This window comes from Phodopus roborovskii, unplaced genomic scaffold (assembly GCF_943737965.1).
Source record: "Phodopus roborovskii unplaced genomic scaffold, PHOROB, whole genome shotgun sequence".
In the NCBI taxonomy this organism is placed as follows: Eukaryota; Metazoa; Chordata; class Mammalia; order Rodentia; family Cricetidae; genus Phodopus; species Phodopus roborovskii.
Window position 1 is genome coordinate 33,335,281 of NW_026126567.1, and position 72,089 is coordinate 33,407,369.

The 72,089-nt window shown below is 46.6% G+C and overlaps 1 protein-coding gene across 1 annotated transcript; it reads left to right on the plus strand.

Annotated features, from left to right (window-relative positions):
- The first annotated feature begins 290 nt into the window (after positions 1 to 290).
- Positions 291 to 50,811, plus strand: LOC127235349 (rho GTPase-activating protein 22-like). Its single transcript, XM_051202597.1, has 4 exons — positions 291 to 610; positions 13,647 to 13,843; positions 23,187 to 23,386; positions 50,677 to 50,811. Exons 2-4 carry the CDS (start codon positions 13,732 to 13,734, stop codon positions 50,809 to 50,811), a joined length of 447 nt encoding a protein of 148 aa, XP_051058554.1. The 5' UTR covers positions 291 to 610; positions 13,647 to 13,731.
- Positions 50,812 to 72,089: the final 21,278 nt, after the last annotated feature.

Here is a 72,089-nt window from a genome sequence, read left to right on the forward strand (position 1 = left end):
CCAAGAAAGCAGTGAGCTGAGACGCCTGTCCCTTCCAGCTGGGTTTGGAGGGTTCTCGCCACTCCCTCGCGTGAAGATCTCTACTTAGCAGTACGTGCTAGCCCGGCCAACAATGGTGTTATGTGTGTCCTCTACTTTCTTGGTGGCTGGCTGGCTGGCGCACCAGCTCTCCAGGACCTGGGGACTTCCAGCCAGCTGCAATCTCCACTGGGATTCAGATGGCCCCACCCACCTGCCCGCCCTGAAGCCCAAGACCCCGCCTCCTCCTACAGGAATGGGTAGCCCCAGCGAACACGATAGCCAGGCGGGCCCCGCCCTGGCCAGTGATTGATCAGTAAACATCGCTGTGGCTTTAATGGTCCACTTGGATGGAAATTAATTCTGGAATGGATAAATAATGCATCAGGATTTATGTAGTCCAAGGCAAGCTGGAGCCAGGAGAGGGAGCCGAGGGGGTGACGCCAGTGGCCTCGGGGGCTCCAAAGAGCTAGGCATGAAGGGCCACTTGCCAAGAAGAGAAAAGCAAAGCGGATGGCAGCATGATCGGCCCAGCAATTGTGGCCAGGCGGCTGCAGCATGCTGAGCCCAAAGATCAGACAGGCCAGGAGGGGTAAGTACAAATTCCTGCGGATTTCTAGGCACACAGCGTGTATTCCCTGGCAAATGCTGGGACACTGAAGGAGCTGTCCTGCCAGGTTACAGGTGGGGAAGGTGTCCGGGCTGTGACACCTGTACAGTGAGTGGCTGCTGTGAGCCTATGTGCCTGCAGTTCTGGTGAGATTGGGGTTGGGGTGGGGACTATGGGGGGATCAGACCTGAGACAGCACAGGGCAGTAGCTATTTTAAGTGTGTAGGTGGTGAGCACCTCCAGCCTAAGGTTTTATGTTTTACAACCCCTCTGCCGTTATAGGTAAACAGGTGACAACTGGGGGAAAACTTGGCTTTTCACTCACAGTAAAAGTTGAAATGACCCTAGCAGGGTTAGCAACACCCAGGCTTCTGCAGAGTTCTGTTCAAGTCTGAGGCCAGCCCGCTGAGAGCAGCCCCCATCCCTACCCCCAGCCAGCAGGGGGGGCAGAAGTGGAGTGTGTCTCATGCCTACCTTTATGCCAGACCGGTGGAGCTGTGAAATGCACTGCTGGAAAGGCGGTGGGGTGTGGTGGGGCGGGGTTAGAGCAGACACTAAAAATCCAATAAAACAAGAGATAGTAATCTCTAGTTCAGGACTCAGCCATCAGCATGGGTCCCAGCAGAATAGCCTCAAGACCCAACCACTAGACAGGAAAAGAGACAAGCATTTCCCCCAGACAGCAACTTCTTGGCCAGGAGTGAGGTTGCATCTGATGAAAACAGCTGTCTTTGAAGAAATGAAGCCACTTTTTCAGATGGCCAGTGCTTGGCGACAGTCTGCCTTCTAAGCACAGGGGATCAAGATGGGTCTTTGGAGATGGGTGGGGCATGGGAGTGCTCCTAGGAGGCAGCTGTGTGCGAGGGTGGAGGGACTGGGGAACCCTGTACCTCCTCAGGGATGCCTCATTTCATTAGCACATTGAAGGCACTTGGGTGACTTTCCAGTGTGTTCAGTGGCATCCAGACTTCTCTGTGGGTTGTTGGAAAGGAGTATAATGTGGTAGCCACTAGTAAGCAAAGGATAGACTTGCCTGGCTCTACTGAGAGGTGGAGGCATAATCTAAAGATGGCCAGGGGTGAGCCAGGCCAGATCCCTCTAAGCAAGCCATTTCTCTCCCTGTTCTTCTGTCTGAAGACACAGCCACTAGTCACACGAAGCTAATGAGTACTTGGCATATACTGGTCCAAAGAAGAAGGTACACACAGGCTTAAAATGACTCTGTTAACAATTATTGGATAACATATTGCAGTGACAATACTTTTGGTGGGTTAAAAAAGCACATTATTAAAGTTAATCTCACCCCACCCATTTTTCCCATTTTCATGCTCTGAGTACAACTACTGGGTTATTTCCATGGTCTACATGCTCATGTTCAACCTTTTCTAGAATCTTGTTGGTCTGGAATGAGACCAGTGCTTCATTCGGCAAAGGGTCCTGTGTGTGAAATCCCAAACTTCATTACTGTGTGTGTGTACGCATATGCATACATGCGTGTCTGTGTGTGTGTGCATGTGTACGTGCACAGACCTATGGAGGTCAGAGGTCAGCTTCAGGTGCCTTCTATTGTCCTTCATTTTATTCTTTGAGACAGGGTCTCTCGCTGAACCCAGAGCTCACTGATTTGGCTAGACTGGCTGATCAGGGACCTGTCTCTTTGCCTCACCCTCGGCCCACAGACACACACCACTGTGGCCAGCTTTGTGTGTGGTGTTAGGGATGACCAGCACTTTACCCACTGAGCCATCTCCCATTAACAGCAGCCCTTTCTCCCTTCAGGAATATTAGGAAATGTTGATCATTCTAACCAAAGGTGTTACTGACATCCTGTAGGTAGTGCCCAAGGATGCTCCTAAACACCCACAGTGCCTAGCACTCGGAATTATCTGATCTCAAACGCCAGAAGTGCCAAGATTGAGGAGTCCTCTCTACTGGGCATGTGATGATTTAAGCTTCTAGTGCAGTTTTTCAGGCACTAATATGGGAATTGGTTGCCTACAGATCTGTCTGACCATAAATCCTGAGAAAGACTTTCTGAGAGCATGGGTTACACTGGGGTTTCTGTGCACAGGGAGCCAGGAGGTGGCCAGAGTGGGCTATGATTCTTGATCTGTAAACTGAGGAATGACAGGGAACTGAGCAGGGGCAGGATGGCAGAGGGAGGCTGAGCGTACTGCTGGAGTGGGGAGCAGTACATGTATTTCCCCAGTGTCACATGTGTGGTGTGTATGTATATGTGTGCATGTGCGAGTGTGTGTGTGTGTGTGTGTGTGTGTGTGTGTGTGTGTGAACCAAGTTAGACATGTAGCCTGTTAGGAAATACACATCCATGTGCCTCAGAGAAATTGGGCTCTGGCAGATGGAAGAATTTTGGTCATCAAAATTCACCCCTATTTGAAACGTTCAGCACTAGGATGGGATCTGTGTGACCACCTAAGAGCCTTCACAACACAAACACCTAGCCCTGCTGTCCAGCCGCTGTCTAGATAGACTCTTTCAGGCCACACCTATGTGGAAATACGCCCAAGTGTTGTTTCACGTGGAAAAGATCAGGGTTCCTCTATAGGAAAGTTAAGAAGCTCATACCTGGACAACAGGCTCAGAGGGCTTTGGGGGTCTGGCTGGAAAGCAGCTCCTCTGGGCTGTTTGTTGATACCTGGGCTTCTAGGGTTGCTTCTCAGAAGCCACTTTAGCTGCTAATGTTTTGACAAGTTTCAACCCCGAAGGCGCAGATAAAGGTGACCATGATCATGAAGGGTGTCTTTATCATCTCTTTGTAGGGATAGGGGTAGAAGGTATCAGGATTAAGAATTTCCCAAAAGCCTCTCTGTCAGTTACCTAACTGTAGAACTGTCTTAGTCTATTGCTATAACAGAATACCTAAGACTGTGTAGTTCGTAATGAAGAGAAGCAGGTATGACAAGGTAGCTCAGCAGGTGAAGACACTTGCTGCCAAGACTGACGATCCGAGTTCAATTCCCCAAATGCACACGGGCAGAAAGGAAGAAGCAATAAAAGTCATACTCAAACCTCTACACACACTAAGAAAAATAAAAAAATAAAGATAAGTACATTTTAAAGGAAACAGTTTTAAAAAGACTTTTTGGCTTACAGTTTGGAAGTCTAAGAACATGGTCCTAACATATTCTAGGCTCCCAGTGAGGCATCATGGCTAACAGCAGAAGACTGGAGTGATCATGTGTAGAAAGAATCGGGATATGTGAAGGAGCCTGCTGGGACGTGCTAGGCGCATCATAACCCGTTCTCGCCATAACTAACCCCCTCTCTGGGAAGTACTTTGATCTCTTCATTATGACATAGCCTCAGTGACCATTATCTCCTAAACCATCACCTCTTAGAATTGTCGCATTGAGAAACTGGGCTTCGCCACTTGCTTTGATAGAAAGCATAGCCAAACCACAGCATGAAGCAGGTCAACTGACCTTACCTGGGTGGGTTCATCTTCCAAAACCTTACAGGCAGATGAGGCAGGTGGACAGGCAGAGTAGGTAGGCAGGCAGGCAGGCAGGCAGGCGGACGGGCAGGCAGACCCACGCACACAGGCACGTACGAACGCACCACGCACACGCACACCGGTGAAAGCAGGTGGTGCTGTCCTTGCTCACTTAGTTCCCACCTGTATCTAAGCTCCCAGGGCGGCGGGGGGTGGGGGAGTGGGGTGGGAATCAGTGTATTTCCTGATACCCTGTGCCCAGTGGGCATGTTTCCCACTGACCCATGTTCCCAGTACTGCTCTGCTCCCAGGGAAAGGGAGACACAGCTTGCCCTGGCCCTGCCAGCTTTCACAGAAAAAAAACAGGTTGCATTTTCTAACCCTCCACCGAGGGGCACAACTCTGTGTACTGTTTGACACAGATAGAATGCAATTTAGAGGAGGGAGCTGGGGGGGGGGCTCAAAATAGGGTTTCTTTGTGTAACAGTCCTAGCTGTCCTGGAACTCACTCTGTAGACCAGGCTGGCCTTGAACTCATAGAGATCCACCTGCCTCTACCTCCCGAGCGCTGGGATTACAGGCGTGCATCCCCACTGCCCTGCTTCCATTGCTTTTCAAGACTGAAAAATAAAACACAAGGGAGGGCCCCTCCCCCTCGGAGTTACAGGGGTGGCTCTGGACACTCAGGAGGAACCTCGGGGACCAGGCTGTACCCTCGCACCCATCATTAATTACGCTCTCCACCCCTGTGTCCTCCATGTCCGTTCTTTAGCTTGCACCATGATGAGTACTAGTTAACCTGCAGTGCTGGGCCCTTCTACGAGGATTACTGTGTCTCTACAATTCCGCTGTCATGGGGCTTGTCTTGATGGCTTTTGCCCGTCTTGATGTGGCTTCCTTGGGGCCCATGAACACCATTCCACATTAGTAGCTACTGCTATGGCCTGCCCCACTGCTCAGGTCTGCAGTGTGCCTCCCAGAGCACTCTGTTCTCTGCATAGTCCGCTCGTCTCAGGCCAAGTCTTCTGGAGTCATCAGAGCCTCTAACCTGGCCAAAGCCATCATCCAAAACATAAATTATACCCAGTTGTCTCCCCCTCCCTCCAACTAAGAATCATTCAGCACACTTCTTACAATGGCTCTGAGTGTCCCTCATGGCCAGCCACCTCTCACACACTAGTCCCAGAGTCGCTGACCTTCTCCCCATTTCTGTGTTCCATGAGTTCCCTCTGGACTTCCTCTAACAGCACATTCACACATAAGCACACTCCTCTGAGAGCTGTTCACCCCCCCCCAGCCTTCAGCCCCTCCCACGGGGCAATCCTGCCCCACCCTACTCCAGTCTGGGTCCCTGCCCCAAGCCCAGGTCACCTTTGCTCTTCGGCCTTTCCTTCCGGTTGGGAGTTACATATTTCTGAGAGTGACTTTTAAACATGTCGCCTGCACTGGGCTATAAGCTTCATGGGGGTGGAGACCAGTTTTCTTTTCGAACAACATTATGCCCTCAGTGCCTGGTAAGCGCTCCGAATATATTTTTAAATGAATCAGTCTGTCAGTCATGAGGAGACATTGGCTTAGGGGGCTTCAAACTTGTCTCTGCTTTAACTCATTGAGGTTCTAAGGAAAATCCGTCTTTACCCTTGACTGTGTGCGCTACAAATATTTACCAGTCTACAGCTGCCCTTTAGTTGTATATTAAAGGTTGTTTTTTAATTTGACACTTCAAGTTTTATATGGCATCACCAATCCTTCAAGTACTTTCCCTTTGGAACTTCTGCCTTTGTTTGGAAGTGTTCAGAGTAAACTTGCAGCTCCTTTCTTCAGAAGAAACAGGTGAGTGAGGCTGCATTAGCTGTGGCTAACTTCCCAGGAGCCTCATGAGTAGACAGCCAGGCTACTGCGGGGTGGTAAGAGGGAGCTGGTGGGTGGGAGAAAAGTCTTTTCTGTGGATTTGTCCTTAGGACTTTTCCCCACAAGACAGTACACTTATATTTGTTAAATTCTGCAAAGATGCAGGCATTTTTGTTGTAATTCTTTAATTCTTATGGCTACAAGTAAAATGAAGTGCCCTTTGCTGTCGTTTTGAAAGGTAGAGGAAAATGGTGTGTCCTGAGCAAACATGGTGGGGCTGGCATTCATGTTTGTCTAGTGTTAAATCCTTTTGCTTGTCCTTAACCCAAACTGTTTATAGACCTCTGTAAATCGCCCTGCAGGCCTCAGGCTATAGTTATAAAAAAAAAAAAAAAAAAAAAAAAAAAAAAGGTAATGAAGTTGAAGAAAGAGCCTGCAGTCTTTAAACAAACATTGAATGTAGGCAACTGATACAGTGTTTAAGACTGGGAAAACAAGACCTAAAGGAGAACTAAACAACGGTAAAAACAAGATCAACTCCAGGAAAACAAAGAGTGATATCCAAAAAAGGAGAAAAGCAGTGATGGTGTAATACAGAGCTGGGAGGAGACTGCCAATCACAGGGCAGCGATGCTAGAAGTTGTATATATTGATCTAGTGCAACTTGCAACATGACTGTATGGGCGCAATGAGGAGGGTGTGTGTGTGGGGTGGGGGTCAGGGAAGTTCCTCTTCCACAGTTAAAAAGTCAATAGATAGCACTTAGAAAAGAAAAAGCAAGACATGTCAATAAATCAACACTATCTAAAAATGTGCTAACCACTAGGGGGAAAAAACTATAGTCATGTGTCCCCTGTGACAGGGAAACATTCTAAGAAATGCACTGTTAGGTGATGCCAACATCACATACCTAAGCGGCATGGCTCAGCCTACTTCTCCTGGGCTACAACGTTATGTAACATTTTACATATGATTGAAGGCAATTGCAATACAGTACTCATATACACCACAATAAAATATAGTGTGAAAAACAAATGTCTACAGCTGTTCAGAGCACTTACTGTACATGGAGACAGTTATGACTAGAAGTTGCCCTGGGTGAGTCAGTGAGTGATTGCAGAGTGAGTGTAGAAGCCCAGGATGACACTGAACACTAGATTTAAATGAAAAAACGTTTTTCCTTCTTTAATGTAAATTAACTTTGGCTTGTCATGATATTTTTACTTTGTAAATTTTTTTAATTTAACTTTTTGCCATTTTTTTTGACAGCTTTAAACACAAATACATTCTAAAAGTGTACCAAAACATTCTTTGTACCCTTTTATATTAGCTTTTTTTCTGGTTTTAGTATACTCTAGACTTTATCTTAAAAACTAATGGACAGGGCTAGAGAGATGAGTTGGCCATTAAAGGCTAGGTCACACCCAAAAACTAACACAGTCACACACATCAGCCTATACTGGATGGGCTCATTAATGTCACTGACTTCTACCTGATTTACAAAATATTGTGTACAATGCAGGTGTGCAGTGCCCTCAGAGGCCAGAAAAGGGTGCTGGGTCTCTTGGAATTGTAATGACAAGCGTTTGTGAGCTGCCATGTTTATGCTGGGAACGGAACCCAGGTCTTCTGCAAGAGTAGCAAATGTTCTCTAGTCCCCAGTCAACTGTTTAGAAAAAATAAGTTTAGAAAAATATAGGTACTAAGTATACAAGTAACACACAAAATTGGTTTGTTAATATTAGCATCACCAAAAACTCATGAGCAATATGTTTTACATAACCTTTACTATGTCACTAGCTTTGAAAAATGTTTCATCTTTCTAACAATATGGTACCACAAGTACATGTGACCAAGCTATTGTTGTACATCACAGGACTATACAAAGATAAAAAGTAGCTTCCTCTAGGGGTAAGGATATAGATGAGGAATGCAGGCTCTGGAGTCATGCCCAAGGCTTGTGGGATTACTTGAGATGTTGCCTAGGAACCATCACCTAGAAGCCAGCTGACTCATCCCAGCTGACTAGGGAACTGTTCAGAATCCTGGAGGTTTCTGTTCTGAGGACATCATGGGGATTCACAGCCCCCTCTGGTTGCTTAGTTCAGAGTGGAGTGCCTTCGCAGAATATGCCTATGATGACCCGCTGTTGCCTATGCCCAATACACTTCGGGTTTCTAGGAGAGATCACATTTATGGCCTGAGAGTAGAGCCACAAAGAAATTATATCACATAGGTGATGTGGCATCTGGCTTTGGCTGTATCTCAGAGAGGGGCTAGAAAACAGCAGAGAGTTTCCTAAGCTGTACCAAGGAAGGGGTATGTGAGAGCTGTGGAGGAGCTCAAGGCAGGAACCTAAGGGCACAGATGCTTGCTATTCCATGTGGGTTACCTCTAAATGGGAAGCTCACTCACAGTCAAGGGGTGCAGAGGAAACCATGAAGGAATACTGTTTGGTAGCTCACTCTGACTTGTTCATGCTCAGATATATGCCTTCTTCTATAACCCAGGGCCTACCTAGGGTTGGGACAACCCACGGTGAGCTAGGACCTCCTCAACAGTTAGTAAGGACCTAACTATCCTCACAGATTTGCCCACAGGCCAATCTGATCAAGGCAAATTCTTCAGTAAAGGCTTTCCTCTCAGGTGACTCTATGCTGAGTCAAGTTGACACAGCTAAGTAGGACACAGGATACAGGCCAGAGTTCAGTCAAGTGTAGAGACCTCACAGTCAGGATCCTAAAGGAAAGAAGGAAGCCCACAGGTCTCCTCCTTGACACTACTGCTGATGGCTAATTCTGCCCTGTGACAGATGTGCCCAAGCTTATGTCTTCTGCTGCTGCCCAGATGTCTACCTCACATAGAGGAAACACTGTTTCCTAAATGTGCCTTCCAGAACTAATATGAAGTTACAGAAGTGTTCATATCAGGACAAGCCCAGGGAGTCCAATTAGAGAAGATAAAAGCTCCCAATTCGAGGGATTTGAATGATAGCAACCATAAAGAACATTGTAAATAGATGTGTATGTAAACTGTTGTTTAGAGGTTTTGTCTATTTCTACTTTTTTTCTTCTGAGATATAACTTCCATACATGGCTCTCTTTTCTCTGTGTTTTCAGTTATCTGTGATCAACCATGTTCCAAACTAAATTTTAAAAAGAAGTAAGCTGGGCATTTGTGGTTCATGCCTTTAATCCTAGAGCTTGGGAAGCAGAAGCAGAGGAATCTCTGTGAGTTCAAAACTAGCCTGGCTGGTCTACAGAGCAAGTCCCAGAACAGGCTCAAAACAATACAGAGAAACCCTGTCTCAAAAAAAAAAAAAAAAAAAAAAAAAGTTTGGAAGTTGTTAGTTAGGCATGGTAGTGCACACCTTTAGTCCCAGCACTTGGTGTGCAAAAGTATATGGATCTCTGTGAATTCAAGGCCAACCTGGACAGCCAGGGCTACACACAGAAACTTTGTCTTAAAGGACAAAACAAAACAAAAAACAGAAGTAAGAATTGACACATTCTAACATTTTAACTTGTGTATTGTTTTTCTGATTTCAACTGTAACTTCTGTCATCTACTGTGGCATGAAACAATCTCACATCTTCTCATTGGGTCCCATGTGGGACATGAATCATCCCTCTGTCTGGGGTGTCCAACTGTATGTACTCTGTCTCCATTAGTCACTCAGAAGACACCTTGGATGCTAGATTTGTAACCATGGTGATGCAATGCTTGTATTTATGCAATCCTTATTTTGTTTAATAATGACTCCAAGACGTGGGAGTGGTGATGTTAAACACATTAGTGTGTCAGAGGAAAGCCATGTGAGAAGGTAGATGTTACTAACTTTATCGTAAATATCTGTACACATAGGAGAAAACAGGGCCTCTATAGAATTCAGTAGTATTGGTGTTCTGATGCATCCTCTGGGGGGATCTTAGACCCATTCCCTGAGGATGAAGAGACACTGATACACAGTAAAATGTCTGTCTTGAATGTCTCTCCTGTGTCTACCATCCAGATCAACACACAGCACATTTTCCTCAACTCCAGGAAGTCCCCTCCTGTATCCTCCCAGGGTGACTTTTCTTTTAGATTTTTATCACCATGGAATGATCTTCTTTAGCAACTTTAAATTTTGCATGAACAGAATCAACACATGCCTCACTACACCTACATCATCTTTCTTTTCTCTTTATGGAAAGTGAGAAAAACGTGGAGGTTTGTTATGTGCTGGGGGTACATGAGCTTTCCATTCACACGCACATCTCTGATTTCACTCCTGTCGCCAGCAGTAATATAAGGAGAAAGCAATTGGAGCTAAACACTCAGGGTCAGAGAACTCAGAACATCTTGAGCTTAAATCCAGGACTTTGAAGGCCAAGCAGGTTCCTCCCAAATTCAGCTGTGTCTGTGAGTGGTAGGGGGAACAGTCAGCTGTGTCTGTGACTGGTGGGGGGAGCAGTCTCTCAGTAGCTGTCAATTGAAACCAACCAAGGGCCTGCTCCCTCCCACAGGGGCTCAGGATACCATCACCAGTGCAGGAACCAAAAGGCTAGGTGAGGTCTCACACTCCACTCCGACCTGGCCCTCTCAGATGGGCTCATGCCCACAGAGCCACGGGTTAGTAAGAATCAGTGTTAAGATTGGCCACTGCTTCCCCAGGTGGTGATGAGGGGCAGATTCTAGCAGTGTTGGCCATGGCTACAATGTATGCCCTGTGCAGGCAGGCCTGGTGATATGGAAGAATCCTGAATTTAACCTTAGATGTTACAGAGTTAGGGGCCTTCACCTCCTACCTGCATTTGGGGTTGGATATATATCTGAAAGTTCCAGCACTTTCTATGCGTACAATGATAGTAATACCCACTGTTGACGCTCGAAGAACTTACATGACTGGGGAGCTGGCATATTTCAGGAAGTGACTTCACTCATGCCCTCTATGTCCTGGGAATAGGCGTTCCCTGTCCATGCCTGCTAGGCCCCACATCAACTCTGTGCACTCCTGGATAACAAGATTCCAAAGGCCAGGCCACCTCTCCCACCATTACTTTAGAGGGACTGTGGTGCTTCCCATGCACTGGGCACAAACAATGAAGGAGTCGAAGGAGGCCACTCTCAGTGCACAGTTACCTAGAGCCCTCAGCCTTGGCCTCATCCAACCAGGTTCCTCTACATCTGGACACTGTCCTGGGTGCCACCTGCAGGGCTGGTAGCAACTAACCAACTGGCCATAACACATGCACAGTCTCTAAGAACCAGAGTATTTGGAGCATAGGCTAAGGATATCTACTCCAATCTGTTCCCTTGCTCATGGCCTTTGGACTGCTGCTGTCCAAGGCCCATGTACCAAGAGGGAAGGAAGGCTGTTGTGTCCAGGAGACAGGCACTTGAGACTCAAGCCCCTCCCTCCTCTTGCTCTCTTTCCAAGATAAATCAGACAATCTGACAAACAGGTTTCTCTCCTGCACAAAAGATACCAATGTCTGTAATGTTATTAGACACTCAGGGCATAAGTACTGTCAGACGAGGACCAGAAGAATACCGGGTCGGCCCCAAACAACCTGAGCATTGGCCATGACTTTGTTTGAAAAGGACAGTAGTGATTTACAAGATAGACCTGAATTGGCTCAGGCCTGGTCCAGGATGCTGCTGCCTTGACTCCCTGACCCAGGCAGCTTGGGACATGCTCTACGTCTGCTGAAATCATCAGCAACCTCGGTGATTGCTTAGCCAAGGGTAGAGTCTGTATTGATCTAAGCTAATGGCTTGTAGGCAGGCAGAAAATGAAATTTATAATTGATATTGAATCACATTGACGCAGCAACTGTTGGCATTCGGTGAATGGGTAGATTGGGGATGAAGCAATCAGCACTGATGGCCCCTGGGTTGGCAGTTCCCAGACAAGGTTCAGAAGGGTTCAGAAGAGGGGAAAGAAGCTTCAAGAGGCTCGGCCTGCAGAGCAGAGCATCAGTGCTAAGTATACCACTGCTCTCTGAGTGCATGTGGGCAGTTTTCCCTCCATGCTTGCCAGTCTAGGAAGTGACTAGGATTAGCAATTTGCTTCTTTCTCTGAATGGAAGCTCAGGGCTCCTCCATTGAACTACCAAGCTAGAAAATACTAGAAGACTGTAGTTCCATGTTTCTAGGCTCCTGTTTGTTCTGTCTCCAATTACACATGCATCATCACCAACCTCACTGGCCCCTGACTTCTGCAATGTGGATAGAGGTTGTGGTTACAAGTCCAGCTGAGGATCCTGATGGGCGCTCAGGAATGGTTTCCCCAAGATCAAGGTTAAGATCCTAGGAGCCAACCAGATGTACTGGGTTATAGACCCTCTTCTTACCTCTTCCCCTCCCCCACCCGTGTCTATTCATTCTCCCTCTGGACCATTCTCTTCACTCCCTGGCCCTCCCTGTGCACAGCTTCCTTGCTTCATCTGCTCATTCTGTCTCAGCCTCAGCTACAGCCTTCCTGCTCCCTCGGGCTGCCTTGTCCCCCCTGTGTGTGCCAAGATAACAGCAGGTATTTACCCCCTGCCTAGCCCTTCCCCCAGAGTCTCCCAGTGCTGAACTCTAGAAAACCTCTAAATTCAAGTACTGAATAAATGGAAATGACAACTGTATGAAGTTGAACCTTGGGGTGCACATACACGGAAGTAAGACGAAGAAGTCTAAGGATCCCCTGGCCTCGGAACCTAGCAAAAAAAAAAAAAAAAAAAAAAAAAAACAGGCCAGCTGAGCCAATGAGGCTAGCTTTTAAGAATGTAATCTTTTATATTGACTCTTTAAATCTTTAAAACAATCTTTATGAAAAGTTGCCAGAATTCCCCAAGCTATCTCATTACTATTTTAAAAGTTTAAGATTTCCATTGATGGGGTTAGAAAATGTGTTTACACATTGTTACCTTGAAGTATGAGGGCCAGGCTAGGTCTCTAGACCTTGGGAAGATGAAGGACCCAGAGAAGAACAGAACAGATGTCCAAACAGAGCCCAGACAGAACACTAACAGATTTAAAAAAAAAAAAAAAAAAGTAGAGGCACTCAGAGCCACTGTGCAATAAATTATCTACTGCAGCCCACTCCTGGGACAGCACAGGACCCCAGCACAGCCCCTCAACCTTGGCTACAAATCGCATTAAGTTTATAAAACATCCCATTGGCCCCCTCCCCCCAGTGCCCTTCCATTACCTCATCCCTCTCCCCCAATCAATCTTTCGACCTCAATACTTACCCTTTAAATCAATTCAGCTCTGAGATTTGTCTTGCTGTTTCCCCAGCCTGCTTTAAAATCTCATCGACTTCCATAAATCACTTGTGTTTCTGCTCTCCTCCTGCTGCACTTACACAGCTGCAGTCAGACCCGCAGGCTTGCTGGAGGGCACCCAGCCCCGCACATGTGGTCCAGAGGGCTGATGGGTCAGTGGCTGCTGCGGCTGGGCTACCTCGAGCCTTTCCGAAGCTCCTGAAAGTTACTGAGTGTTTCCAGTGAGGTTCTCTAAAGTAGACCCGAATAAATGACTCACAGGCAGTTTTCATTAAAGAGGTTCCCTGGCTGGTGGAGAAGTGAAGGGGGTCGGGGAATAGGACAGATTCAAGAGGAGGAATGGGACCCAAGCCATAAAAGGAGGTCTTTGCATAAGCCCCAGGGAACTCAGCTTGACCAGGGTTACCTGCTGAGGATGACATAAATTCCCAGGCACTCCTAACCCTCCCATTCAGGGTAAAACAGGCTCTAGCAGCTGCCCTGAGAATCCCCCTGGGAATGAACTGTGTCTAATTTGAAGCCCACTGGGAGGGAGGGAGCATGAAGATCCGAAAAGGGATCCAAGAGAATTTGGGCAGAGCTTCTGCGAAACACAATTTGAAAGGTATCTTGGAGCATTCTCAGAAGAATTCCTTAGCATCAGACACCACAGGTAAGTGATTGTTGGCCCACACTGAGCCCTTCTACAGGCTGAAGGAAACCCAGGCACATCCAGGACTCACCTATGGGGAGATTTGTACAACTGGCAACCCCTAACTGTGGTCCTTGGAAGGTCGATAGGTAGGCCAGCCCCAGGCTTCCTCCAGCCCAAGTCTGCTGGCTATGTCCTGTCCTGACATATGTGATCTTAGCCTGTCACCTGCCTAGTGCCTCCCACAGATGGAGACTGGTCTCTTTTTAGTTGTGAATGCAGCCATGTATGGTGCTTATCACAGGAAAAATTCAAACATCTACCCAATGAGTGATCTGTTCATGGTTGTTTTAGACATCCCGAGGGATCCAGCTGCCTTCCAAGCAGCTTTCACTTAAAATGCTTTGGTATAATTTACATAAATACTTTGAATCCATACAGTATCACAGTTCCATTCCACCCTTCACACACATGGCCTGTGGGTGGGTGGGTGGGATATATCCCTCACAGACCTTGTTCTGTAGGAAATCTAAGACACCAAAGCCACACTGTGAAATCTTCTGTTTGGGCCTGGTGATTTTTTCCCCCTTTTGTAGAGTTTATGTTTCCTGTAATGTTCCAAGTCTTGCTTTCCTTGCGTCCCATAATAGCATTTAAACATATGTGTCCCTCCATATTTACGGGTGCTGTATCCTCAGATACAGCTGACTGCAAATTGAGAGAAATAACTGCATTGAATAGGTACAAACTTTATCTTAGCATTGTCTCCTAAATGAAGTGGTATAATGACTACTGACATAGCATCTGCATTGTATCAGGTTCTATGAGTTATCTAGGAAAGCGTGAGAGTGTCTAGGAGAATCGTGTAAGTTATACGCAAATGCTGTCATTTTATATGAGGGGGTTGAGCCTCTGAGAGATTTGAAATACGCCGGGGGGAGGAGGTCATCCCAGAATCAGTCCCAAGTGTGACAATTAATGTTTCAGTGACACTAAAAGGGGGAGATGAGAGAGGTAAGGAGTTTGCATGTTATATTGTTGACCTCAGAAGAAAGGCAGTTATGGGAGACATGAAAAATGAGGGAGCTGAGACACTGAGGAAAGCCTAATGGTATCAGGGGAGGGCACAGGACCCTGCATGGCAGTACCTACAGAGGACATCATGGCGGGGGCTGGGATCTGAGAAGGGCTATAAAGTCGTGAGGCTGAGTCCCTAGGACCCTCATGAGCCAGTGATGGTGGCTTCCTGCAGGGTTTCCATTGAGCACCTTGTTCTAACTCCTCTCTTTGAAAACTCCCTGGCTGCAAGGGATGATTGCAGAGTGTTGGGAGGCAGGAGAGGATGGTCAGCAGTGACTGAGGGGGGATGGTGGCCCCAAGAATGGGGTTCCTATTGACTGATATGGGGAGGCCATGAGAGTAACAGGTGCCAGGACAGGAAAAGACAATTTAACGCCCAGCTTGTGCTACTGGAACTGTCGGGACAGTATGACACTTGATCTCAAGTTCAGCGTTGAACTGCACATGGATGACATTTAAATCCATGAGACAGTGTAGACAGAAGAGAGTGGATCTAAGGAGTAGCCCTAGGAACTCAAGCTAAGCCATCTGAACAATCTGGAGACAGCATGTGACACCCAGTGAAGGTGCTGTTGGGACCCGAGTGTAGAAAGTGCAGTCTGAGAGGACAGGGCCAACATGACAGTTGTCACCACCTGGCTTCCGCCCTGGCAGTCACAGGCACCTATGCTCACCAACCTTCAGCCACCCCGCCCCAGCCCTGGCCACACATTGTCACGGTTCCTTCTCCCATCTCAGACAGACAGGAAGCCATGCCTCCCCTGTCTCCCTCTCGGGAAAGCTGGGCCGGAGCTAGTGTGACTAGGACACCTCATGCTCCCTCGCCAGACCAAGTGGCAGCATGTGGAGTGCCCAGCACAGTCTGTGCCAGGCTACCCCGGCTCGGGGCATGCAACAGCCCCGAGAAGGGGGCCAGCGAGGCCTGCGTGCAGAGGACTGTGGGGACACGTGTGCTTCTGGAACCTCCAAGTGAGGGCCTTGTCACTGCTGTGAGACCCCTGCCCCCACCCGTTGACACCTCTTTGCCTTTTGTCACAATCCAGGATGGCTTCCCACTAGTCCAAGCAACCCACCCGCAAGCTCAGCCTGAGCTCAGACTCCCTTGCTGGCACCTGTGGAACCTCCCACTCTGATTCCTTCTTCCACCCGACCTGAGCCATGCCCTTAGCCGTGGGCATGGCTAACCCTTCTTCCTATCCTTACAAGGAGTATTTCAGAAAGATGTCACCATGTTCTTTTAAAACACACGTGTGTGTGTGTGTATACATACATGTGTATGTGTATATATGCATGTCTGCATATAGTGTTGCCCCGTATAGGTCCTAAACCCCTTAACCCCCCCCATCTTCTTCCTGCTCACCTCACCCAAGGAGGTGCGTATTTCTATATGGCCATTCTTGCTATATCATCCAACAAGAAGCCAGAGGCTTTTGATGGGCCTGTCCATCCCGCATGCTTCAGCCTTCCCTCACGGCCTCTAGAGTGTGTGCCATCTCTCCTGAACACGCGCCACCCCTTCCATCCACACTAAGAGTTATCACAATTCCCCTCACAGTCCCTTCTTTGTCCTTGCACAGGCTTCCTGAAAGGCGTCATAGAGGCCCACAGCAGTGTCCTGAGAAGTTAGTAAACTGGCCCCGAAGGCAGCAATTATGGGTTCCAGAGCAGAATGCATTACCTGCCTATACTGTGACTTCAGGCAACTGTCTCAGCCTCTGCAGACCTCAGTTTACACATATGTAAAGTGGAAGTAGTGAAGAGACGTGTAAAAAATAAATAATTCGTGTAGAAAATCAAGACCTGTGCATAGCATGTAATGGCTAAGCCCATGTGAACTGCAACTGTTGCAACTATTATAGCAATTATTATTGAGCACCTCCTGTATAATCTATAATCTAGTATGTCGAAGTTTCTCCAATCCCTCTCTCTCTCTCTCTCTCTCTCTCTCTCTCTCTCTCACACACACACACACACACACACACACACACACACAATACACATAAAGCTCCTCAGGAGCATGCTGGATCACTCCTCAATGTTTCTGGTCCCCCCCCCCCCAGCCTACCTCCCTCTTCTCCAGGCAAGTGCTACTCAGGCCCCATCATTGCTTGGACTGAAAAGCAACCTCCTGCCAGTTCCAGGTGTAGAGGTGAACACAACATTCCTGTGCCCCCAGGGAGCAGCAGCTAGCTGACCAGACAGCAGTATCACATGTATGTTAAAGGTGAAGTGACAACGGTGACTTTTGTGGAGGGATCTGAAGGACCACATGGAGGAGCCATACCTGGAATGGAGGGTCAGCAGCCCAGGGCAGTAACCATATTGCAGTCATCTCAGCAGCCTGGAAATGTGGATTCTAAACCATTTGCCTAGAAGTTTAGTTTGAGCAGATGTGGGGATGGGTGGCCTCAGCATTCCGGGTGCATGTGTCATGAGACAGCTCAGCAGTTGTTAGCTGAGCAGCTGGTTGTGTTGGTAGATATGTGATCGTGTTGGATATATTATGACTCATGCTCTAGGGCAGGAATGGGGTTTATTCTGTGAGCCACCAGATCAAAACTGCATTTGGAGAGAGGACAAGACTGTTAGGCCTGAGTCTAGGGACCTCAATACTGTCATGATGGGGTTGGTGCTTAGGTATGAGGCCAGGCAAACTAAGAAACTTAGGCTGTGGTGCTTGCCAGCCTCCAACCACTGCTGCAGCCTCTGAAGACCTCAGTTTGCACATCTGCAGACAGTAAAATGTCAGTTGTTAGTGGGAGAATTCATGATCCAAGCAGAGCATTTCCTTGGCCAATGGGTAGGCCTGTAGGTTGTTGCCCAGGCCAAGATGATTATATCTGAGTTGATTCAGTAAAGGGGGCTGCAAGGGAAGGGGAGAGCTCAGGAGGAAACTGAGTTTAGAAAGTAGCTACTCATCGAGGTGGGGAGGGGCAGCACTTCAGTGTGTGACCTTGGCTAGCTGTGGAGTCCTGGAAGAGGGACAAGGCTCGGCAGGCTTGGGAGCGTTTCACACTGAGTTTCTCATTCAGGCCAGAAAGACCCACGACCTGTGGAGCATTGGTAGATGGCTTGACACACAAGCCACCCACTTGAACGTAAAGGAGAGGGGAAAACTGAGACAGCCTAGAAACAGTGAGAAGACATTGTGAGAGCTTCTGGGGAGGACAGAGGAAGGCTTGAGTACAGAAGTTAACAGGAAGGCACTTCAGAGTGCAGGGGGAAAGCATGGAATGGGTCCGGGGTGGTAGTGTCTGAGTCACCAAGGTGACAAAGGCTGGGACCATGGTTTGGGGATTTGGTTAGAGCAATGTTTGGAGGGGCCAAAGCCTTCAAATGCAGAGAAAGCATGTTCCTGCTGCACGTGCTGAGGTGAGGGTAGCAAGGCAGACACCATGTTTGCGCTGACCTTAAAGTCAAGAGCCTGGCCTGGCCTGAGGGGATTCACATTCTGGTCACCCTTCCCAACCTGGTCCTCTGGCTCTGTGGAGATTTTCCTTCCTCTCGGTGGCTCTGCAGAGATCTGCAGCCCAGGGGTCTATGCCTTCTTAGGAACTCCACTGGGAAACATCAGCTCAGAATTCGGCAGTGTGCTCCTCAGGGCTCTGTTTGCTTATGAGGGAGGGAAGACAGAAGGAGAAGGGAAAAGAGAGAGGGACGGTGTCATGTGTGAGTAGAGCGCCCCTAACTTCAGGTTACCATCCTCCCCAGCCTCGCGTGCTTCGGCTTGCTTCCCAAGTCCAGTCAGTTCTCAAGCCTCAGCTCGTCAATGCTGCCTGACTCAAGGCCTGGTTTAAATATTTACAGAACTGGATGAATTGATTAAAGGAAGTGCTGAGAACAGGAACAGTGGTTATTAATAAATCATACCAGTGGCTGTATTCCTTGTGAGACGCTCCATGGGTCTGATAAGTAATATCTACATGACTGATCATCTGCGGAGAAAAACCTGTGCTGGTGTGGCAGTCAACCTGGCCTGTGCAGGAAGAACCTCCCTGAGGAATTGCAGGCCATTGGAGTTGCTCCCCACCCTCTGGAATGTAGCTTCAGTGACCCTGCTTTCCATTACCTGGAGCTCCCAAGAGGGCTGGTGTCTACAGCTTGACAAGCAGGATAAAAATCTCTTCCTTCTCTGTATTGGCATAATAAGGGACATGCATGCTAATAGCATGGTCAGCCATACAATCACTTATTACCCATATTTCCAGGCTTTGCATCCATTGGCCTGTGCCCAAGGAAATCAACCTTCCTGGAGAAGCCACCTGGCATCTGCAGACTCCAACCAGTGTACTTAGGAGGGTCCATCTATGCTGGATAGTCCCTGAGACTGTTAGGTTCCTGCTGTCATCTTCCCTGCCCAGTGTGCTACAGGGAGGAAGAGAAGGAACATGTCTTGGAGAACGAGCAAGCATTGGGTTCTGTTGTAACAGAATATAAAAGATAGAACCATGAGTGCAGTCCTAAAACAGTTCATGGCTTCATTCCCCCACTGAAGACCCCAGAGGGGTCCATGCCATCTTCTTTGGAAGTAGGGAAGGTTCTAAGTGCCTCTCTCAGGTGACCTGAAAAGAAGAATTTAAGAGTGGACAGTGGAGAATAAGCCAATCCACTCACAACAGAGTCCTCACTCACGGGACCACCACTGCCTTCCAAGTCTTTGCTTAGATGTATCTGGCAATCAAAACACAAAGCTCCATGCATTTGATAACTTAATTTTATTGAACTTGATTTAAAAAACAAGCTTTAGAGATAGGCAAATTGGCACCTGGAAAAGAAAACTCAGTAATCAAAGGGATACACTTGTCCCCTCTTCTCCTGGGTCCCTTATCAGACCTCAGCAGACTACTGAGGTCATGTTTACTTTCTTCTTATCATGGGCATCATCTTAACCTCCTCAGAGCCACTTTAGCCAGTGTCTGCCTAATCTAGCTCTGCCATGCCTGGCCAGCTTGAGCTGAGACAAGGTCAGGGGAGAGGAAAGCTTGGGAGCAGAAGGGTCCCTCCTGATAGTTGATGCTATTCTACCAGATACAACCTCTCTCTGCCTTATCAGCTGCCCTGCCCAGGCCAATTAGACAAAACATTTCTTCCAGGTCTGAGTTCTCCAAGGCAGGACCACCAAACTAGTAAAGTAAAGACCCCTGGCAAGGTGCACCAGATGCCAGGGAACAGAAGGATGGGCTTTCCAGGGCCTTGGGAGGACTTTGGGGGCAAGATTGAGGCTCATATAGACAAGGATAGAGACCTAAGAACCTGAGCCATTCAGACAGGCTCTCCCCATCAGAAGTGATGAGTTAGGCATCTCCTTCAGGTAGTAGAACTGTAGCAGAGAGTTCTACTTCATTAGACATCCAGAAGAAGATAGCTAATAACTATCATTTTGCACCTACTAAGTTCTGGAGTATACCCTCAAACTGTGTACCAAAATATACTCTTCCTTCCTTAAACGCTTTTGCCATGAACTTTGTCACAACAATAAGAGAAGTAACAGTATAGGAAACATCAGTGATGCTGAATGCAAAAGTAATGAACTGATTGGTACAGGAAATTTCAAGACGGTAGCATTCAGGATGCATCATGGTTGCTACGCACTGCTCTTCTCTAGGTTTATAGCAAAAGACAGCAATGAGTGGAGGGGGAGAAAGATATAAAAATATAATGTTTGGCAGGGAAAGGAGAAAGTGTAAAGTTGCAGATATGGCAGAAGAGATTATTACCATTAAAGAGAAATCTACCTGTCTATACTAGAACAATTTGAAAGATACCCTAAGGATAAGAAACCATATATCAAAGGCTCTGTCTTCCAAATTAATTTCGGAGGAGAGACCGTAAACAGAGTGCCACTTAAGGGGGTCATGTAAGCTTGTACTAAGTTTTCAAAATGCTGCTAATGCCAGACAATGTGTGGTGGAGGTCATAGTTTCTACAACGAGGCCCTGAAAGTCCATCGTCCTTTATATAGGCTGCCACCAGAAGGCTGGCCAAGATTAAAGGTGGAGCCACCCACCTAAGAAGATCTGGGTTAAAACTGGGTCTTCCCACTTCAAATGAAATAATAAAGAAAAAAAAAAACTCCTCACAGGTGTGCCCATCCACTTTCGTTTTAGTTAATTCTAGGTGAAGTCAAGTTAAACACCAAGAATAGCCATTACAATCCCCACCCCTTGTCAACTTGACACACAATCATATCTCCTTATGACATGATAATTTTGAAGTGAAAACAATAACCAGGTCACAATAATGCCTTAACATGATATAACTGTCACACATGCAATCACAAACAATTATGTATTTAAACAGGTCATAATTACACTTTACATGCTATAACTGTCCCTCATACAATTGCAAATGCATTATAAATTTAGAATAGGTGGTAGTGTTCCTTAAGAAATATTCTTTTAGTGATTCTTTTTGTACAAACTTAAACATGATAATACTCTCTTTACTAATGTTACAAGGAACAAAAACAAATATCTGTACAAACACATTCTTAACAAAAATACAACAGAAATACTTATGTCAGTTATAATCCTGGCTGGTTTGTGTTTCTGCAGCTTGGGTCATGTGGCCTTATCTGGTATTTATAACCACCTTCCTCTCCTACCCATTCTGTATTTCCTCCACCCTCAGCATGAACCTTGGCTCTTTTCCTGGAGGAGTGACCCACACCTTCATTCTTGAAGGGTCTGTGCCCTTTGTCATCTGCCTGGATTAGGCTGTTGTAGTTTCCCATTGACTTTAAGCACAGGACATGGTAACACCAAGAGATGCCCTAAGAATCTCCTGTACTCTAGAAATAATCTTTCTTACTTCCATTGTGAAGAAACAATCCAGTTTCTACTTGGTAGTCTAGATCAATCGCCACTCCTAACACTTATTCCTCTCTTAGCCTGTTGGCAGAAGAGCATCAGAATCTCAAAGTGGCAGGGGGACGTCTGAGCTTCCAGGTCAACAGAATGTAGTGTCTCTTGGCAGGAGTGTTCCCTCTTCTGGAACCAAAACTTCTAGGCCAGCAGAACTTAAGGTCACAGGGACAGGAAGCAAAAATTGTTCTAGTTGGTCATTAGAGGTAATAGTGAGTAGAACTATTCCTTTTTCCACTCCTGGATTCCTGGACCTGTGGATCCTGGGGATGGGAGAACAGTTCAACATATCAGACACTGATTCAGGGCATACACTGCCATCTGGGGAGCCCTGCCCCGCCCTCCAAGCTGCTGCCACGTAATTGGCACTGTTGCTGGCTGGAACTGTGTCTTCAAGAGGCCATTCCAGCTGCTTCAGGAAGGTGGGAACATGGTAAGATCAGTGGATTCCATGGCTGTGGGCCCAGTGTCACGTGACTTGTGTTTCATGGTCAGAAGCCATGCTGTGTGGACTATCTTGACTGTGGATAAGGCATTCTGTAAGTCCATGGTACTATTTGGCAGGAGCATTGCGTTCAGGAAAGGCAAACCCATAACCAGCAGATTATTAGTGTCTATAAACTGTGATCAGGGTAAGTGTGTGTTGGTTGTGTACCAAGCAGCACAGGGGCCAGGCCCAGCAGCCAGATGGGAACAGGATGCAGATCCATCCGAAATACAAACACAGCATGTTCAGCTGTGTGCTGGGTACTGCTGGGTATGAGGGATGGCTGTGCTGTGGGAAGGTGCTAGGCTGTGCTACGCCCAAGCATTGCTCAGATTTCTCTTCAGTTTCCCTGGAGAAACACATTGTGTGGGATCACCACTCTCCCTTAGAGAGTGATCATAGGGGAGGTGAACATAGGGGCAGCTGCTTTCCTCACTGACGCAGGGCTGGCAAGATCAGAACCAACAGCCAAGAGATGGTTGGCTCTTTTGAACTGAGTCTTAAAGATTGAGTAGGACCTCACCAGTAGCCAAAGCCAAGATCTGAATGGGAGAGAAACGGGGAAAAAATGTCTGAGCTAGTAGGACAGTAGTATGGAAGGTAAGGAATTAGCATCCCTGGATGAGATTTATCCATAAGGAGTAAACCCGGAGAAGTGGAGAATTTTGGATCCCAGTGACAGAGCAGAAACTATTGAAGGAAGGCTATATACCCCACCTCCAAGTGCATAAACCAGGCTGCTTCTGAGGTGTTCTGACATGTGCCGCTGGTATATTTCCCCCATAAATACAAGGGGAAAGTGGATCCCATTTGTCTTGCCATTCTGGGCCGTCAGCCTTGGTTCCCAGATAGCCTGGGTGCTGGTGGGGATGGGGGTGGGTGGAGGTAAGAACTGACCTCAGTCTCCACACTCATTGTGTGTTCCTGCTTCCAGCTCGCTCCAAGAGCCTGGTGATGGGGGAACAGAACCGGAGCCCAGGGAGGCCTCTGGCCCCCCACAAGCTGGGCCCTGTACTCAAGGCCGGCTGGCTGAGGAAGCAGAGGAGCATCATGAAGAACTGGCAGCAGCGATGGTTTGTGCTACGTGGGGATCAGCTCTTCTACTACAAAGACAAAGATGAGGGCAAGCCTCAGGTAAGGCATGAAGGTCCTGTGTCCCTTGGGTGTTGTGCTGGGACAGCAACGGTGGGCAAGTTCTGAGTGCAAATGCAAGCAAAGCAAGCACTCAACTTTGGGTCTTAGCCCTGTGCATGTCCCCACATCACAGCTTGTTTTTCCGGAACACACTCCCAACTTCTGAAATGGAAGTGTTTCCTTCTAACATTGGCAGAGTACATCCCCGCCTAGCTCAAGAATAGCACTTCCCACGTTCTGTTCAGCAACTTGGTGTTTCCGGCCACATGTGCACGTTTCATTTCCGTTATCCAGGGAAATAGAGTCCAGATGAGTCTAACCTTACACTGAATCCACGTGAAGCTCTATGTCTGATGCCTCTACCTCAAATAAGGGTTCTTCCCTGTACTACTGGGGACCTCTCCATTCAGGTGCTGAGAACAGCTGGCTGTCCACCCAGACCAGACTAAGTTTAGTCACTCAGAGCAATGAGTGGCTTCATCTGTCTGGCACAGCCTCATCACAACTGGACCACAGATACACCAAAACAGTGCTCTGTTGCAGAGGGCCTTTCAAGACAGCTGGACCTGCTTATAAGAGATCTTATAATAGATAAAGCCAGTACTCTGTAACCATGACCTCTGCACCCACACATTGAACCTCTATGGATCAATAATATTTCTAATTCTATCTATATTGAATATGGGCAAATTGGCTTTTCTTGTCATTCACAGCTAGACAATACTGTGTACTAACTACTTCCATTTAGATTGTGCCAGGTATTATAAGCAACCCGGGGATGGTTTCAAGTTTATGGGAGAGTATATACAAAGGTTATATATAAATAAATACATCATTGTATACAGGGACTTGGACATTCATAGGGAGTTCTGAAACTATCCCTGCAGATAGTGTGGAAAAGCCACTATACTCTATCTCTGCATGTAGTGTGGGACAGCCACTATACACCATTCCTGCAGGTAGTGTGGGATAGCCGCTACACAGAATACAGAAGAGACGACAAAGAGCACATTCCAAGCTATTCTCCCTACTAGTGCTCCAAGTTGGAAAGGACATTCAGACCATCTCATTCAAAGTCAGAAGTCAGGGAGCCTTGGCAGACAGGAGACTGTGCACATCTCGGTGGTTCCCAAAGCATGGGGAAGACAAACATTCCATGCAAGTAAGATGTGAACCTGGGTGCTGCAGGATGTCAAGTTCAAAGGAAGAGAACGACTCTTCTACACCTGTGTTATGTCATCTGAGAATGTCAGAAGTGCATGCTTTGTTTGCTACTATCTTTTCCATGGCCCCCACACTTGCTTTAGTAGACGTGGGACTGGAGGGCAGGCTTCATCCCACAGCCTGCAGTGATGGAAGGAGTTGGCCACAGGCTATTGACTTGGTGACTTTACCTCATGCATTCCAATGGCTTCCTCCATTCATGGAGGGTGATTCTGTTTTCTATTGCTTCCCAAAATATATTTGCATTCAAAATGAAAAACTGTTTCATAGTTACGTACGTGAGTTTAAGCCACTGAACTGTATGTTTTAGCAATGGCTACTATGGTAAATGTTATGTCATGCAAATTTTTTAATAAAGATAAACATATTAATAAATAGAACTGCTTTAAGAAGATGATCACATAGGTAAAAAGCACAAATGGAAAGTTTATAAGACAAAACTCATGAGGGTGGACCAAACTACAGTTAACAGGATGAAGGTGGTTCGAGTCCAAATTGGGAATCCCTGATCTCATTCAGTCCCTCAGTTTTATTTTGGGGTTTTTTGGGGGGTTGTTTGTTTGCTTTGGATTTTTTTTGTTTTGTTTTGTTTATTTTGAGACAGGGTTTCTCTGTATTGCTTTGAAGCCTGTCCTGAAACTAGCTCTGTTGACCAGGCTGGTGGCCTCGAACAAACAGAGATCCACCTGCCTCTGCCTCCCGATTAAAGGCATGTGCCGCCAATGCCCAGCCAGTCCTTCAGTTTTATTTGGCAGGAAACCAATGTCCTGAGTTCAGTGAGGCAGAAGGGAAGTCTGGAGTCAGGCAAATCTGAAATGGATTTGAATAGCATGCAATTTGTATGACTTGGAGAAGTCACTTTCTTTTTATCAACTTAGGTTTTAGTTGCAAAATGGAACAAAAACCAAGGGCCAGTTTTAGCTCACTGAGTGCTTAAACCTGAACCCATGTGTCCATATCCCTGCTTTCACCTTCCTCCCTTCCAGCCCCACCCATCTCTCTGACCCAGTAACATGGAACAGTACCATTTTCTTCTGGCCTCCTTGCCCATCAATACAGTTTCCTAATTGACCTATCCATGATCTGTCATTCTGACATCAGTGACAAAACTACCAGGATTTCACAGTCATGTACTGGGCTCCTGCCCTCATCCCCTGCTCTATTCAGCCTGCATTACTTCCTTCTGGAAATTGTTTATTGCGATGTTGAGTGATGTAAGGTGTTGACAACCCTGAGGTCCCCTCACTTGGATGTGGGGGAGCCTTCTACTCCAAGGTCCCCCATGTGTTCCTTGCTGTAAACCCTATATTAGACCAGCCACCCCCTACCTCCTATCAGATGGCTCTAGGGCATGTCTATCCCAGAATTTCCCATTGCTACCATCTTTTCCAGACATTGACAGTGTCTAATGGAAGCAGTAATTAAAAGAGGGTAACCATATCCCCTAGTCACTGGGCCGGATGCATCAGAAGCCCTTATCCCCATTGAGGGTCAGTTCAGATCCTTCACCTCCAGAGAGAACAGAGTCAGCATATCCCGATAGACACTCTGCTCAAAGCTCCTGTGATTCTCTAGTTCTGCCAACACTTCCAGGGTACTGGGGCCTGACCACTGTTGCAGGACTCCTGAGCAGCCCTGCTGTACAGGTTCCCAAACCGAGGCCACTATTAGTCCAATTTGACATTTAGCTTCTCCAGTGTGATCGCAAACAACTGCCACAATCAACCCACTGATCTCTACCTAATTTCATGAAGTACATGTAATAGATTAATTCTGAGTGTCTGGTTCCTATAAAATATGCCCTGCTCACTGTTCACAGTGACAGCATGACCCAGCAGTCAGTACCCTCTCGGCAGAGAGCCTGAGCCAGCTATTGTAATTGTCAGGAAAGGGTACATCCAACAGCCTGTGATGTTGCCCAGAGCTCAGAAGTCAGGATAAGCATCAGTCATAGCTCATGTCCATGCTCTCTCTCAAAGCCTTTATCTCTTCTCCTCTGCCCTTCTCAGGCCAGGGGCGGGGGGGGGCAGCAGCAGACTGCACAGAGATGAAGCAAGTGGCTTGCATGAGCTCAGACAAAAAAGGCCAGGCAGAGGTGTTTTCAAGAGCCCACACCCCTCCAGTCCTCCTCTGAACATGCTCCAGAGGTTTTCTAGCAGGCAGACCCTGCACATGAAGGGGCGGGGCTGATGAAGCAGGCAGCAGGAGGGAGGTGCCGGAAGAGGGGAGGAGACTAGAAACGCAGTCTCAGCTGTGCTTGGAACCCTGCAGATACTGGCTAAAGCTTTCCGCCAAGACATAGTAGTGTAAACATAATATTTGGGAAAAGAAAGAAAACCCCACTTAAGAGACGGTCCAATCCTGGAGAGCTGTTTTATTCCTGGAATAACTTGGTGCTTCCAAGTCAGTGAACTAAAACTGAAATAATTAATGCGGATTTTGAGAATTCAAATAAGACAGACCAAAGCCACCTGGTGAAGCTTGGGGTGGACTTAGGGGTGAGCTGTGAGGGCAGCATCAACTGAGATTTATGTGTGGTGTTATAATTTCTCACAGCAGTCTGTTCACTCACGTCCACCTTTTTAGTGATTTTTTAAGTTAACCAACAGGGAAAACAATGAAAAGAAAAGAAAAAAATGGGACAGAGCCACAAGCCCTAAGTGTTCTTCGGATAATTCGTAAAAGGGTGGTGAGAGACTAGACCAGACACGGGGGCTGCCAAGGACCACTAAGTCCCACGATGGCCTCTGAAGAGTAGGCTTTGATCTGCTGTTGGTGCTCAGATGTGCGCATGGACAGTGTGTGTGCAGCAGCCGGTCTCGGGGGGAGCCGAGAGGCCAGAGTGTGAGGTTAGTCTCACACAGAACAGAAGCAGCCAGAAAGTGGATATGGCCCAACCTGGGTGCCAGAATCAATCAGGAGCTGGGCCTTCATTTTGGCCCAGTGTTGGGGCATCCGCTAGGGTTGAGGGGCTCACACTCAGTCACTGGAAGAGTCATTCTCATCAGTACAGGCAGGAGCTGGAAGGTACAGACAGGAGGCCCTTCTTGGCACTGGAGATGGGGGCCTGTGGATATTGGAAATGGCAGGACAGAGTGTGAGCAGCTGGGGCGTTTGAGGGACACCAGCGCGGCTCAGGTAGCTGCAGGTTCTAGCTGGGACAGTTGGGAGACCACTTTCAAGCAGACTGGGTTTCTGGTTTGCCTTTTTGTTTATTTCGCTGTCTTTCCCCTTTTCAGGATGGCAAGTGACAGGAGGCTGAGCAGTAAGAAGCAGCAGAAAATTGATTTAAGCTTTGATTTAATTTAGCATAAAAGCCTGGGGTAGAGAGAGGGAGGACAAGATGGACGGGAAACAGGGGCAGCAGTGGGAGGGAGCATCAATGCAATCAGAAATCTTTGAGGAAACTAATAAAACGAAATGACAAACAACGAGTTCATTTTGTGTCGGCCAGCTGCACGGAGCCTGCCCTGGGGAGTAATTGGTACACTGGGTGATATTTCATTGGAAAAAATGGATTTTTCCTTTAGTAGCAGTATCAGTTGCAAATAGCTTCTTGTTCTGTGCCCATGTCCCCGTCTCAAAGCTGGAACCCCATCTGGTTTGAATCTGTGCAGTGGAACACACTCATCTTCAAAGACACAGAAAAAAAAACTTAGTTTTACAACATTAACTGTGTTAGATATAGTAAATTAAGTGCATTATTCAATTGGAATAAAAGGAAATATTTATAAAACAGGGAACCTTAAGGGAGGGTGTAAACATCACCCAGTCCCATAGCTAGAAGGTCGTAAGGAATTTCCAGCATATAGCCTGTCTCTGGCTTCCCTGGGACCATCATTGACCAAGCTTTTCAACCCCAAACAAAGCCACTGGGAGCCCCTCCCTCCCACCTCACCTGGGAGAAGGGAGCATCTCACTTTCAGGTGAGGGTCACGGGGACCTGACATCTTACCTAAGATGATGGGTATCCTAATCACATCTAAAACTGGAACAAATTCAGTGAGAACTATGCTTGGCAGGGAACTTTCCTCATAGTCAAAGGCACCCAGCAGGAACCATGAAGGATGCACTTTGCTAGCTGGCTTGAAGCCAGCTTATGCACAGCTAGCTTTGGTAGAAAGTTTAAGACCACCTGCCTAGGACCACAGTGGGCTGGGCTCTCCTACCTCAATTAACAGTCAAGACAATCCCCACAGATATGCTTACAAGTCAGTCTGATCTAGACAGTTCCTCAACTAAGAGTCTCCTCTCATGACTCTAGGCTGTGCTGCCTTGACAGTTAAAGTTAACCAGGACATTGGCCATGGACACCTGGTGTCTGGACTTTAGAAGGTTGTTTTACCAGAGTCACACATCTAGAGAGAGAAAAAAAAAATGGTTACTTTCTGAACTGGGGCTTCATAGCTCACTAATTCATAACAAGAGAAAACATTTGTTGAGGTTTAAATGAGAAAATGTTGGGAGCTGAAGAGATAATCCCACAGTTAAGAGTGCTTGCTGCTCTTCCAGAGGATCCGAGTTTGGTTCCCAGCACCCAAGTCAAGTAGTTTACAACTGCCTGCAACTCCAGCTCCAAGGGATCCCACTTCTGGTCTCTATGCGGACACACATTTACACATTTGGTATACATTCTCTCTCTCTCTCCCTCCCCCCTCTGTCTCTCTCTGTCTCTCTCTCACACGCACACACGTGCACGCACATACACATACACAAACTACATCTTTAAATTAAAAAGTAGTATCCCCATAGGCTCTTGTATTTGAACACCTGGTGCCCCTGTTTGGAAAGGGGCTAGAGGAAGTATGCCCCTGGCAGTCAGCCTTGAGGGTATAGCTTCACCCCACTTCCTGCTCCCCATCTGTGCTTCCTGGGTGTGGATGGGACATGTGATCAGCCAGGTTTCAGCTCCTACCACTGTAACACACTCCCCTCACTATGGTAGGTAGACTCACTCTCCCTCTGAATCTGTAAGCCAAAATAAATCCTTTCCTTCCCAAGTGAACTGCATCCAAGGAAGCCTTAGTCAGTCACTCAATAGAGGGCGTCCATAGCAGACAAGTGCCCCAACCTCGTCTGTCATATTATCAGTTTGGTAGAGAGTGCTGAAAGCCAAGTCCTCCGATTCCACGGACCAGCAGGCTCAGTCCCGGCTGAGCTGTGCCCACTTACTCTGTAGTCTCCAAGGCTGACCACTGGTATTCTTCCCTTCCCCTCCCTGCAGCAGGCTGGAGACATCTCCCCTCCTCTTGAAAACAAGCTAGGCTTGTGACTAGCTGGCCACTAGAATGACCCAGAAGTGAGGCTACTTGTATGCAGTCCCCACCCGGAAGAAATCAAGCGGTGCACATGTCTGGGCAGATGGCAGCAGGACAGGAACAATGTGGAGGGAGAGAATTCCAAGGGACCTGCCAGATGGGTGTGGCCTTGAACCTTCTGCCCCAACACCTACCAGCTATGCAGCTGTGTGAGTGACCCTAGACCACGCCCTTACTGTCCTGAGCCCCACTGCAGAATCTTAATTACTCTTTTGAGGCCACTGCGTTTTGGGGGTGCTTTGTTATACAGCAGCGAATGACTGCAACCGTTTAGAAATGGTTATACCTGCTTTCCAAGACCAGCAAAATGTGCAGATCTGCTTCTAGCCAGATGAGAAAACCCGATGTCCTATAGAACTAGGAAGAAAGTGCTGGGACCACAACTCCAAGAAAACAGTGTGATTCCAGAACAAACTCTTTAATCTTGTTGTGGCATGCCGTTTATGATGCTGTGGAAAAACCAAAGGCATGGCTAACGAATGAGTTGGCAGAGCTGCGAGGGACACTTCAGTCAGCTGGCATTAACAGGCTGGGTTCGGGGAAAAATGTTAAGATAAAGTAGGAAGTCCTACCTTTGTTTTAAAACAGCTGTTTAATCCCACAAAATGGAGTAATTTAATTAAGACGTTGAAAACATATGCCAAGAATGGGGTCACATTCCTCTAATTCCATCATTGGGGAATTGAGGTTGGAGGATTATGAGTTCAAGGCCAGCCTGAGCTACATAGTGATATCTTAACAATAAATAAATAAATAAATAAAAGATAAGGTTAGGGACGGCTCAGTGGTTAAGAAAGCTTGTTGCTGTAGCAGACATCTGCAGCATGGTTCTTTGCACCCATACTGGGCAGCTAACATCCACCTGTCACTCCGACTCCAGAATATCAGACACCCTCTTCTGACCTCTGAGAGTGCTTGCACACATGTGGTATACACTTGCATGCACACACACATTTTTTTTTAAAAAAAGTCAAATGAAGAGTTCAGGGTTTTAATTAGTTGAAAGCTCAGTGGAAACTAACAGTGAGATATAGTTGCAAAAATATCTAATGAGAACCTTGAGTCATATTACAGATACACACGAATTATGACAGGGGGAAGTCCTGATGAGCTTGGTCATAGTCAAACAAGGTCCATCTGGAGAAAGATAGTCCCCTCAAACACTGCATTTTCAGTATGGCAAGAACAGGAAGACGAGAAGCATGAACTCCCATGGATCAGAAAAACAACGCAGTGCAGCACCTGGGACAAGGAAACCCTGGAAAGGGAACTGAATAAGGCATTCGACCTCACAGGAAAATATATACAGACTCACTCTACATGACCACTCTGTTGTTCTTCTGTTCTGATGGCATGGCTCGCTGGAGCAGGTGAGCACCAGTCCCTGGGGCTGACAAAGTAGCTTGGAGGAAAGGTTAAACGGAGATGGTCTCTAAGTGCCTTTCTGACTCTCAAACTCAAAAGGGATGCCAGGAATGAAGACCTGGATTGAACTAGATCAGGATGATTTTCCAAAGCCACGTCCTATATGAGTCAAAACTGAGATTAGAGGAGAAGCTACTGAGCTCCACATCTTTCCAGAGTAGCACTCTCCCAGAATTTCATGGTTTGGGGATCATCATCGTCTTCAGCTGCCATCTTGGGCAGAGCATCTGAAACTTTGACTCCATGATGGACTGATGAAAGTCTCAAAGGAGACCCAGTTGGTAGTGGACACCATGGGGGCCTTGGAGATAGCAGCTCTCACAGGTCGTAGTTGGTCAGTAAACTTGTTCGAATCTCCTCTTCTCTCCTACCATCCCCATCCAAAACAGGTAAATAAGTTCCCAAAGTTCATGCTCCCAGGCAGGACAGTCCCACCACAGACCTAGGCACAGCATTTTCCAGTGGGGTCACTATGCCCAGAAGGAACACAGTGGTGCTTAAAGAAGAGGCACAGACACATACATAGCAGCCCTACTGTCATTCAGGACACCTCAGCAGTGACTGAGACAAGGCCATGACCTTGAGCTGACTGGCTGTTGATAGGTATCTGTTAGCAAGGCAGAGAAAAAAGTAAACTGTGAATCTTTCTTTGTTTAAAATGCCCTTGGAGACAACTTCAAATGTCTCTTTAGTGAAGGATTGCTGGATTCTTATAAAAAGAGAAGTATAGGGGCTGGAGAGATGGCTCAGTGGTTAAGAGCACTGACTATTCTTCCAGAGGACCTGGGTTCAATTCCTGGTACCTACATGGCAACTCACATGTAATTCTAGTTCCAGGGAACCTGATACTCATGGCAAAAAAAAAAAAAAAAAAAAGCCAATGCACAAAAAAAAAAAAAAAACACAGAAGTATCCATTATTTAGGTCTAAGTCTGAGAATTCATGTTTTTTATGGGATTCTTCTGTTTTCTATGTTTGCAGCCATTTAAGAACATATATATATATATATATATATATATATACATATATATATATATATAATCAGAATCTGAATTCTAGTCAAACAAGTCAAATTTTAAAAACAGCTATATATACTAAATTCAAATTGCCAACCACAGCAGCTCTCTTTTAAACAAATGTCCCCTACCTGTACCATGTCAAGGACAAAATATGAATGAAGTTGCTTTAAAACTTGACTTAGCTAAGTTGTGGCGGTGCGTGACTTTAGTCCCAGTACAGAAGAAGCAGGGGAAGGCGGATCTCTGTGAGTCTGAGGCCAACCTGGTCTACAGAGTGAGATCCAGAACAGCCAGGGCTACACAAAGAGACCCTGTCTAAAAATAACTTGTCTTACACTTTCCTGAAGCTCTGAGGCAAAAGTGGCAACACTAACTGGGAATATATTATAGTAATTACAAATTACTATAAGCAATAGTTATATGGGAATATACTGCCATTCCTCTAGGAAAGGAAACTGTCACTACTCAGCCACTTTATCTTCTAACACTGACCTCTGTGAGCTTCAAGTGGTGTCATGTGACTCAGGGGGGGGTGGGAGCAGGGGACTAGCAGTTCAAGGCCAGCCTGGGCTACGTAATAAGACCACCTCAAACAAAACCAATCCCCAACTTCTGTGTTTCCTCCAGTGTCACTGATCATTCATAAAAACAAAGCAACCTCCTCTTGGCTTACTAATTCAATTCAGCACAAGGCTCCTGGTCCCTCTTACAAAAGATCAATTCTTTGGCTTTAAGTTGAACCCAGTTAATTTACAATAATAGCTGGAAGGTTGTTGGTAAATCATGAGCTTTGTCAATTACTGGGAAGAAAAACATAATTGAATGGCATTGGGGCAGCAAGGAAGTATATCTTACTCATTGTTTAGCTGAGCATGACTTTCTTTGCATTAGCGTTTAGCTATTCTGGCTCTTTAGTGCATTGGTAGAATACTGAACTACTGCTCATCAACATAATTTAGGTGATGTGAGATGGCTTCTGTCAAGCTAATGACTTTTCTAGGCTGCCAAGAAAAATAGTTGTGTTCCCTAAAGAGTGTGCAGTGTTTGCAAAAGTTAGGAAGACTTCTGTCTCCTCAGCAAAAGGCAACAGGTGTTTTTGGCTGCAGCCAGCTCATCAAGTCAGGGTAGCTCGGCGGGGCAGGCGAGTGAAAAGTATATACTGTGCATCTCCAGTCAGCCTGTTCCCTGGTAATGTGGTAGCCTTCCTCTCAGATGCACCATATACCCCAGAGAAGCAGCATTGCTGTTGGTATTTCCAGAAACACTGTGTGACCAAAACCATTTCCAGCCAAGGGAGGGTCCCACTCACTTCTGGGTGGGCCGTTTGACTCAGCTGAGTACCTAAGATGTATTGTAGGCCAAACAAACTTCGTAAGACATATATTCCGACTCCATTTAGACTCTGGAAAACAATGGGTGTCCCATATATGCCCACAGGATTGCCCTCAAGTCCGTTTATTTTAGAATGAATTAGTTATTTCTGTGTTGCTGTAACAAAATATATCAGATACAATAACTAGAGAGGGAGGATTTATTGCGTTCACACAGGAGTCCCTTCTGCTGTACTGGGCTCTGTTGCTTCCCGCCCCTTGGTAAGGGAGACTGTTATGACAGTGACAGTGGCATTGTGTGGCAGAGGCTCCTGGCTGCATGGCGGGGAGGAAGGAGAGAGGGGAAGGGACAAACATTAGGGATAACCTTTCAAGGCACACCTCCAGTGACCTGGTTATTTCAGCTAGAACTCCCAACTGTTTGCCACTTCCCAAAACGATGCCACCATCTGGAGACCAAGTGTTCAATGCCTAAGCTTTTTGTGGGGGACACTTCATAGCCACACCATAACGCAGAGTGGGAGGGAGGCAGGTGGGAAATGCTTTGCAACCCAGAAAGTATGCTAAGAACGGTGGAAGAGAAGGGCCGGCCTGTGGTCTGGTGCTATCCGTATGAACAATGGAGAGACTATGTCCCCGTGGGTGTCTCATGGTGGGGGTCAAAGGCAAGACAGCTCCACCAAGGACTCCCAGCTCTGGTTCCAAACCCAACAGGCTGGCCCTGCAGAACTGAGGGTAGTGTACAGGAACAGATATTAACACTGATGTCCACTTGAGTCCTACATCAGAGAAAATTCCTGCAAGGTGTAGATGGTCAGCAGAGAGCTTCACACTTCCAGAGAAGCCCATAGCTGATGCCTGAGGATGCTGGTTGTCTCCGAACTCAGCTGCCTTGGCTGTGACATAGCTACCACACACCATGGGGGGTCAGGAGGAACTAGGCTTAGCCCAGGTTCCCTAGGACCTCCACTTGAAACACCGCATGTCAGGAGTCAAAGACCTTCCACCTTACCCAGTGAGCCAAGAAGGAAGTGGAGCCACTTCCATACTCTTAGGCCCTGGCTAGGCCATTCACAGGCTGGACATTTGGTGAGAGATAAGAGTTGTGTTTGTCCTGTGTGCCTCTAACCTGCCCACTGATGGTGCAGTAGCATCCTTCCCAAAAGCACCATATACTCCAGGGCACAGCATTGCAATAGGCCAGGAGGCATGGCACCCACTTGAACTTACATCAGCCCTTACCAGACTTTTTCCAATTTTCCAGTCCAAAACATCAGGCAGGGAGGGACATTCCTGACCACTGAAGATGAAGCCCAGAACCCACTCCCTATGACATGCCCTGCAGACCATCAGAGCCAGACTTTGTCAATTGGCACTTGTCCCCAATAGCACATTGCCATCCTTCCATTCCTTTTTAGTTCCCAATGTCCAGTCCTAGGAGCAAACAATAATCAGTATAGCTGTTCCTCTTTAGTACAGAGGATATACTTTAAGAACCCCATGAGTGCCTAAAGCTATAGATAGTCTAAAACCCATATGCACCAGGCATTGTCCTATATGTAAAAAATCTGTGATGAAGTTTGACTTATAAATGAAGCATTGTCAATGAAGCATTCTCATAGGTTAATGGCAATAGAAAATAAAGTGGAATAATTAAAATATCATGCTGTAATTCAATCTCAAGCTTGAGGTCATTATAAAGGAAGGGTTTCTTAAACCCAGCTACTGTGCATACCAGTCAATTTAACAACTAAGATAGCCACTGAGTAGCTAACAGGAAGTGTGCTGCTCAATTTCTGTCAGCTTGACATAAGCATAGACATCTGGAAAGTGGGAATCTTAATTGAGAAATTGCCTGCATAAGACTGGCTTGTAATCAAGTCTTCCAGGTGTAGACATGATTAGTGGTTGATTGGGGGCAGGCAGCTCACTGTGGGTATAGTACCACCGGAAGCAAGTGTTCCTGAGCTGTGTAAATAAGCAGGTTGAGCATGCCATGAGCAAAGCAGTAAGAGGTGTTCCTCTATGGCCTCTGTGCTCCAGTTTCTAACTCCAGACTGGAGTCCCAGCCCTAAGGTCATTCAGTGATTGGCTAATTTGGAAGTGTAAGAGGAATGAACCATTTCCTCCCCAAGATGCTTTTGGTCATGATATTTCATCTCAGTGACAGAAACCCTAAGACAGGAGGTTAGAGTATACTGCATGGATATGCTAGAAGAAGAGACTTTTTGTCTGGCAGTGGTGGTGCACGCCTTTAATCCCAGCTCTCAGGAGGCAGAGACAGGCAGATCTCTATGAGCTCAAGACAAGCCTGGTCTACAAAGTGAATTCCAGGATAGCCAGAGCTACACAGAGAAACACTGTCTTGGAAAACGAGAGAGAGAGAGAGAGAGAGAGAGAGAGAGAGAGAGAGAGAGAGAGAGAGATCATTCACATGCTATGTGACATGGAACAGGAGAGCTTGGGAGTACTTCAAGCTATTTAATTTAAAAGCACACAGTTTCCTGGGTGGTGATGGCCCACACTTTTAATCCTAGCACTTGGGAAGCAAAGGCAGGTATATTTCTTGAGTTCGAGGCCAGCCTGGTCTACAGAGTGAATTCCAGGACAGCCAGGACTATGCAGAGAAACCTTGTCTTGAAACACACACACATACACACACACACACACACACACACACACACACACACACACACACACACACACATTTTTAAATGTTTATTTATGATCCACTTCATATTTCCAAACTGTGGTTGGCCAAATATTTCTGAAACTTCAGAAAATGAAATGGAATAAGAGGGGACTGTTGTTTTATTAAGAAGCTTTACCAATGGGAAAATATATTGTTTAATGGTGCTACTGCTCAGAATTTTGTGTGTGTGTGTGTGTGTGTGTGTGTGTGTGTGTATGGGTAAGTAGTTCAAGACATCAACATTTATTTTCTCAAAATAATATCTCATTAGTTAACATAACCAACACTAAAGTCCTCTGATAAACATACCAAAAGTTTACCTTTCTTTGGAGCAACATCGGCTGTGGATCCAGGGTTCAGCTGTTTCTATGGCCTCCCAGGTTGACCCAGCAGGGAAGGGAGAGAGAAAAAGAGAAGGTCATGGGTGTGTCTGAAAGGATGTTTGAAGTTAGTGTTGTCATTTCTGCCTTCTAGGTCTACTGGCAGAGCCTCACCAGGTGTCCCCACCCTCAGACTTCTCAGAAACAGTAGTAGAACCTTCTCCAATCCTGTTATGAAATGGCATGTCCTTTTGCCTCTCCCCCTCCTGCTGGGGCAGGATAAACATTAGAGACTTTAGGAAATCCCTGGCTTATCATTCTACTCCACTAGCTAAATAGCACCCTGAGATGCAACTCAGCATCCTAACTCAGGCTGCCCCTGAGGCCAGACTCTCAGCCTATGAGCTCTTTCTAACACAGAACAGCATGCCCTGACAGTGACGGGGTGGGGAGGGGACCCCAAGGTGCTGTTGAGACCATTGGTGCAGCCACCTTCCTACCTTAGATAGGGCACCTCTTGGGATTTGGGGAAAGATTGTTAACTTCGAGGTCTGGGGGTCCTTGAGGGATCTACCAATGCCCCATGCCTAGACGCATCCTTCAGTCTAGCTGGATTTTTCAATGGTTCATAGCTGGGTTGGTAATGACCAGCTGGGGAATTATAAGGTATGGGGAACCCCAAACTCTGTTCCACAGAACAACAGTCTGTTCTTGGGACTCTGATCCTGAGGCACTCTCCAACGTGGGTCTAAGATTTTTCCATTAAAAAAAAAAAAAAAAAAAAAAACAGAAGAAGCTCCAAGACATGGTGTGGAATGCAGTGCTTCCCTGGGCCAGCCCTGGTATGCAGATGAGAACATCTGGAGTCTTTGTTGAAATGAGGACAGTCTTAGCAAAGACAGACAACCTAATTGCCCCTACTCCTCAGGGACATGAGTGTCTCATCCAAACACTCATTTGTCTCTGCCCTTCCATGTGCCTGCCTGGGTCTCTGCCTCATGGAGGGTGATGGCTCCTGGCCATGGGCCTGGATGATAAGGAGGGAGGGAGGCTGCTTCCCTGCTTGGCAATGAGATTCCTTCAGGTTTGTGTTATTTGTGTCAAGTTCAGAGAGATCTGGTTCCTGGCTAGGTGTCAGATGGGTAAAACTTTTGAAGATGGATCTGAGGCCCCATCAGAATTCCAGCAGATAAGGAACCTGAGTGATTGCACTCTGAAACCTGCCTGCCCTTCTGCAAGATGCTGCCTCTGAGGGCTTATCATTCTGCTTCATTAGAGGGACTTTGCACAGTCAAGGTGAAAAATGAAGACTTCCCAGAAAGCCTCCCTTTACTATATTTGAGCTGAGCTAGGATTGCAAAGACTTTAACACTAAGGCAAACCCCAGGGTCCAGGGCAGTAGGGCAGCTACAGCCATCTCAGGCCCTACAGTGAGGCCCTGCAGACTATATCGTAAACTCTAAAGAAGGACCCTATCCTCGGCATCTCAGACTCCCCAGATCTGTATCTTACCTTGTTTCATGACACATGAAGAATGGTAATGGGGCGGGCAGAAATGTTTTCATGTCTAAAGGTCAGAAAACTAGGCCTAAGTCTATCAAGCCTTACATGGGTAACACCCATGTAAGGGGTAATGCTACAACATGACAAACCTCATAGTGTTTTCTAAAAATTATTTTTGTTATTTTATGGTGTGGGTGATTTGATTGCATATTGTCTGTGCACTGTGTGTGTGTGTGTGTGTGTGTGTGTGTGTGTGTGCATTGATGGCAGAGACCAGAAGAGGAGGCTGGAACTCCCCTAGAACTGGAGTTACAGATGGTTGTGAGACACCAGTATGGGTGCTAGGAATCAAACCTGCATCTTTTGGAAGAGCAGCCAGTGCTCTTAACTGTTGAGCTATCTCCACACATCCCCTGATAATAGTTCTTTGGCGTGTGTGTGTGTGTGTGTGTGTGTGTGTGTGTGTGTGTGTGTGTGTGTGTTCTGCATCCTACAACATTTGATCACAAGCAAACTTGACCATTTAACTAAATAACCACAGCAATCCTCTCTCCAGATGCTGGACCCAGAACTGTCCAAGAATTAGCTCAGGAAATTCTCAAAACACCCCCACATTACTGGGTAGGAAACTGAGACTCTGTGGGTGACCTGGAGGTGACCTCTAAGTCCCAATCATAAGACTGTTCAACAATGCCTTTTCTGTTTGTTTGTTTTTCATGACAGGGTTTCCTCTGTGTAACAGTCTAGCTGTCCTGGAACTCACTCTGTAGACCAGGCTGGCCTCGAACTCACAGAGATCCACCTGCCTTTGCCTCCTGAGTGCTGGGATTAAAGGTGTGCACCACCACCGCCTAGCAGTAAAGCCTTTTTTTTTTTTTTTTTTTTTTTGAGAGGTCCTATGCACCTGCACAGCCCAGCTTCAACCCAGGTCCTCTGAGCACCCCATCCCATCAATACTCAGAGGCATCTAGAGGAAGATGTCTCTACAGCATTCCACAGAGAGGGAAACACTAGGTAAAGCAGACTTTGTCCCAGTACCTAATATCAATAGGTAGTTTGCCAGCCTTGAGACCTGACCTCTCTGAGGATAAAACCTTGGAGGTTTCCATGTGAGCCATATTTTGGATACAATGCTTGCTTGTCTTTCATGAGTTAAGTTCTGGGTGTGAGACATTTGACTAGAGACAGGCAGAATTCTACCACTCTGCAGACTCTGGTCCAAGGATGGGCAGGGGAACCATCACTTAATTTTAGTCTGAGGAAAGTTGAGAGGCCTGCCACACTAAGTGTTCACAGATGAAAAGGCTATTATTCTCTGCTTGGAAGTGATGGATGGACATTCTGGATTACAGAAGGGTTGAACAGGCTGGCCTACTCCTGACATGAAAAAGGATGTGCAGTCAGTGGGTGATGGGAGACTCATGCCAAGAGCCCATTACTCTGGCCTGAGCAGCACTTCAGGAATTATCTAACTGCCCTTTCCTTTCTTGAATGTTAATATTATTTAAACGTTCTTATCTGGACGCAAACATTACAGGGTAGAACATCAAAAGCATCTCACCACTACCTCCTAGGGCATAAGAATTCTGTGACCTTCCTGAACATAGTTGACCCTCCCTATTTGAGGGCTGTGCATATGCACCTGACTGTAGATGAAAAACGTGGTGAGCCTTCATCCAGTAGCTGATGGAAGCAGAAGCAGACACCCACAGCTAAACACTGAGCCAAACTCCTGGAATCCAGTTGCAAAAAGGGAGGAGTGAAGAGCAAAGGGGTCAAGACCAGACTGGAGAAACACACAGAAACTTCTGACTTGAACAAGGGGGAGCTCATGGACTCCAGACTGATAGGCGGTAAACCAGCATTATACCAACTCAGACGCCCTGAATGTGGGGGCTAGTTAGGAGGACTGGGCAGTCTATGGGGCCTCTGGTAATAGATCAGTATTTATCCCTCGTATAGGAATGGACTATGGGAGCCCATCCTACATAGAGGGATACTTTCTCAGCCTAGACACACGAGGGAGGGTCTAGGCCCTGCTCCAAATGATATGACTTTGATGACTCCCCATGAAAGGCCTCACCCTCCCTGTGGAGCAGAAAGGGGACATAATGGGGGTTGGGGGGAGGACAAGGGAGAATGTGGGAACTAGGATTGACATGTAAAACAAGCTTGTTTCAAATTTAAATTTAAAATACTATGAAAGAAAAAAAAAACATGGAGAAGACAAGTGGTTATGCCTGTATAGACATAATCATGAATGAAAACATGTTTGTTTTCATTCTCCAAACAATATTATATGACATCTGTTTACATATCATTTTCACTGTGTTGGGTTTTATTAGGAATCTAGAGACAGTTTAGTATGTATTGGAAGACATGCATATGTCTTACAAATCCTAAAATATAAACATTCATTCACAGTGTGTCCATGGGGCTACTCAAGCTCCATTCCTAAAGCCATTGATCCCATTCATGGGGGGCTCCACACTATCCATTAATCACTTTCCAGCGGCCCTCACCTCTTAGTTTTAATATTTGGGGTACTAGCTTCCAACATAGAAATTTTGGGGAAACTCAACACTCAAACATTTGCATGTGTTTATTATGCTATGAATTTCTTGTTAATACCCTTTGCCTATTTTTCTGTTTAGTTGTCTTTTAGGAATAAAGTTTATTTATGCCAACATTGCAAAATACTTTTATTTCAGTGTGATAGCATATAAAATTATTGAGATATTTTATATTCTTCATACTGCCTTTGAAATCTGTTTACTATGTATCTCAATTTATATACCAAATTTTTATCAAAACTACTTGATTTGAAGGGTGAGGGTGTGGCTCAGTAGCAGAATACTTACATAACATGCTGGAGACCCTGGTTTTAACCCCCAGAACCACAAAAAAAAATAGAAAAAGAAAAGAAAGAAAAAAGGAAAGAAAGGAAACTAACTACTTGAGATACTGTTAGATTTCATAAAATATATATATATATATATGAAATAGATTCACAGACCAGTGGTCCAAACAGATGCCTCCCCTCAAAGATGTCATAATCATCTGAACAAATGAATGTGTTCTATCCTGTGGAGGGGGGATTATGGATGTATTAATGCTGCAGTGACGTGCGCACGCGTGCGTGCGTGCGTGTGTGTGTGTGTGTGTGTGTGTGTGTGTGTGTGTGTGTGTGTGTTCCTTTGTCACTCTCCACCTGCTCTGCCGAGGCAAGTTCTTTCTGAACCTGGGGCTCATGCTTCAAGCAGGCTGGAAGCCAGCAAGCCCCTGTGACCCTTTCTCTGTCCCACCTCGGGGCTAATGTTAAAGGCATTTGACAGGGAACCTGACATGTCATTTGTCATGTGGGTGCTAGGGACCAAACTCTGGTACTCTGATTGTGGAATAAGCACTCCTAACCACTGAGCAATCCATCCCTATTTTTAAATTTTTACTTAATTAACAAACATGGTGTGTGTGTGTGTGTGTGTGTGTGTGTGTGTGTGTGTGTGTGTGTGTGTGTGTGTTGTGGAGGAGCACTGTGAAGGACAGAGATCAACTTTACATGAATTCTGGGAATCAAACTTGCCAGCAGAGTTTCACAGAAAGTGTCATGGTCTTGGCCCAATGTTGAATTTCATACAGTCTTCTAAGTGTGTAAACACACTCTGGCTTGGTGTCCGACTTTGTTCATTCACAATACTAAAAGATCTATTTGTGGGGCTGGAGAGATGGCTCAAGTTTGCTTACCTTCTGTAACTCTAGCTCCAGGTACACCTAATACCTGACCTCCATGAGCATTTGCATTTGCACACATGTTTGTGCTCATGCATGTGTGTATGTGCACATATACACACACGTACACACACATACACACACACTAATGAAATAAATCAATAAAGCATGCAGTACACTCACAAACAAGCACAAATTGTATTAAATAATTCAAACCAAAAAAGAGGCACCTGTCTTCAACCAGTTTTAAAAATAATTTCACAAAGGGGATAAAAAGAAATACAAGATTAGGCCTTTCACACAGTAAAGGTATCTCCACATTTACTTTGTTTGTTATGATTGAATCTTTTTCTTTTTTTTTTTTTTTTAACCCAACTGTTAGATTGTGGATGAGGCAGGTAGCTCAACAGGACACTGAAGCAGATTACTGAGGACTAGGCAGTTTAGTTATTAACCCATGGACACACAGACTGAGAAGTACTTGGGAGGCAGAGGCAGGCAGACATCTGTGAGATCCAGGCCATTGAGGCTACATAGTGAGACCTGTCTTTAAGAAAACAAAACTGTTCAAATATGGATTGAGCTATTTACTGTCTATTCTGTTTCATTGATGAATTTGATGTCAACGTATCATTTTGGTCATTAATTATACTTTTACAATAAGTCTCATTATGAAGTAATAGTTCCAGATCTCCAATTTTGCTGCTCGGTTTCAAAGTTGTCTAGCTATTCTAGGTTCTTTGTGGTTTTCTGTGAAATTTGGAATTACTTGATCGATCTCTACAAAAGTGCCTACTGAAATTTTGACTAGGACTTCACTGAATATCTAGATCCTCTTGGATGGTAGTGGCACCTTGGCAACAGCAAAGTTTCCACAATGGACATAATATACGTCCCATCTGTATAGCCTGTCTTTTATTTCTCCAGGCAACAGTTTATGATTTTCAGTGCACAGATCATAAATGTCTTTTATCATAATCATTCCTAAATATTTTAGATTTCTTATGCTGTTTCAGTTTTTCCAGATTCCAATTATTTGTTGCTACTGTATAGAAAATCAATACTGTAGATTTGGATTTACCTTGTATCTTGCAGCTTTGAGGAACCTATTTGTTCTCGTAGCTTTTGTGAGATTTTTACATGTAGACAGTTATGCTGCCTTTGAATACAATCTTACAACTTCCCCTCCAGTATGGGTGATTTTTCTGCCTTTCTTGTGCTTTACTATACCATGCAAGCCTCCAGCTCAATGACTGGTAGGCATGTTAAGAGAAAACATAACTTCTTGATGCACTGCCCAGGTTGACTTCAACCTGGAGATATTCCCACCCTAGCAAACCATGTTCGTGGTGGCACATGCTATTCCTGAAACATGAGAAGTCTATGTACTTTCTACACCTAGGGTCACCGTCTTCAGTTTATTTTTTAGTAACTTGTGTGTGTATATCTGTGTGTACACAGATACACACATGTATTCATGTGTGTGCATGTATGTGGCAGAGGCCAGGGGTTGACAACCTTGGTTTTTGACACAGAGTCTCTCTCCCTAAACCTGAACTTGGTGATTCAGATAGACTGGCTGTCCATCAAGCCCCAGGGATCTTGCTCTCTCTATCGATCATGGCACTAGGATTGCAGACACATATGATCATGCTTGGTTTTCCTATATGGGTTCTGGAGTATCAAACTCTGGGCTTCATGCTTGTGCGGAAAGCACTTTACCAGACAAAACATCCCTCTAGCTCATTGTCATTATTGTAACATTTCATTGTAGAGGTCTCTCTTCTCTTGGTTAAGTTTACTTACAGGTATTTATATTTTTTATTACAGGATCTCATGTATGAACACCCTAATTTTTATTTATTTAGTTAGTTATTTTGGTTTTGTGTTTTGGTTTCTTGTGGCTTGGGTTTTTTGTTTTGTTTTGTTGTTGTTGTTGTTGTTGGTTGGTTGGTTTGGTTTTGTTTTGTTTGGTTTTTTGAGACAGGGCTTCTCTGTAAACCTGTCCTGAACTCACTCTGTAAACCAGGCTAGCCTCAAACTGACATCGATCCGAGTGCTGGGATTAAAGGCATGTGCTACCAACACCCAATGAGACAGAGTTTCTCTGTGTAGCCTTGGCTAACCTGGAACTCTCTATAGACCAGGCTGGCCTCTGCCTCCTGAGTGCGGGGATTAAAGGCATGAGCTACCACTACCTAGCTCTTGATCTTACATTTTTAAGCTATGGTTGAATTGTATAGTTTTATTTTAATTTCTTAGCAAATTTATTAGTTGTATTTTCTACATTTTGTATGTTAATTTTGTTTCCTGCACCTTTACTGAAAGTGTTTTTTTCAGATCTGTAAGTTTTCTGGAAACAGAGAACTGACTTTGACAAGTTATCTTCTGACCTCCCTACACAATAAATACATGTATAAAAATCAAGTAATAAAAGTTTTCTTGTGTAGCCTGTAGGATTTTTTAAGTACAGATTTGTGTCATTTGCAAATTGGGATAATTTAACTTCTTCCTTTCCTTTGGTAACCCTTTCTTTTTTTTATCTTATGGCTAAGATTTTGACACCAATATGGTAAGAGTCTAGAAACTGGTCACCCCTTTAGTTTTTATCCAATATTATTTTCCTGCCAACAGATTGTCTCTAGCAGTTCTTTTAGTTAAGCGTACTGGTGATGAATCCTTTCAATCTTTGTATATTTTTTAATTAATTCATTTTTATTTTATATGTGTTGTTTTGCCTGCCTGTGTATCTGTGTAAGGGTGTGGGATCCCTTGGAACTGAAGTTACAGACCATTGTGTGCTTAGGAATGAACCTGGGTCGTCTGGAAGAGCAGCTGGTGCTCTTAACCATTGAGCCTTCTCTCCAGCCCTGCATCTTTGTATATTTTTAAGGGTTTTATGTAACTTACACTTTTGAAGGTTATTTTCACTCAGTTCAGACGTTGCTTGTGTGGTTGTTGATTTAGTGTGTTTGTGCATGCTCCTCCTACCTCACAAATGTTGCTAGGCTGGCTTCTCGCTTGCGTTGATTCTGGTGAGAAGTCTGTTCCCATCCTCCTCTTTGTTCCTCTGACCATATTGTGTCATTATGTGCTGGCTGCTGTTAGGAGTCCCTCTTCAACAGTAGGTTTGAGCATTTTGATTCTGCTGTGGTTTCATGTACATTTTTACTTCAGCTTGTTTCCTGTACTTGGGAATTATTGGAGTTCGTGAATCTATGGGTTTGTTTTCGTCCATTTCTCCAAACATCTTTCAGTCTTCTCCCTTCTGTAAAGGTAATTACATACATGCTTGATTGTTCAAAATCATTCCACATCTCACTAATACTCTCTCTTACATGTTTTTTTTTTTTTTGTTGTTTAAAGACAGATCTCATGTAGCCCAGCTAACCTGGGTCAAGAGGGACCTTGAATTTCTAACGCTCTTGCCTCCACCTCCCAAGGGCTGTGATTACAGGCAACGACTATCACAGTTAGTATTAATAAGTAATACTAACTTAGTCTTGAGGATCAGACCGAGGGCCTCATGCATCTTAGGCAAGTGTTCTGCCAATTCAGCTAAATTCCCAGGCATTTAAACTGTTTTAAAACTTATCTTTTCTCTGGGTTCCTGATTTCAAGAACTCTAAGTATGTTTTCCTCTATAGAGTTGAATTATAGTTAATCCTGCCTGCTGCATTTGTCACTCACACCCTACTTTGTGCCTCGGGAGTCTGAGTCTGTTTTATAGCTTCCGTTGAGTGGTCTAGTGTGAAAATATATCTCTGGTCTTCTTCGGGCCGTCAAGTTTCTGTATCTAACTGTCTCCTTATAAAGCCTCGGGACTATTCAACTAGTGCACCTCCAAATTCCTGCCCCACAGAAGCTGTCTGACAAAATACCACTGTAGTTTTCAGCTCTAAGTTCTGGGCATATTGGGTAGCAGTAGATAATCAAATACACACCGAATTTGGTATAGTAGACTTTCAGAATTTCAAATATCACACCCTAAGTTACCCATTATGCGGTTTAGGCACATAAGATGGAATATGGGTAATCACCAAACCACTTTTCTTCAGCCTAAGGGGTTTCTGGGGTTTGCATTTATTATTATGTCGTATAGATGATGGATTTTTATTTTTGGGTGGCTTTACTTTTGTGTTTGCTTTTGGAACAGGGTCTCTCTGTGTATTGTGATTGTCCTGCAAATCACTATGTAGACCATAGTGCTGGCCTTGAACTACCAGAGATCTGCCTGCCTCTACCTCCCTGGTTCTGGGATTAAAGGCATACACCATCATGCTTGGGTAGATGATGGATTTTTAATTTGCTGTTGTTTTTGAAATATACTCTCTCCCAAAAGCTCCTCGACTGGGGTTGTGCTATACACTTCATAGAGCTCTGTTTTTTGTAGGCAGAACTTGTGGTCTGGGGTCCTGTGTGCTTTGGCAGGTCTCCCTGGAGGCTGGGGGAGCTAGGGGAGCTGGTGCAGGCCCTGTGGTGGAGACAGCAGCAGTCCTGGCTGTGGGAACCTGCTGGAGACAGACAGAATGCAGTGTTCTTAGTTCATGAGTCATCTGTACCAATAGACTATGGAAAGATGGAGCTAGAGATGAGCAAAGTCAGCTGCAGCTTCTAGGGATGAGCTCAGACCTGCAGGCTGAGCAAACCTACCAACAGCCAATGGCCGTGAGTTCAGACCCAGGGGAAGGAGGAAGTGCCTTGGAGCTTGTGTGTTCTGGCTGTGTGCCCATGGGCTTTCAACCAACAGTGCCACTGTAATGCAGGCTATGAGCTATGAGTCTGGCCCCTTCCAGAGCCAAAGTGCCCAAGCCCTGGCCCTACATTATTGGAAGAAAACCAGCTGGACCCTGTTAATGTTTATTTTGGATACTACCCTCAAGAAAAATCCCAGGACCTTTGTGGTTGTTGCATTGTCAAGAGGATGGAAGCAGATATCCATTGCCCCTATGACCTGCATGTGCAAGGCACAGGATTTCAAATGCAGCTCCACTCTCTGGGGTAGATTGTAGTGGGATATTCACTTTGTCGCCTTCTGTGGCACTGACCACACTGATTGGGGGTGGAGCCAGGGGCGGAAGTGACCTGAGAACTAAATCGGAGGAGGCGTGGGGGAATGCTCTCTTGAAAGCCGCAGGGGGACAGGAAGACTTCCGGAGGAATTCTTGTAAGCGATACCTGGTGTCAGAAGTGGGATACGAACCCATGCCTCCATTCGAGATCGTGGTTTAATAAGGATCAGGATAAACAATTAGGCCGAACGGATCCTCCTGTCCCCCTGCGGCTTGCAAGAGCGCATCCCCCCTCCCTCCCTCCCCCCCCGCCTCCTCTGACTTAGTTCCCCAGGTCACTTCCGCCCTGGCTCCAACCCCCCCCCCCTTGAGTGTGGTCAGTGCCACAGAAGACGACAAAGTGAATATCCCACTCCAGTAGATCACAAGCCATTGCCTTGTCACCATGGCCCCATGGAGTCCATGTTATTGTTCTACGGGTTAGCAAATTTAGGAGAGGACTAAACTCAAAGGAAAAGCACCAACCCTTGACTGACCTAGACCAGCTGCCCTCAAGGCATATTCCTGAAGCCACCAACATCAGAAAACTAGGCAGAAATAAAAATTCAGCTACTTTCTCCAGAACCATGGAATTCAGCTTTCCAGGGTGGAGTCCAGTACTCCTCTGAACAGACAGGCCCATGGTGAGCAATTCATTCATCCACAGTTAAATCAGCTGTAAGAAAAGCAAAGGTAAGGACTGGGCACACATCTGCATCTCTTTTCAACTGGCTTCCTTGACTGTGCCCTGTCCTCCGAGGTGACCATGTGGCAAACACTATAGTGAATCTCTTCCCAACTCCACACTCAGTGACATTGTGAACCTGGCCATGAAGGGAAAAGACCTGTGTTCTACAGAGAATGGCAAACGTGTAAACTGGGTGCTCTGTTTTCTTTACTGTCAAACAAGCCCATAACTCTGTGCTTCAGCAAGCTCTGGGGTCGCTTGGGAGGCAAGCCCAGGTTTACACTGGGATGTCTGGTAGACACCTTACAAGCACTTTCATTCCAGTACTAACACACATCACAATCCCAACCAGGAGAGCAGGCTTCTTGGGACCACCACACCCTGCTCCATCTAACCCCAAAATAAAAGCTTCACTCCCAACTTTTAGGAAGATTGGGGTATTGAGTGAAGCCACAGGTTGGTGCTAAGGTCCCTTGCAGTGATGGGGCCACTCAGGGATTCATTGGAGTACAAAGGGACTCCTGGATACCAGAGTCCCCTTCTGGGTCTCCCACAGTGGCTTAAGCTGAACTGGTGGAAAGCTGCTGTCTCAAAGGTGGGGTGCAGAGTGGGCAGGTGGGAACTCATATCCCAGCTGACCCTTGCTTGCAGCATAGATGTAAGCCTGCATTTTGCCTCTCTCACCTCAGTGCAAGGAGATAGCAAAGCAGCACCTGCCCCACAAATTCAGTCAAGTAGGTTTGAGAGCCAGGAACATTGTACCAGTTCCCACAACAGGAGCTATTTCTGCAGTTTCCTTTACCCTCAGTGGAAAGTAACATTAGTGAAGATATTGCTACTCCCATTGTGTGGATGATGGTTATTGAGGAACAGGGAAAATGCACAGCAAAGTACCCCATCAGAGTCAGTTACCAAAACAGCAAGCCCGGAGAGTCAGTGATGGACTTTGCACACGCCCTCTAATGAGCACGTTCCCGCATCCTGGGGCTGCTGTCCTAATTTATTCCCTGTAGCTCCACGTTCCTTAGCAAGAACACAACCAGTAATTCAGTTACAGCAATTGCCAGCTGGATCCCTGGCTTATTGCTATAATTTCCTAGAGCAAGCATCTGTGGGTACAGACCCCATTCTGCCTTGATGTTGCTTACACGAGAGCATTTCCTTATGTCCCCCAAGCACAGATGCCAGCAGACATAAGGCTCCCATTTCCCTTCTATGGTCAGGATCTGCCAGAAAAGGCCTGACTCAGCTGCAGGCTAATGCTTCATCTTTCTATCTACCCCACCCCTACCATCCCCACTAGCTTCCTTATCTGCACAACAGGACTACAGTCCCCCATGGGGATGTTGTGAGGACACACCAAAATGTTACTGGCCCAGGAGGAGAGTGTCTGCTCACAAGCATAGGGGTGGGGATGGGAAACAGTGACACAGACACTGGGCTTCTCAATGCAGATTTGTGGCTATACCCCCCACCTGTTCTGGAGCCCAGACATAATAGAGAGATTCGCTTAGCTAACACAAAGTTCTCACTCCTTGAGCTGTGGCACCTGGGAGACAGAGGCAGACATATCTCTATGAATTCAACGTGATCTAAATAGTGAGTTCCAGATCAGCCGGGGTTACATAGTGAGACCATGTCTCAAAATAAAGCACACACTGTGTGGCAGGACCTACGCTAAGGACATCCCAGGTACTAATTCATTTAAGCTCAGAACAGCCCTACAAGGAACTAGTAGGATTCCCAATGCACAGATACAGAAACCGAGGTTCAGAGAAGTGACACAATTTACCAGGTTTGAACCTGGAGAGCTGACTGCAGGAGTGGAGTCCTGCAGAGGATAGAGAGGATAGAAGCATATGTAGTCAAGACACATGGGGTCTAAATTAAGCAAAGCTGAGCGTGTGTGACATGAAGGAACTCCTCCAGAGAGAAAGAGGGCTCTTGCTAGCCTGTGGGTGCAAGAAGCAATACCTCATCTCTTTGGGGAGGACTTACCAAGAAGGAATCTGGCTTATGGAACTCTCCTGAGAAGTGAGGGTCAACGTCACGTTATATAACATACAGACTGAGCTTCAGAAAGGGCATCCAAGGGATCCTGGAGCCAATACACTGTGAATTCCAAGGGACGACCGTGCTTGCCTATGACACAAAGATGGCACCCTGTAGGCTGGTGACTTCGTGCATGTTGGTGACTCCTATTCTGTAGGCAAAGAAGTAAAACCTCAGGCTGAACATGCAGCTCAATGGGAGAGCATATGCCTAGAGTATGAGAGGTTTGATCCCAGGTTTGATCCACAACCCTGCAGTGGAAATCTCTTAATAATTGATTAAGCTGGGCATGGTGACACATGACTTATATCCCACTACTCCGGAGGCAGAAGCAGGCAGATCTCTGATTTTGAGGTCAGCCTGATTTACTTAGTGAGTTCTAGAACAGCCAAGGCTACACAGAAAAACCCTGTCTCATAAAAGCCAAAATAATTATGATTAATAATAATAGTAAATCAAATACACATATAAAACCAAGAAAAGAATGAATGAAATTTCATTCAGGCCATGGCAGATTGGATTCACATAGACGTGTGATGTTGTCTATTCCCGATGCCACCTCCAAGGCTCTTGAACACCAGCCTTCCTCTCTCTTACTCTCCACACCTGGGGCCCTACAGGAGGCAACAGTGAGCCTTGGGATAGGGAGGTGAGGGATGGAAGAGCCCCCAGCCCTGTCCTCCTGGCCACAGTCTTGGTTTGCCTTGTCTTGCACTGGGAAGTCATGGCCCACCCCTTGTTGGAAGAGCTTCTCCCATCCTCCAACTGTGTGTGCATATGGGGGGGGGTCCTCTGTGCCTGGTCCCATGCCCCAGAAAGGAGACACATACTCCTCCCTGGTACTCAGTCTGCCTTGCCCTGTCCTACACCACCCTCCACTCCAAGGAGCCCTTTCCCAGCCTTCACAGGTTTCTTATTTGTGTTTGTCTCTGTTTCAGGGATTTATTTCTCTACAAGGGACACAAGTGACCGAACTTCTTCCAGACCCTGAGGACCCGGGGAAGCACTTGTTTGAGATCACACCAGGTAGGCCCAGGGGTTGTTGTGCCACTGGGGTCCTGGTGGCCCCATAGAGGCATGACTATGCTCCTGCCCCCACAATCCTATTTCTTGCAGGACTGACACTGTCCCCAAGCTAAGACAGAAATTTGGGTCCAAGCTAGGAAAACTGGGGGGTAAGAAATAAGAAAATCCAATCTGTTGTTTGGATAATTAGTTGTTGGATAAGAGAAAATGACCCTTTGATGACAGCTCCTCATGTTATGGTGAACACCCCAGGCATAAATTATATTGTTGCTACTTCATAACTGTAATTTTGCTACTGTTACAAATCATAATGTGAATCGAATTATAACGTGAATATACGATATGTAGGATATCTGGTATGTGAATCCCAAAGGGTTGGGAACTGCTGTCTTGGGGGGAAGATGCAAACATACATATGGAAATAAATCACAGTCAATTGTTTGTCGGTTTGGAAGACCACCATAAGGCTTCTTGTGACTCCCAAAGCAGAATTCCAGTACACCAGGAGAGAAACAATTCCCCACAGACCCATTGTCCTGTTAGCAGTAACAGGACAGGCTCTCACAGTTTCAGGTTGTCCAGTGTGGTCCTTACTGAACTAAATATGTGTCTACCAGGTACCCACTGTCACAGCAAGGCCCTTTTTGCCAGTGTTTTTATTTCTCTTGACCTCCACCAGAATCAGAACCCAAATAGGTTATGGGCATTGTGTTTTAGAGGTGGTCCCCCCAAAGCATGAGGAAGGACACAGCGAAAGGGTTAGCCAGGCTGTGCTAGTGAATGAACCAATGTAATGACACCCAGCTGTCTCAAGGGGACCATCTGAGATGCTGCAGGATGGGCCTCAAAGGGGCCTTTCCCAGTTAATGGGTGGATGGAGGCATTCCCACCAACTACCACCAGTGAGCCATTGAGAGATACGCCCTGTGGGTTAACCCTGGCTTTTCTGGACTGTCTTATGTATGGACCAAATGTTTGTGGACAGAGGTCTTTGAAGACAATTGCAGATACTTGAAAGAGACTACTGGGGATTGCAGGGGTGGGGGAGCTGACAGGACACTTCTGGGAAGCACCGAGTTTTCCAGATTCCATGGGGGAGAATCTGTGAGCCAGTAAATTTACAATCACAGAGAAGTATAGTAGGAACCCTCAAACACCATGAGGAAATGACCTGGCTTTTGTTCTCCACCAAGGGGTAAGATGAGCCCAGGCTGAGAAATCTTCAGGACACCACCCTGGGGATTCTGGAAAAAAGAGGCAAAGTGAAAACACAATATATACTTCTCAGCTGGGTGTTGTAGCCCATGATGTTTTTAGTTTTTCAAGACAGAGATTCTCTGTGTAACTGCTCTGGCTGTCCTGGAACTCACTCTGTAGATCAGGCTGGCCTTGAACTCAGAGATCACCTGACTTTGGTTCTGCTGGAGTGCTGGGATTAAAGGTGTGCACCATCACCGCCCAACTGACTTGGACATGGACATTTGTGTGAGCCATTGTCCTATCACAATATTCAAAATGCCACTCTTAGGCATTTCTACAGATCCTGGAGAGCAGAAAGAACATCGGTGTGTGCCATGGCACACAGCCAGCTAATAGAGCTGCAGTTTTGCCTTACTTTGTTTTCTGTTGCTGCAACTAAATTCCACAGACTGGGAGACATATAAGGAACAAAAACTGAGCTGTCAAGATGGCTGAGTAGATGGAGGCTCTGTGTGAGGCCTGGTGGCTTGAGTCCCATCTTGAGATCTCATAAGGTGACAGGAGAGAATTGACCTCCTCACATATGCATGCCATGGCATGTTCATGCCTGAACTCACACACACATGTGTTCACAAGTGAGCATGAACGCACGCACACACACACACATTTTAACTTTAATAAAGATACATTCAGATCATGGTTCTGGGGACTAAGAGCTCACAGCTCAAGGGGTCCTCTCACACACAGGTTTGGAGGCTCGGTCTCGGGAAGGAAAGTTCGAGGACCCCCTTTTCCCAGAGCACCGGATTCCTTTGACTCTCAGAAATGCCCATATCCACTGTACTGCATTTGTCACACAGATCCTCCTGAGACCCCAGGTAGAAGCAGGGGTCACTGGGGACCCTGGGACACTGGGAAAGGCAGAAGTGGCGGCTGTGTGACAGCTCAGGTTCCCAGGAGTGTTCATCCATGTACAGAGAGAACTCAACACTAGTGCTGGTAGGGTCCCTGGGGTAGCTCACCTCCCCCACCCTCTCTCCAGGGGCTCTGCAATATTGGGACTTCCTACAACCTAGTCCCAAGGGACTCAGGAAGTTCTGGCTACAGCTGGAAATGGTCCACTCCCTTTATTGCTCACGGAAATGTAGCAGACCAGAGATGCTAGGCGAACCTCCCTGAGGTCAAACAGCTGACAGAAGGGGAATCTGAACCTCCTGGGTCAGTCTGTACAGGGCTGAGTTCTATGTGTCCACAGTTCTCAACAGATGCTCCAGCTGTGGCTAGAAAAGGAATAATAATGGCAGCAATAATGGCAGGGCTCCGCATGGCAGTAAGTACTGTAATCTCAGCTCTGACAAAGCTGAGGCAGGAGGATTACAATTTGAGGACAAGGAAGGAAGAAGTAAAAGGAGGGAGGGTTGAGTAACCCCACCTTAAACCACAGCAGCCGCCCAAAGGAGCTTAATGAGCCTGCTCTTCCAGAACTCAGTAGCCCTTGGTTCGTCCCTGATCTTCAGCTGCCTCCAGGCACCCTGGGGAGAACAGGACACAGTCTTTACCTTTAAAGAGTCAAAGGACATTGCCATCCTGAGCTCAAGACAAGGTTGGGGCCAATTACCTGTGGGCACAAACAAGAAGTGGGGCTTCCAGGGTCCATGCTGGTGTCTCCCAGCATTCAAGTGGATGAATGGAAAGCTGGGGAGGAGAGGGCTCTGTACTCCCCCCAACCCCAATGTAAGAGTACCTGAGTATTAGGTCTCAGCACAGAGAGCTGAAAAGAACAGAAAGATACCAAATAGTGAAGCCTGGGTCTGGTGTCCCTTGGAATCAATGGCAGAACAGGAGAAGAAAGGAAGGAGTCATTCACAGTGTTCTAGCAGGCATAAGGCACAGTCCCTCATCCCCCAAGAAGAAGAAAAACTTGACAGCCCTCAGAAATCTCATCATTCTTAACATGACCATATGTTGCATCATCTACTTACATTTAATTCATAGATCCTATTGTGGCCTTCAACCCTATAGAAAGTGGCAAATGTGAAACAAAATTTAATGAGGAAAAACCATGCTGTCAGTGCCATCTAGTGGAGACAGCTGCTGATGCTAAAAAAAAAAAATCACTGTGCTGTAGGCTGTCTCCAAGCAACCCTTTCATCTGGGCTTCACCTCTGCTGACAAAGAACCATAGATCCAGCCACTGAGCAAAATATAGGAGGACAGCATCACTGAGGGCATCAGTGTCTGGCTATGGTCCATGGCTCCTTACCTAGACCTAGTCAGTATAAAAAAACATGCAGGTCATCACTTACTAAATTCGAGAGAGCTGAAAAGTGTGATTTCCAGCACTTCTCAAGTCTTGCTTGGATTGCCTATAACGTAGCTGTTGTGTGTTCGGGCAGGGTGGGAGGTTGATATGGGGTGTTCAACAATGAATATGTCTGATTGGCAGGCAGTTGGTCTCCATGCCTTATGTTTTTATCTGAGCATCAAAGTTGTCTCCAAGCTAGGCACCACTCCTGGGAGAGGCACTGGCCCAGTCCTAGAAGTGGCTGTATTATTTCTCCCATCTGGCTGGCCAAAAGGAAGTCACAGGGTTTCACATCTGCACAAGGGATTCTGTGAAGGGTCTTTCACCTGTGCTAGTTTTATGAGAGTTGATAGACCTGCCATGCTGCTTAAAGAGCTGTTTATCCAAGAGTCACAGAGACACATTCTCACTCACACAGCAACATAAAGAGTGTGATAACAGGACCAGTGAAATCCAAGCCTGACAACTTGACCTGACCCAAGATGAACTTTCGGCACGGTAGAAAAAAGAAACAACTTCTGAAAGTTGGCCTTTGACCTCTGCTTGAAGGCTGTAGAATGTGTGCAAGTGCACACACACACACACACACACACACACACACACACAAATAAAGATGTTTAAAATACAGAATATGACAAGGGCAGTTCCCTCCCATGCACACATCTATCTCTTTATTCCAACATGAACACTGTGTGAATAATGGAATGGAATTTGAAGCAAGTATTGAAACCCACAGAGGGTCAAGCTCATTGCCAGAGTGGAAACCAGTCCCCTGTGCTGACTCTCAAACCTCAGCAGGGGATTTCAGATTCTGGCCACTTGGCGGCAGTGAGCAGGCATGGGTATTTGGGCCCTAGAGTGGTGACTGAAAGACTCCAAGAGAGGACGGAGGAAGGACTAAGTGGTAGTGAGTGAGAGGAGGCTGTGGGCCATATTTTACTGACAGTAATTATTAAAAACAGAGGAAGAGCAAGGTGGATCCATCTAGTGATGCTGATACTGGCTTGTTCTGTGGTCACCCTGCCCTTTTCCTTCACCACACTTTCTAGTGCAGACGGCTTCCTGGGGCCCCTGGCCCCAGAGGGTGCTGCTGTCTCAGCTGTACCCTTCTCCCACTGGGATCTCTAGCGGAGGAGGAAAGAGGGGATAGTGATCCATCTCCTGGAAGTGCCCCAGGAAGATGACACATCCCAAGATGACAGACCGTGCAATGCCACGAAGGAAGTTAGCTGATTGCAGGGCAGGCACCAAGGTCCTGACCCAGACAGATGACAGCAGTCAAGCAGGGGAGGGGAGTGACCGCTCTGGTTGACTACAGGTGAAAATATCAGATGGCCACCAGGGCCCAAAACCCTTGTCCTGTTCTGGGCTCTACCTGGAAGCTGTACCACAGAAAAGGAGCCTTCACCTCTTCCCAGTACTGACCTGGGAGAGGAGGGCTCAGAAGCAGAATTATCAGAACGTCGTGATTAAGAAATGCTAGCTGTTGGCTTCTGAGGTTGTAGCGCAGGATATGGTGCCAGAGAGCTAAACATTTATTGCGTACACCCTTTATATAGAGACCAAGCTCTGCCGTGCTGATCTCACCAGCCCTGGGACTAACCTGTGCTAAACACTCCACAGGTGAGGGACCTCCACTCCAAGCCTTCTAATTTGTTAGAACCCCAGAACCAGAGGGCAGAGGTGCTACATCTGTCTCTGATTGGCTCTCTGAGACCTGAAGGAGCCTGGTCCCCCACAAAGGCGCTGTGAGGGTCCTGTATCTTTTGCCTGGATTTACATCTCACCCTGACAGTATCCTGGTAAACCCTGTATTGCCCATGCCTGCATACTTGGCCCCAAGAGGACTTCTTGGCATTCTGGGTGTCTGGCCCTCAGCCCAGCTTAGGCCTCCCTCTAAACCCACAAGAAAGGGCCAAGGAGTGAGGCCTGCTTTGACATTTTGGGCTGAGGGTGATAAGGCACTGGGCAGACCATTTACTGTGTGATGTTCCTGAATTAAACACCCAATAGAGTACTGTAACTCCTTGCTAACCACTGTCTTTCCATGTTCGCCTGATGTTTCCACAGGGAGGCAGGTGGGTGGATGAATGTAGACCAGAACCCTGGGCTTTCAGCCAAATAGCTAACTGGGCTCTCAGTCTCCATTGCTCAGCATGCTTCATGGGGTTCCCAGAGCAGGTACCAGAAGCTAGCTCTAGCTAATGCCTGCAAAGGGAGAATTGATGAGAAAGCAATAGGACCACACAGAATCAACCAGACATCAGGAACTGTAAGGATGCAGGCAGCAGGGATGTTCAGGGGTCAGGAGCTGTGTTGGAGTCGTGGAGGTGGGTGCCCTATTCTGGGGCGGTTGAACGCTGCAGAGTTGCCCTTCCAGCCTAGAGTTCACGGCTGCCTGTCCTGATGCAGCCTGCAGTTTGGAACAGACAGGAAGGCTGGAATCTGCCATCTCTAAGACCTGACCTTGAAATGGAGCCAGCTCCAGGATTACTGTGTAGGAGAGAGATGCCTATGTCTGACTTGCCAGGAACAGCAGGATGGCTGCAGCAGGGGTTGGGGGGATGTGGGCGGGGGCGTGGGGTGGTGATATGCTCCAATCTCTGCACCTGGTACCAGCCAGCCTGCATCTCAGGTTGACCCTGTACAGTCCCAACGAGTCTGGCGGCAGAGCACCAGAAGCAGGGTTGTTTCTAAAAATGAAATTAGAAACTCCCACCTGCAAGTGTGGAAGAATCAGCAAATTCTAGAGTGGCTGCTTACATTTTGCTGCCTCTCAGTCTGGCCTCCTACTACCTTAGGCTCAAGTCTTTCAGCTAAGCACAGGACCTGGTGTAGGAGACTCCCACTGGTATCCTTTAAGAAAATGTGCCTGAAGTTGGTAGCCTGCAGCTGATTCCTTTGACCCAAATGGTGTTCTAGAGCCATGGTTCCCAGCCTTGGTAATGTTTTAATATAATAGTTCCTCAAATTGTGGTGACCCCCAACCATAAAATTATTGTTGTTGCTACTTCATAACTTTAATTTTTCTACTGTTATAAATCACAATATAGGCCTGGCATAGTGGTGCACACCTTTAATCCCAGCTCTCACAAGTGGATCTCTGTGAGTTCAAGGCCAGCCTGATCTACAAAGTGAGTTTCAGGACAATCAGGGATGTTACACAGAGAAACTCTGTCTTGAAAATAACCAAAAACATAGATGGATAGATGGATGGATAGACAGACAGACAGACAGACAGACAGACAGATGATAGATAGAAATTGTAATGTAAATGTCTGTTTTCCAATGGTCTTAGATGACCACTGTGAAAGGTTTCGACCAACAGGTCAAGAAAGATCTAGATCAACACTTAACAGCAAGTTGTGGTTGTCATTAATGTGCTTCCTAGTAGTCACCATCAACGAAAGAAGAAACTGATTGATATCAGGTAAAAGTATTTTAATAACATTTTTATTCAGCCCACCAGATCCCAAGTGTTACTACTTCAACCTTGGTAAATACTGAGACTGGGGGTTGAACCCAGAGCCTGGAGCATGCTAGTACATGCTAGCTTGTCCTCTACCACACCTCTAGACCCCACTGAAATATTTTCATTTCCTTCTAATTTTAATGAGTGTTCTTTCACTTTGGACACTTTTCAATTTAGACACTAACATTGCTGGTTTCCTTTCCTTTATATATAATTTTGTTCTTCCAAAGTGTCCTATATTGACATAATTAATGTTAATGGTTTTCTCATGCCCGCCTCCCCTCTCCCAACAGCTCCTTTTCCTCCCTCTGAAACCCTTCTTCTTGCCAACAAGTCCCCTCCTTTCTCATCAGCTTTCTGTGTGTAAGCCACTGACTGAATTAGGGTTGCTTGCTTGAGTGTGGGTGATGGCTGGTGGGGGAGGGGAGCTGTATAAGGAAGTATGGGCGACTTATCAGTGGCTACACCACTGGAGAAAAGCACACCCCTCCCCGAAGCAAGCATTAACTACCAGTAGACCTTTGGGGAGGGATTGGGACCCCAAAGATGATGAAATGTCGTCAGGTCCAGTCTTGGGCAGGGGACCATAGCTGCAGTGAGTTCATGAGTGTATCATGCCATATTCAGAAGATGCTCATCTTCCCATCCCCTGGCTTCTTCCTTTCTTCCTTCCCCCACTCCCCCCTTGTGCCCTGAGCCTTGGTGGAGAAGATAGATGTCTTATCGAGGGCTAAGCACTCTGTCGTAGATTTAAACACTAATTTTCATTGGAAGTGCTTGCTCCAGATTTGGATTTCATCAATATGTGGTTCAAGAAGTTACTGTAGACATGCTTAAAGATTTTTAATAACCGAACTGAATGTCAGACTTTTTTTTTTTACAGAAGTGTTAACAAAGTAATTTAAATAATAATTTTCTTTCTTACTTGGACCAGCCAAGGTGCTAGCTAGCTTCTGTACAGAGATTTAGAGAAACCTTGCTGGGCAACTCGGGTCTGATGAGGAGGGGCTCAGGGTGTCTCCTAATGGAGACTAGATGGTCAACAAGACCCTTGTGATGAGAGGTCTAGAAGCGGGAGGACAGTATGTGCCCGAGCTTTGGAGTCAGACAGACCTGATTGACATCTTAGCTCTCGAGTCACTAACTTCTCACCATTTGGGAGAACTTCAGCTCTGGTTCTTCTGCTGAGAGCATTGCTCAGCATGAGCTGTAGAGACAATTCCCCAAGGGTCTCAGCTCTCACCAATCCCAATGGAGTACATGGGAGACCTTCAGCTAGACCCTCCTTTTATAGGGGAGACTGCCATGGAAAGTGGCCTTCACCTCATCTGTTAAACCCAAGAATTGTGGAGGAAAGAGAGAAAAAAGACAAGTTCCACAATTTTGAGCCAAATTTGAAGCAAGCTTTAATTAAATATTCACCAGGATGATGGACTCTGGCCATATCCGTTCCGGGGGTTCCCAGAAAAAAAAGTTACATTTTGCAGAGGCTTAGCCACCATATTTCCCATCAGGTTCAATCAGGGACAAGCATATATCCTGAAGTACTTCCTACACCTACATCCAATCAGGCACATCTGCTGCAGTTGGGCCAAACAAACCTGTTTAGGGGAATGGCTTGTTATCTTATATAAACAACAGCCTCCAGCATTTCAGGAACTAGCTGTCCTCAGGAAAGGGGTTTATAGATAGATCAGAAACATTTTTGTTTCATGGATCTCTTAGGCACAGTGATTAAAACCTTAAAACATAAGTTTTGCCTCTCACACATCCTTGCACATGGAGGTCATGGTCTCTGTCAGATGATGAAATAGCAGCCAATTCTCTTGGCCAATCAGAAAGCCTCTTCAGTGAAAGAATGAAATCCTATCCTTATGGTGGCATGGGTAAGACCTCCAGATTGTCATGTAAAGCGAAAAAGGACTCCTCACTGGCGGGAGCCAAAAAGATGATCTCAAAGAAAAGGGGAATAAGATATTGGTTGGCAGAGGCTGGGAGGGGCTGAAGAAAGGAGTTAAAGGGCAAGGGTGCACTTCAATAGGAGGGATAACTTCTGATGTTCGACAGCACAGGAAGGGAGCTACGCTTGACAACAATTAATTGAAATTTGCAAAATAGCTAGTAGACAGGTTTTGAGTTTCCCTAACCCAAAGTAGTGTCAGTTGTCTGCAATGATGGTCTGCAGTTACCCTGACCTGAACATCACAGGATGTATTCACAGCCATGCAGCATCTCAGAGCATGCACAGTTACTCTGTGTCCTGACACCGCAGTGAGTGGACAGCACACTTGTGTTCTGTGTATGTGGAAACTGAGGCACAGAGCCGTCACTATTTCAAAGTTCCAAGACTAGTACAGAGTCAGGCTCCAGCCCAGGTGAGACCCCCTCCAGGGTACCATTCACCAGAGGGCCAACAGGAACCCTGACTAGTGATGGACACCACAACCTTGAGGTAGCAAGGAACCCCTTGGCAGTGACAGTGTGCAAACCTCAAGGATGGTATACAGAGGAGCTGGTCCATGCCAGCACAAAACAAAGATATATATATATAAAGCCCTAGTTATATGTACTCCACTTGCATTTGGTAAAGGATTGCTGCTGTGCAGTCCTACTTGGTGAGTCAGATAACACCAAGCTCATGATGGCATCCTGACTTGGTGGCCCATTGCCCACTAAGGTCCAATAGCAGGTCCAAAGCTATGCTCCAAAATCCCAAAGGTCTCTTCCATGATTCACCTATAGGGGCCCGACAAAGGCTCCAAATAGCATCTCTGTCTGTCACTGACACCTCAAATACCATAAGATCTGCTGGATCATTTGGTTCAAGCCGTAGAGCAGCCTGCACAGCAGCCTGAGCTTCTCCTGTTCCAGGCCCCACTGGCAGCTTTCTGAGTCACTTGGTCTATGAGGCAGAGTAACACACCCAGGTGAAGGACGTGCTGTCTCCAGACTCTATATAGGCCCATTAAATGTTGTCCTTCTTTATTGGTGGTGGGAGGGTCAGGTGCAATAACTTATCCTTTACCTTAGAAGGAATATCTCTGCATGGTCTCCACTACTAGACTCCTAAAATTTTCACTAAGGTAGAAGTCCCTTGAATGTTGGCTGGATTTATTTCCCATCCTCTAATGCGCATATATGTTACCATGATAAAGGCATCTCATGGTGAGTCAGAGAGAGTATGCTGGCTCAAGCCAGTGCTACCCTTCCATTTTCTGTTTGTGTGTGTGTGTGTGTGCGTGCGTGTGGCATGCATGTATGGAGGCTGACATTAGATGTCTTCATTATTTGCTCTCCACCTTATTTCTTGACACAGGGGTCTCTCATTGTATCAGAGTCCTTAGCTGACCAGCAAATCCCAAACCTCCCATCTCAACCTCCCTATCTTTAAATGTGAGTTCTAGGGATCGAACTCAGGTCCTAGTCTTGCACAGCAAGTACTTGATGGAGCAAGCCATCATCCTGGCTTTCTTCCCTAAAGTCACTAATGCCATCCTAGGGTTCCACCCTCACCACTTTATCTAGTCCTAATAATCTCCTAAAGCTCTGCTTCAGACATACACAACATAAATTTGGGGGATCTGTTTCCAGAAGATGAGCCTTTGGACAACTCATTCAAATGACAGTCCCCTCATTGCCCCTGTGGAGGAAGGGTGGAGCACCCTAGCATGCTTGGAAATCCTTGTGGGGTCAGGGGAGGCAGACCTGCAGTCAGCCAGTGGATTGTCCCCTGTGTCATCATCTGCTCTAGCCCTATTGCCCATTGCCCCCACCCCACCCCTGAACAGTCAGGAGCATCAGCAGGGCCTCTGAGAGCTCCCGTGTCTGGGGCAGAGTCGCTCTCCACAGTAATTGTAACAGGAAGAATGTGGGAGATGCAGAGAGCAGTCCCCCAGATATGTCTGCGGAGCACCCTTCTGTGAGGGTCTGCCCTGCAGGAATGTGGAGAGCAGAGAGTTCCTTTCTTCCCTTGAGGCCAGAGAAGCTGATCTTTGTCCTGTGAAGGGCCACTTACATGGCCCTCTTGGGTATGCAAATGCAAGACCAGTCAATAGCCTGTGTCCTCGGATTCCTGTAGAGCAAGGACCTTTTGTGGCCATACATGGTAGGTTTACTTTTTATTTCTGAATTGTGGGCAACTATTGGGGGACTTCTTTTACAGGTGGGAAATAAGAGTGATCAGCTAGGAGAGTTGTGGGAGGAAAAATCTGAGGAACAAGACACACCAACACACTGTTTTTTATGGTTTTTAGATAAAAAGTAAGCATTACCTGTATCCCAAAGATGCAACATACACTGTCGAGGGTCTGGCAAAACAGTTTTGTGCTTAGGTTCAGTGCCCGCCAAACTCTCTCTCTCTCTCTCTCTCTCTCTCTCTCTCTCTCTCTCTCTTGTGTGTGTGTGTGTGTGTGTGTGTGTGTGTGTGTGTGTGTCTACATGTGTGCTAGGGAATTAAACTGAAGGCCTAGCATATGCTAGTCAAGAACTCTGCCACCAAGCAAACCTCACTCCCAATTTCATTTTTGTTTAAAGTTCTGGAGAATTGATTTCATGCCTCCGTGCAGGCCCACAGTCTGGAGTCTAAAGGATGCTTCTTGGGTTTGGTACTCAGGAGGGATTGGTATGCTGTGGGAGGTGAACCCTTGAGTGCTGAGTGAACTCACTTGATGCAGATTAACTGGGGGTAGAGGACACTGAGCAGAGAGAGGCCTCACCTCTCAGGGAGGTCAGGCTGGAGAGTTCTGGCAACCCTGTCCCTCTGGGGAAGCTGGTGTTCTGTCACTCCCATCAGCCCATCTCCACACCACTATCAGTGCCAAGGCTGGCTTGGGAAGGACCTTACTTTGTGTCCGCCATGCCCAACACCATCTTCCAAAGTGAGTAGAATGTCAAGGTATTCCCAGAAAACAGGGCACACATTCAAGAATTACTGATTCCACAGTAAAACCCCAGGGGACAGAGCCTTTACCCAGTGGTGCGTCTGTGTTCTGACTACACAGCAGGGGGCAGCTTCTTCTAGGCAGCCTGCTGGGCTTCAGACAAATTGGTTTATACACATGCCCTGGAACATTGCCCTGGCTTTTCTTTTTTCTACCACGAGGTGGCAGCAGGGAACACAGTGAGCTGAGGGCTGTCTTTCCCAGCCCTGGCCTCCCTCCTCACTCCCTAACTATGGCCACTGTTCTGCTAAGAAATCAAAGGGTACTCCTGGCTGGATATGTGTCAGCCTCCTTAGTTGGCCCTCAGGACTCTCTGTCCCATTCTTTCTCCAGACAAAGAGACAACTGGATTTCAGTTTTGGCTTCAGCTTTGGTGAGGGTAAAATGGTTTCAAACCACCTGAACTACAATCATCACCGGCAGAGCTGGTCCCTAAAATCTCCTGGGGGCCTCCCTGAACAAAGGAAGAGGCAGCGGGAGGGGATGCTGAAGTCCCAGAGGAGCCTGAATTCTGAGTGACTGTGGAGCAGCACCGTCTGCCTCTCCTCATAGTGGCTCATGAGAGATGAAGACTTGAACAGGAAATAGTCTTTGTGGGATGAAGCCAGTGAGGTTGGGGGCAGGACGTTTGTCACAACGATGCATACCAGTCATCTTGAAAATGTGCCCAGTGCCCGGCCCTGTAGATGGCACACTGTAAACTTGTCTCCATGTTGCCCCATCAGTGACCTCTGGTAAGTTAAGAGTATGTTTTCCCCCCAGCCTGGTCCCACAGCCCCACCAGCCCCAAATAACACAGAGACATTATATTAGATATAAAGCTGTTGGTTTGTTACTAGCATTTCTTATTGGCTAGCTCTTTCTTAAATAGTAACCCATTTCTATTAATCTAAGTATTTCCACGTGGTCTTGGCTTACAAGAGAGGGGATTAGGACCTCTGTTTTCTTGGTCCTACATGTTGAATCTCCTCCTACCTCTTCTCGAAACCTCCTTGTCTCCCAGTCCCACCTATCTTGCTTTCCTATTGGCCAACAGGGCTTTATTCATTAACCAATAAGAGAAACATATTTACAGAATGACATCTCCCATCAGTGGTAGGTAAGGCACCAACCACAGGGCTGGCACATGACAAAGACTCACATGGTTACCAAGACCCCGCCTGTAGTATCAGCATCAAGGCATACTAGTGGCACCCAGTTTGCAATACTGGCACCCCGATAGTGAACCTGATTCTAGGCAGGACTAGTTTACAGTGAAGGATCTTTGGTGTCTGTCCTGCTGGAGCCTTGAAAGGTGCACATGTGTGTCCTGTCATTTGCAGAACAGTCTTCTGTCTAAATGCAGACACATGTTGATAGGGTGGCTTCAGTCAACAGAAGGCTGAGTCAAGGATCACAGTTACTAAAAGTTTTTAGGGACAGTCAAGCAAGTGACCACTCTGTGCCTGATTTCCCCATTTGTACATGAGAATTATAATATGGTTCCTGTAGAGATTAATGAGTTCACATATGCAGAAATCTCAGAATACTGGTTGGCATACAGGAGGTGCTCATTGTGTCACCTTGATTCCTGAAGTACATGGGCCATATGTGACTACTGCCCAGACAGCCTCCCACCACCTAGTACACAGAAACACAGGGTGCCAGACCCACAGAGAAATGCCCAGTATCTGTAGTGGAGAGGTTAAACCCATCCGGGGCTGCAAACAAGCACCCTCTCAGCAGTGGCTGTGGCTGTGGCTGTGGCAGTGGCAGTGGCAATGGCTGTGGCAGTGGCTGTAGCAATGGCTGTGGCAATGGCAGTGGCTGTGGCAGTGGCAATGGCTGTGGCAGTGGCAGTGGCTGTAGCAATGGCTGTGGCAATGGCAGTGGCTGTGGCAGTGGCAATGGCTGTGGCAGTGGCTGTGGTTGTGGCAGTGGCAATGGCTGTGGCTGTGGTTGTGGCAGTGGCAATGGCTGTGTCAATGGCTGTGGCAGTGGCAATGACTGTGGCAATGGCTGTGGTTGTGGCAGTGGCAATGGCTGTGTCAATGGCTGTGGCAGTGGCTGTGGTTGTGGCAGTGACAATGGCTGTGTCAATGGCTGTGGCAGTGGCTGTGGTTGTGGCAGTGGCAATGGCTGTGGCAGTAGCTGCTGCCACCTGTCTTTTCCCAAACTGCATTCATCCTGGGAGTAGGGAAGAAAAGGAAGAAAGAAACCTCAGAAACAGAAGGTGGGGGCAGGAGTGGGTGAGGGTAAGACTTAGGAAAAGAACAATGAGCTTTGTAAGATCCCTCCCTCAGCAGTCTGGCCAACTACAGTGGCTTCAGGCCACAGGAACAGAAAGTAGCCCAGTAATTTCTCTGCAACTGTCCCCCATGTCTTTCTCTGTGGGGATTGGAAACTGCAGACATTCCTTCCATAACCAGTGCCCGCCTGCCCGTTGTAGCTGAAGAGTCCTTGGTCGGGGCTGGTGAATCTAGATGGCCTAGTCCTCCAGCACCCTGTCCCATGTCCCTTCCCTAGGAGTGGCACTACAGATGTGCCAAGAATGATCCTTCGCTGGCAGAACTCGCAATCTGCTCTCAGGGTCAGCCCCACTCTGACAAGCCCGCCCCTCTCCAGAGCCGACCCACCCAGACAGTTTTCACAGCTGCTTTTCTCCTTATGGTCGCCAGCAGTAGATGGACATCTTGGATAGAATCCCCATCATCTTGGAGATGGGATTTTTCCCCCCTAAGTCAAGTACTTCCCGATTTAAAAAGAAACAATTTTCCAAATACTCTGCAATTCTTTTAAAGCACTGGGAGTACTAGATGCAGGCCGATGTCGCCTGCTGCCTGTCTCTGTACAGACTTTTACTGGAATGTGAGCACACCCTCTCATGCATGCCTTCTCCGTGGCTGACTTCACACTACATTGGTAAACTGTACTACATGTTGTCTGTTCCTTCCAGAAAGCCCACTGACTCCTTGGTCCTAGAATATTTGAGTTTTAAGTTATGGTCAGATAGTATGAGACATTGTGATGTGGGCTGGAGTGTAGCTTGGTGATAAAGCATGTGCCTAGCCAGTGAGCCAGTGAGCCTTTCTGGGTTCAGAAGGAAGAAAGAGGAAGAGGGAGGGAGGAAGAGAGAGAAAGAAATGAAGAGGAGTAGGGAGTAAGGAGGAAGGGAGGAAAATTTGCTCAGTAGTATATCTACATATAACCATATTTTGCGCTCTCTCTCTCTCTCTCTCTCTCTCTCTCTCTCTCTCTCTCTCTCTCTCTCTCTCTTTCTGGTTTTCTCTGTGTAGCCCTAGCTGTCCTGGAACTCGCTCTATAGACCAGGCTGGTCTCAAACTCACAGAGATCTGCCTGCCTCTGCCTCTGTGAGTTCAAGGCTAGCCTGGTCTACAAGAACTAGTTCCAGGACAGTCTCCAAAGCCACAGAGAAACCCTGTCTCGAAAAACAAAAACAAAAAGACAAAACACAAACAAACAAAAAACCCCTAGGATTTTGAAAGATTTACCATAAAGAGCTGATATGGAATATGAATACATTTAACTTGAGTTGAGTATGCATGCCTGGACCCCCCCTCCCCCAGTGTTTGGGATGCTGAGGCAAGAGAATCTCCAACCAGAAGCCATCCTAGGCTACATCCAAATTCAAGACAAGCCTGAGCTACATTGTGAGATCCTGTCTCAAAGTAAGTTTAATTTGGGGGGGAAATGTAATTTGATTTGAGACTTACACAGTGCCTACACTGAAAGGTACCTGGAGCCCCATTTGTTATGTTCTTGTATTATTCCTTATAAAATTTTCTGTTGTTTTCTGAGACAGGATCTCTTGTATCCCTGGCTAACCTTGAACTTGTTTTACTGAGGCTTACCTAGGACTTCTGATTCTTCTGTCTCAACCCCCAAGTATTGATATTTCAGGTGTAGGAAACCAAACACATTTTTAAAAATGTATATGTTTTCATTGTTGCATAAAATAACCAACCCACTTATTGCAGACTAAGGATGTTTCAGATAGTAGTGTTTCTATTGGTTTTCCTGCCCCTTCAGTCCTTTGGCAACTTACCTGTGATGGCAGAAGTGGTGTTGTAGGTCCAGGCCTGACAACCACTGTTTTTGTGCAGGAACCTCAGTGCCAGATGCCACAGCCTGCCAGATGTCATAACCTGCCTCTTCATTTCTGTCTCGCCACACTTGATGTTCTGGCTGGCTTTCATTTAATCACCATTTTCCAGAGAATTCCATATTTATCACGATTCCATCCTTCTTGGTGCACTGAACTGTGCCACCATGTACTAGGCCCTCTTCTGAAGAGAAAAATTACTAGTTTACAGTAGGGAAAGACCTTCCATATTCGCTGTATTCCTGTATCTTCAAAGGGTTTGCAGCCATTTCTACCGAAAACATCCATAATAAAACAGTGAGAACACAATCTTAACAGGAAAGTGTAGGACCCGGGAAAAGGAAGATAAAAGTTAAAACATAAAATCAGGAACCATAACATAAACACAAAGACTTATTTAGAATCTTCACGCTTGCCAAAAGCAAACTTTTCGTATCCCTCTTGCTTCCAAAAGCTGGAAGGGGAAAAAGCATAATTAAGTCTTATAAGAGAAAGGAAAATGCATACGACTCCTGATAGACTCCACGGCTTTTATTTGTTTGGTTTTAGCCTAAATCTGAATGAGACTTGCTTCAGACAGTAAGCGTGACCCCTGCCTTCCCTAGGGTCGTGCTTAGGTGGAAACAAGATTGAACCTGAACAGTAGGTTAAGTGAATGGTAATTGCATACTGTTGATAGGGGCAGGTTAATACCTTCAACCAAACTTTTAGCCAGCTTAGCCAGCTTAGCCAGCTTTGCCAGCTTCAGGGTGTAAGTCTATGGTGCATATATGTACACAGTGTATGTATGTATGTATGTATGTATGTATGTATGTATGTACAGTGTGTACCACTGAAGTGAAGTCACATTCCTACCACAGAGGGAAACCATGGGGAGAGAGGGTGAGGAATAGGAGGTTGGGCCAGGATGGCTTTGCCGTAAGGCAAGAGGAAGTGAGATGGTAGCTTGTGGCTTCAGATCTTGAGCCCACCTTATCTGGCCATGTGTCTGTACCCTCACCTGTAGAATCAGTGTGATGATCAGTCACCATCCTAGGGCTATGGGAAAGATAATCAGAATATCCTCATTATCAGGTATCAGTGCCCCTAGAGGTGTGATTTATAATGAGCTGTCTGAGGTGTCTCTCTCAGGTCCATCTTCTAGAAGCTACCAAGGCTGACAGGACACAGGTGTGACTCAAAAGCAATGAGCCTATGTGGCCTGCTTGTCAGACTGACTCCAGCTCTCCTTGGAGATGACTGTGACTAAAGGTTCTACCAAAGACGGCATGCCATAGCCCCAGAGCACCAAAGCCAACACTCAGCACTGTCCCCTCTCCCTGCAAAATGTGGCTCCTAAAGTCCTTTGAGAACACCAAATGGACTAGGTCCCAGTGTGAATCCAGCCTTTGAATGGCAATGTGATCCTATACCGGCAGTGGTAGCATATCCCAGCACTTGGAGGCAGAGGCAGGAGGATCTCTGAGTTGGAGGCCAAACTGAACTACAGAGTAAGTTCTAGGGCAGCCATGGATACACACAGACACAGAGAAACCCTGTCTTGGGGGAAAAATAGATTTCTCCTTTTTGGTCTCATTCCCCTATTTTTTAAGGCAGAAATAATGATGAACTAAGGCCTAGCGTTGCTCTGAATTCTGTGGTGATAAGCACCTATGACTTCATGTTGGCACGTGGTCAGGGCAAGGCAGTGTTTAGTCTTGAACGTGGTGTTTATAGCTTGTTTCAATTAGGTGCTACTGTGTGACAAACTGCCCCAAAGCTTGGTGGTGTTGCTGCTGCCTCACTGTTCTACAGTGTGAGCATGCTTGACAGGACAGTACTTCCTGCTCTCTCTGGCATCACTGGGGATGGCCTCACTCTCAGGCATGTGAGCTGTTTTGATTCAGTTCTCCACGAGGCCTGCCCAAAGCTAGGCTGGGCTACTAGCATTGTGATGGTTTCAGCACAGTTACATTCCTCACAGGGGATGGTTTCCCAGAACTGAACTGGCTACCAGACCACTTTGCTTTAAGGATGGTGTGGCCTGATTATATCTCCCATCAGAGGCTTGAAAGTGAAGACTGGCAGCTGCAGCCATCTTGGAAACAGTTGTGTGCACTCACTTCTGCACTCTGGGTTCTTCAGGAAATGGAGCACAGAGTAGGAAGTGCTCTGGGCAGATAGGGCAACTCCTGCTCACAGGACACTGCCTTCCACTGCTTACTTGCAGGACACAGCTGCTGTCATCTTGCCTTCTTCCTGGACTCCACAGTCCTAACTGAGCTGCCTGTGCCCCGTGGTGTGTATTGGGGCTCCCCCTACCCTTACCACCACCCAGCTTGGGTTGAGCTGGAGCATTGATGCTGGCTCATTTCCAGAATGTTTAGGATCATGATCAATTTGGAGTGCAGAGCTATGTTCAGGAAACTATATTTTCTAACCAAATCCCATGCTCAGTATGTGACTTTTTTTCAGGTATAGCCCAAGACCCTTGGCCAAAGTTCGGAAATTCCATCCATCCATCCATCCATCCATCCATCCATCCATCCATCCCTTTATCTAACCATTGACCAACATACATACATTTGTTTACTTCAATTCCACATCTGCATAGCCATTCATCTACCTACTAATCTATCTGCCCATTCATTTGTCCAGCTACTCATCCATCCATCCATTCATCCATTAATTTACCTATCCACATATCCATCTAGCCAGTTAGTCAGTCTCTGTCCATTCAACCTTCTATTCAACTATTTGTCCATTCCACTTTCCACTGACTTATCTATTCATATGTTCATAAAGCCATCAAGTCATCCATTAATTGACCTATCTACATGTCCATCCATTAATCCACCCATGTACCTACTCACCTATCCATACATCCATCTGCCCATCTGTCCATTCATCTCCCTCCCCCAACCTATCCTCACATCTACCCATCCACCTGCTTGTCTCAATTTATTGGCTATAGGCAAGTCTCTTCACATCCCCAATCTTTTTTTTTCTTCTGTAAATTGAATATTATAGCAGGTGCTAGTGGGGTTGTTCTGTGGCTAACAGATAGTAATATCTGTGAATTGCATGGCATATGTGAGAAGTACAAGGTGCATGCTATTTTTCTCTCCAGGAAAACTATAAAAACCACCATATATGCCAAGGAATTAAGGGGTGTAAAACCAAAGGCAGAAAGGATACAAGTTCCTGCCTTCCTATTTGTCTGTCCAGCTGCTAGGAGCTAGTATTTAAAACCACTTGGAAAAGTTGAGTATCCCAAAATATATTTGAACAGTTCAACAGGGACGTTGACCCTCAGTAATAGGCTCGTTTGAACGATGCAACTTTGCTACTTCCTCTTAGGATAAACAAGCGACCTACAATGGCCACTATGATGTTTTCTTTTGAATCTTGCTTTCCAAATGTAGGACTTGGCCATTGGACAACTCCCCCTGGGGCTGCCCCCCCCTCTCCCCTCGGATGCTCTCCCTGAATGCAGGGAGCTCCAGCCTGGAATTCCTAGGGCCTCATTAAGCCGTCTGTGATCTTGCCTGGTGCTAACACTGTCTAAAGTGACTTGGCAGCAACCAGAAGTTAGGGCTGGCTGGCTTTTCTGTTACTCTCTTTGCAAGCCTGCCTCTACATCCTGAGTGAAAACATTCTTTCTGGATCTCCTGCCTGCCGGACACTCAGTCTCTCCCAAAGCCCCACCCGGGCTTTCCAGGGAGTCAAAGGAGGGGGGGGGGGTGGCGAGATCTGCCTGCTGTTGTTAATCTCCCTTTTGAATGAAGACTTGGGAAAACCTTTTCCTGGTTTGCCTCAGCCAGTAATCCTCCCATCCCCTTACCGCTTCTGCTCATAGTGATCAGCTTTGCTCTCCCAGTCCACTCTACCACACAACCTTCCCCCATCACCTCTGTGCTCCTAGATGAAAGGAGAGGTCCCAGTCTAGCCTAAGGCCACAGCCCTGCATCAGAGCCAGTCAAGGGCAGATGCCATGGACTAGAAGAAACTGCTGAGAACTCTTACCGGTGTGGGGGATGGGGAGGTAGGGGTGGGGGCTGGGCTTTTGAGTCCTGGGCTCCATCCCTAGCACCATGCAAAAGTAAGAAATGATTCCTGACCTGTGCCAAGCAAGTACATGAGAGAAAATGATTCCTCTCCCTTGAGTGTTTGTCACACAGCACGTGGTAGGAAGCAAAGCCACTGTAAGAAAACTCTTGACATCCACTTTGCCCTCTTTTACCTTCTCCCCCAAAGGGAGCATTCCTGGTCTTCCTCCTCTTCAGTGCCCGGTGCAGAGCCTGGAGGTGTCTTGCACAAGTGCTATCAAGTTGGTACATCTCAACAGATCATCTTAACTATCACAGTCGCCTTATCACCACGTGTTAGGAAATTCTTTTACTGAGAAACATTTTGCTGTCTCCAATGTTAAGCAGGACTGCAATGAATAGGCCCCATACAGTTTTCCTAGCCACGTGGACAAGAATTCTTGTGGGACACATACTGGGGAATGGAGTTGCTGGGTCCCATGCTTTTTCTAGACAGAGTTTCTCCGTGTAGTCCTGGATCTCTCACTGTAGACCAGGCTAGCTTCCAACTCACAGATATCCACTGTCTCTGTCTCCAAAATGCTGGTACCCTACCTCTCAGGTGTTAGCATTCTTAAGAGAGAAAACTATATTTATTATCCCCACCACCACCACCACCCAGCACGTGGATGTCAGAGAACAAATTTCAGGATTTGGTTCTCTGCAATGTGGATCCCTGAAATCGCAGCTTGGTGGCAAACACTACTACTTGTCAAGCCATCTCATCGGCCCAGCACTGTTAATTTTGATAAGTGAGACCCATGCTACCTTCACCCATCCGTGGTAAAAACGCCCTTCTGCCCAAATCCTTGATGCTAGTGGGCCACAGTGGCTAGCCACTTAGCAATGTCCTGGTTGTGTGATAGGTAACTTCCACTGATATTTAATCCTTATGGCGACCCAATGAAGCAGTTTCCATTATTCCCTTCCTATACAGGTGTTGGGCGAGGGGCGAGGTTGAAACTAGTAATTATATTGAGCCAAATGATCTTTCAGACAGTGAAACAGTCCCAGAGGGATAAGTCATCTTCCCAGCCGCGGGGTTTATAGGTAGCTCAGCCAGATTTGAGGGGAGTCTGTGCAAACTTTTCCGGCTGCTGTCCCAAAGTTCAGGTGAACTGAGAAAAAGAGAGCTTTGGACCACGCCCCTTTCCAGTCTTGCAGAAGGTTGAGGTGACTGTTCAAAGGATGCTGGAGGAGGGGGAGGAGCCGCCCTTGTCCCGGAGGACGCTTCTTTTG

Bases quoted from the DNA above. Each gene is read 5' to 3' on its own strand.
- LOC127235349 (XM_051202597.1), top strand. From the start codon at position 13,732: ATGAAGATCCGAAAAGGGATCCAAGAGAATTTGGGCAGAGCTTCTGCG. The intron at 13,844-23,186 runs GTAAGTGATTGT...TCCTGCTTCCAG, and splicing joins CTTAGCATCAGACACCACAG to CTCGCTCCAAGAGCCTGGTG. The intron at 23,387-50,676 runs GTAAGGCATGAA...TCTCTGTTTCAG, and splicing joins AAGATGAGGGCAAGCCTCAG to GGATTTATTTCTCTACAAGG.